This window comes from Zophobas morio, unplaced genomic scaffold (genome assembly GCF_036711695.1).
Source record: "Zophobas morio isolate AGI-343-1 ecotype UQ-CSIRO unplaced genomic scaffold, CSIRO_AGI_Zmor_V1 ptg000091l, whole genome shotgun sequence".
NCBI lineage: Eukaryota > Metazoa > Arthropoda > Insecta > Coleoptera > Tenebrionidae > Zophobas > Zophobas morio.
The window spans coordinates 84451-156539 of record NW_026972196.1 but is presented as its reverse complement, the minus strand read 5'-3'; the positions used below and the strand labels follow the sequence as shown (position 1 = coordinate 156539).

The following is a 72089-nucleotide window of genomic DNA, read 5'->3' as shown; positions in this document are numbered from 1 at the left end:
TTGATGGTTTCGTTGCACTTTCCGAGCCCGTAGGGTATCTGAGTGGCTTAAAAGTACAAGAAAACACTTCAAAAGTGACGTTTCTGAAGAATTTTAACAGTTTTCTTGTATCTACGAACGCCAGAATGCATAAAATTGACCTAAACGTCTCCTTTTCCTATTCTGAGTCGATTCTGCATGCTTTAAGTGTGTTTGGTGGCTCAGAACCATCAAAAAACTTTGAAATATAGTTCAAATTCAATAAAAATCGACAAAAATACAGTTTCTAGCTAAAATTTGATGGTTTCGTTGCACTTTCCGAGCCCGTAGGATATCTGAGTGGCTTAAAAGTACAAGAAAACACTTCAAAAGTGACGTTTCTGAAGAATTTTAACAGTTTTCTTGTATCTACGAACGCCAGAATGCATAAAATTGACCTAAACGTCTCCTTTTCCTATTCTGAGTCGATTCTGCATGCTTTAAGTGTGTTTGGTGGCTCAGAACCATCAAAAAACTTTGAAATAAAGTTCAAATTCAATAAAAATCGACAAAAATACAGTTTCTAGCTAAAATTTGATGGTTTCGTTGCACTTTCCGAGCCCGTAGGGTATCTGAGTGGCTTAAAAGTACAAGAAAACACTTCAAAAGTGACGTTTCTGAAGACTTTTAACAGTTTTCTTGTATCTACGAACGCCAGAATGCATAAAATTGACCTAAACGTCTCCTTTTTCTATTCTGAGTCGATTCTGCATGCTTTAAGTGTGTTTGGTGGCTCAGAACCATCAAAAAACGTTGAAATATAGTTCAAATTCAATAAAAATCGACAAAAATACAGTTTCTAGCTAAAATTTGATGGTTTCGTTGCACTTTCCAAGCCCGTAGGGTATCTGATTGGCTTAAAAGTACAAGAAAACACTTCAAAAGTGACGTTTCTGAAGAATTTTAACAGTTTTCTTGTATCTACGAACGCCAGAATGCATAAAATTGACCTAAACGTCTCCTTTTCCTATTCTGAGTCGATTCTGCATGCTTTAAGTGTGTTTGGTGGCTCAGAACCATCAAAAAACGTTGAAATATAGTTCAAATTCAATAAAAATCGACAAAAATACAGTTTCTAGCTAAAATTTGATGGTTTCGTTGCACTTTCCGAGCCCGTAGGGTATCTGAGTGGCTTAAAAGTACAAGAAAACACTTCAAAAGTGACGTTTCTGAAGAATTTTAACAGTTTTCTTGTATCTACGAACGCCAGAATGCATAAAATTGACCTAAACGTCTCCTTTTCCTATTCTGAGTCGATTCTGCATGCTTTAAGTGTGTTTGGTGGCTCAGAACCATCAAAAAACGTTGAAATATAGTTCAAATTCAATAAAAATCGACAAAAATACAGTTTCTAGCTAAAATTTGATGGTTTCGTTGCACTTTCCGAGCCCGTAGGGTATCTGAGTGGCTTAAAAGTACAAGAAAACACTTCAAAAGTGACGTTTCTGAAGAATTTTAACAGTTTTCTTGTATCTACGAACGCCAGAATGCATAAAATTGACCTAAACGTCTCCTTTTCCTATTCTGAGTCGGTTCTGCATGCTTTAAGTGTGTTTGGTGGCTCAGAACCATCAAAAAACGTTGAAATATAGTTCAAATTCAATAAAAATCGACAAAAATACAGTTTCTAGCTAAAATTTGATGGTTTCGTTGCACTTTCCGAGCCCGTAGGGTATCTGAGTGGCTTAAAAGTACAAGAAAACACTTCAAAAGTGACGTTTCTGAAGAATTTTAACAGTTTTCTTGTATCTACGAACGCCAGAATGCATAAAATTGACCTAAACGTCGCCTTTTCCTATTCTGAGTCGATTCTGCATGCTTTAAGTGTGTTTGGTGGGGGTATCTGATTGGCTTAAAAGTACAAGAAAACACTTCAAAAGTGAAGTTTCTGAAGAATTTTAACAGTTTTCTTGTATCTACGAACGCCAGAATGCATAAAATTGACCTAAACGTCTCCTTTTCCTATTCTGAGTCGATTCTGCATGCTTTAAGTGTGTTTGGTGGCTCAGAACCATCAAAAAACGTTGAAATATAGTTCAAATTCAATAAAAATCGACAAAAATACAGTTTCTAGCTAAAATTTGATGGTTTCGTTGCACTTTCCGAGCCCGTAGGGTAACTGATTGGCTTAAAAGTACAAGAAAACACTTCAAAAGTGACGTTTCTGAAGAATTTTAACAGTTTTCTTGTATCTACGAACGCCAGAATGCATAAAATTGACCTAAACGTCTCCTTTTCCTATTCTGAGTCGATTCTGCATGCTTTAAGTGTGTTTGGTGGCTCAGAACCATCAAAAAACGTTGAAATATAGTTCAAATTCAATAAAAATCGACAAAAATACAGTTTCTAGCTAAAATTTGATGGTTTCGTTGCACTTTCCGAGCCCGTAGGGTATCTGATTGGCTTAAAAGTACAAGAAAACACTTCAAAAGTGACGTTTCTGAAGAATTTTAACAGTTTTCTTGTATCTACGAACGCCAGAATGCATAAAATTGACCTCAACGTCTCCTTTTCCTATTCTGAGTAGATTCTGCATGCTTTAAGTGTGTTTGGTGGCTCAGAACCATCAAAAAACGTTGAAATATAGTTCAAATTCAATAAAAATCGACAAAAATACAGTTTCTAGCTAAAATTTGATGGTTTCGTTGCACTTTCCGAGCCCGTAGGGTATCTGATTGGCTTAAAAGTACAAGAAAACACTTCAAAAGTGACGTTTCTGAAGAATTTTAACAGTTTTCTTGTATCTACGAACGCCAGAATGCATAAAATTGACCTAAACGTCTCCTTTTCCTATTCTGAGTCGATTCTGCATGCTTTAAGTGTGTTTGGTGGCTCAGAACCATCAAAAAACGTTGAAATATAGTTCAAATTCAATAAAAATCGACAAAAATACAGTTTCTAGCTAAAATTTGATGGTTTCGTTGCACTTTCCGAGCCCGTAGGGTATCTGATTGGCTTAAAAGTACTAGAAAACACTTCAAAAGTGACGTTTCTGAAGAATTTTAACAGTTTTCTTGTATCTACGAACGCCAGAATACATAAAATTGACCTACACGTCTCCTTTTCCTATTCTGAGTCGATTCTGCATGCTTTAAGTGTGTTTGGTGGCTCAGAACCATCAAAAAACGTTGAAATATAGTTCAAATTCAATAAAAATCGACAAAAATACAGTTTCTAGCTAAAATTTGATGGTTTCGTTGCACTTTCCGAGCCCGTAGGGTATCTGAGTGGCTTAAAAGTACAAGAAAACACTTCAAAAGTGACGTTTCTGAAGAATTTTAACAGTTTTCTTGTATCTACGAACGCCAGAATGCATAAAATTGACCTAAACGTCTCCTTTTCCTATTCTGAGTCGGTTCTGCATGCTTTAAGTGTGTTTGGTGGCTCAGAACCATCAAAAAACGTTGAAATATAGTTCAAATTCAATAAAAATCGACAAAAATACAGTTTCTAGCTAAAATTTGATGGTTTCGTTGCACTTTGCGAGCCCGTAGGGTATCTGATTGGCTTAAAAGTACAAGAAAACACTTCAAAAGTAACGTTTCTGAAGAATTTTAACAGTTTTCTTGTATATACGAACGCCAGAATGCATAAAATTGACCTAAACGTTTCCTTTTCCTATTCTGAGTCTATTCTGCATGCTTTAAGTGTGTTTGGTGGCTCAGAACCATCAAAAAACGTTGAAATATAGTTCAAATTCAATAAAAATCGACAAAAATACAGTTTCTAGCTAAAATTTGATGGTTTCGTTGCACTTTCCGAGCCCGTAGGGTATCTGAGTGGCTTAAAAGTACAAGAAAACACTTCAAAAGTGACGTTTCTGAAGAATTTTAACAGTTTTCTTGTATCTACGAACGCCAGAATGCATAAAATTGACCTAAACGTCTCCTTTTCCTATTCTGAGTCGATTCTGCATGCTTTAAGTGTGTTTGGTGGCTCAGAACCATCAAAAAACGTTGAAATATAGTTCAAATTCAATAAAAATCGACAAAAATACAGTTTCTAGCTAAAATTTGATGGTTTCGTTGCACTTTCCGAGCCCGTAGGGTATCTGAGTGGCTTAAAAGTACAAGAAAACACTTCAAAAGTGACGTTTCTGAAGAATTTAAACAGTTTTCTTGTATCTACGAACGCCAGAATGCATAAAATTGACCTAAACATCTCCTTTTCCTATTCTGAGTCGGTTCTGCATGCTTTAAGTGTGTTTGGTGGCTCAGAACCATCAAAAAACGTTGAAATATAGTTCAAATTCAATAAAAATCGACAAAAATACAGTTTCTAGCTAAAATTTGATGGTTTCGTTGCACTTTCCGAGCCCGTAGGGTATCTGAGTGGCTTAAAAGTACAAGAAAACACTTCAAAAGTGACGTTTCTGAAGAATTTTAACAGTTTTCTTGTATCTACGAACGCCAGAATGCATAAAATTGACCTAAACGTCTCCTTTTCCTATTCTGAGTCGATTCTGCATGCTTTAAGTGTGTTTGGTGGGGGTATCTGATTGGCTTAAAAGTACAAGAAAACACTTCAAAAGTGACGTTTCTGAAGAATTTTAACAGTTTTCTTGTATCTACGAACGCCAGAATGCATAAAATTGACCTAAACGTCTCCTTTTCCTATTCTGAGTCGATTCTGCATGCTTTAAGTGTGTTTGGTGGCTCAGAACCATCAAAAAACGTTGAAATATAGTTCAAATTCAATAAAAATCGACAAAAATACAGTTTCTAGCTAAAATTTGATGGTTTCGTTGCACTTTCCGAGCCCGTAGGGTATCTGATTGGCTTAAAAGTACAAGAAAACACTTCAAAAGTGAAGTTTCTGAAGAATTTTAACAGTTTTCTTGTATCTACGAACGCCAGAATGCATAAAATTGACCTAAACGTCTCCTTTTCCTATTCTGAGTCGATTCTGCATGCTTTAAGTGTGTTTGGTGGCTCAGAACCATCAAAAAACGTTGAAATATAGTTCAAATTCAATTAAAATCGACAAAAATACAGTTTCTAGCTAAAATTTGATGGTTTCGTTGCACTTTCCGAGCCCGTAGGGTTTCTGATTGGCTTAAAAGTACAAGAAAACACTTCAAAAGTGACGTTTCTGAAGAATTTTAACAGTTTTCTTGTATCTACGAACGCCAGAATGCATAAAATTGACCTAAACGTCTCCTTTTCCTATTCTGAGTCGATTCTGCATGCTTTAAGTGTGTTTGGTGGCTCAGAACCATCAAAAAACGTTGAAATATAGTTCAAATTCAATAAAAATCGACAAAAATACAGTTTCTAGCTAAAATTTGATGGTTTCGTTTCACTTTCCGAGCCCGTAGGGTATCTGATTGGCTTAAAAGTACAAGAAAACACTTCAAAAGTGACGTTTCTGAAGAATTTTAACAGTTTTCTTGTATCTACGAACGCCAGAATGCATAAAATTGACCTAAACGTCTCCTTTTCCTATTCTGAGTCGATTCTGCATGCTTTAAGTGTGTTTGGTGGCTCAGAACCATCAAAAAACGTTGAAATATAGTTCAAATTCAATAAAAATCGACAAAAATACAGTTTCTAGCTAAAATTTGATGGTTTCGTTGCACTTTCCGAGCCCGTAGGGTATCTGATTGGCTTAAAAGTACAAGAAAACACTTCAAAAGTGACGTTTCTGAAGAATTTTAACAGTTTTCTTGTATCTACGAACGCCAGAATGCATAAAATTGACCTAAAGGTCTCCTTTTCCTATTCTGAGTCGATTCTGCATGCTTTAAGTGTGTTTGGTGGCTCAGAACCATCAAAAAACGTTGAAATATAGTTCAAATTCAATAAAAATCGACAAAAATACAGTTTCTAGCTAAAATTTGATGGTTTCGTTGCACTTTCCGAGCCCGTAGGGTATCTGATTGGCTTAAAAGTACAAGAAAACACTTCAAAAGTGACGTTTCTGAAGAATTTTAACAGTTTTCTTGTATCTACGAACGCCAGAATGCATAAAATTGACCTAAACGTCTCCTTTTCCTATTCTGAGTCGATTCTGCATGCTTTAAGTGTGTTTGGTGGCTCAGAACCATCAAAAAACGTTGAAATATAGTTCAAATTCAATAAAAATCGACAAAAATACAGTTTCTAGCTAAAATTTGATGGTTTCGTTGCACTTTCCGAGCCCGTAGGGTATCTGATTGGCTTAAAAGTACAAGAAAACACTTCAAAAGTGACGTTTCTGAAGAATTTTAACAGTTTTCTTGTATCTACGAACGCCAGAATGCATAAAATTGACCTAAACGTCTCCTTTTCCTATTCTGAGTCGATTCTGCATGCTTTAAGTGTGTTTGGTGGCTCAGAACCATCAAAAAACGTTGAAATATACTTCAAATTCAATAAAAATCGACAAAAATACAGTTTCTAGCTAAAATTTGATGGTTTCGTTGCACTTTCCGAGCCCGTAGGGTATCTGATTGGCTTAAAAGTACAAGAAAACACTTCAAAAGTGACGTTTCTGAAGAATTTTAACAGTTTTCTTGTATCTACGAACGCCAGAATGCATAAAATTGACCTAAACGTCTCCTTTTCCTATTCTGAGTCGATTCTGCATGCTTTAAGTGTGTTTGGTGGCTCAGAACCATCAAAAAACGTTGAAATATAGTTCAAATTCAATAAAAATCGACAAAAATACAGTTTCTAGCTAAAATTTGATGGTTTCGTTGCACTTTCCGAGCCCGTAGGGTATCTGATTGGCTTAAAAGTACAAGAAAACACTTCAAAAGTGACGTTTCTGAAGAATTTTAACAGTTTTCTTGTATCTACGAACGCCAGAATGCATAAAATTGACCTAAACGTCTCCTTTTCCTATTCTGAGTCGATTCTGCATGCTTTAAGTGTGTTTGGTGGCTCAGAACCATCAAAAAACGTTGAAATATAGTTCAAATTCAATAAAAATCGACAAAAATACAGTTTCTAGCTAAAATTTGATGGTTTCGTTGCACTTTCCGAGCCCGTTGGGTATCTGATTGGCTTAAAAGTACAAGAAAACACTTCAAAAGTGACGTTTCTGATGAATTTTAATAGTTTTCTTGTATCTACAAAAGCCAGAATGAATAAAATTGACCTAAACGTCTCCTTTTCCTATTCTGAGTAGATTCTGCATGCTTTAAGTGTGTTAGGTGGCTCAGAACCATCAAAAAACGTTGAAATATAGTTCAAATTCAATAAAAATCGACAAAAATACAGTTTCTAGCTAAAATTTGATGGTTTCGTTGCACTTTCCGAGCCCGTAGGGTATCTGATTGGCTTAAAAGTACAAGAAAACACTTCAAAAGTGACGTTTCTGAAGAATTTTAACAGTTTTCTTGTATCTACGAACGCCAGAATGCATAAAATTGACCTAAACGTCTCCTTTTCCTATTCTGAGTCGATTCTGCATGCTTTAAGTGTGTTTGGTGGCTCAGAACCATCAAAAAACGTTGAAATATAGTTCAAATTCAATAAAAATCGACAAAAATACAGTTTCTAGCTAAAATTTAATGGTTTCGTTGCACTTTCCGAGCCCGTAGGGTATCTGATTGGCTTAAAAGTACAAGAAAACACTTCAAAAGTGACGTTTCTGAAGAATTTTAACAGTTTTCTTGTATCTACGAACGCCAGAATGCATAAAATTGACCTAAACGTCTCCTTTTCCTATTCTGAGTCGATTCTGCATGCTTTAAGTGTGTTTGGTGGCTCAGAACCATCAAAAAACGTTGAAATATAGTTCAAATTCAATAAAAATCGACAAAAATACAGTTTCTAGCTAAAATTTGATGGTTTCGTTGCACTTTCCGAGCCCGTTGGGTATCTGATTGGCTTAAAAGTACAAGAAAACACTTCAAAAGTGACGTTTCTGAAGAATTTTAACAGTTTTCTTGTATCTACGAACGCCAGAATGCATAAAATTGACCTAAACGTCTCCTTTTCCTATTCTGAGTCGATTCTGCATGCTTTAAGTGTGTTTGGTGGCTCAGAACCATCAAAAAACGTTGAAATATAGTTCAAATTCAATAAAAATCGACAAAAATACAGTTTCTAGCTAAAATTTGATGGTTTCGTTGCAATTTCCGAGCCCGTAGGGTATCTGATTGGCTTAAAAGTACAAGAAAACACTTCAAAAGTGACGTTTCTGAAGAATTTTAACAGTTTTCTTGTATCTACGAACGCCAGAATGCATAAAATTGACCTAAACGTCTCCTTTTCCTATTCTGAGTAGATTCTGCATGCTTTAAGTGTGTTTGGTGGCTCAGAACCATCAAAAAACGTTGAAATATAGTTCAAATTCAATAAAAATCGACAAAAATACAGTTTCTAGCTAAAATTTGATGGTTTCGTTGCACTTTCCGAGCCCGTAGGGTATCTGATTGGCTTAAAAGTACAAGAAAACACTTCAAAAGTGACGTTTCTGAAGAATTTTAACAGTTTTCTTGTATCTACGAACGCCAGAATGCATAAAATTGACCTAAACGTCTCCTTTTCCTATTCTGAGTCGATTCTGCATGCTTTAAGTGTGTTTGGTGGCTCAGAACCATCAAAAAACGTTGAAATATAGTTCAAATTCAATAAAAATCGACAAAAATACAGTTTCTAGCTAAAATTTGATGGTTTCGTTGCACCTTCCGAGCCCGTAGGGTATCTGATTGGCTTAAAAGTACAAGAAAACACTTCAAAAGTGACGTTTCTGAAGAATTTTAACAGTTTTCTTGTATCTACGAACGCCAGAATGCATAAAATTGACCTAAACGTCTCCTTTTCCTATTCTGAGTCGATTCTGCATGCTTTAAGTGTGTTTGGTGGCTCAGAACCATCAAAAAACGTTGAAATATAGTTCAAATTCAATAAAAATCGACAAAAATACAGTTTCTAGCTAAAATTTGATGGTTTCGTTGCACTTTCCGAGCCCGTAGGGTATCTGATTGGCTTAAAAGTACAAGAAAACACTTCAAAAGTGACGTTTCTGAAGAATTTTAACAGTTTTCTTGTATCTACGAACGCCAGAATGCATAAAATTGACCTAAACGTCTCCTTTTCCTATTCTGAGTCGATTCTGCATGCTTTAAGTGTGTTTCGTGGCTCAGAACCATCAAAAAACGTTGAAATATAGTTCAAATTCAATAAAAATCGACAAAAATACAGTTTCTAGCTAAAATTTGATGGTTTCGTTGCACTTTCCGAGCCCGTAGGGTATCTGATTGGCTTAAAAGTACAAGAAGACACTTCAAAAGTGACGTTTCTGAAGAATTTTAACAGTTTTCTTGTATCTACGAACGCCAGAATGCATAAAATTGACCTAAACGTCTCCTTTTCCTATTCTGAGTAGATTCTGCATGCTTTAAGTGTGTTTGGTGGCTCAGAACCATCAAAAAACGTTGAAATATAGTTCAAATTCAATAAAAATCGACAAAAATACAGTTTCTAGCTAAAATTTGATGGTTTCGTTGCACTTTCCGAGCTCGTAGGGTATCTGATTGGCTTAAAAGTACAAGAAAACACTTCAAAAGTGACGTTTCTGAAGAATTTTAACAGTTTTCTTGTATCTACGAACGCCAGAATGCATAAAATTGACCTAAACGTCTCCTTTTCCTATTCTGAGTCGATTCTGCATGCTTTAAGTGTGTTTGGTGGCTCAGAACCATCAAAAAACGTTGAAATGTAGTTCAAATTCAATAAAAATCGACAAAAATACAGTTTCTAGCTAAAATTTGATGGTTTCGTTGCACTTTCCGAGCCCGTAGGGTATCTGATTGGCTTAAAAGTACAAGAAAACACTTCAAAAGTGACGTTTCTGAAGAATTTTAACAGTTTTCTTGTATCTACGAACGCCAGAATGCATAAAATTGACCTAAACGTCTCCTTTTCCTATTCTGAGTCGATTCTGCATGCTTTAAGTGTGTTTGGTGGCTCAGAACCATCAAAAAACTTTGAAATATAGTTCAAATTCAATAAAAATCGACAAAAATATAGTTTCTAGCTAAAATTTGATGGTTTCGTTGCACTTTCCGAGCCCGTAGGGTATCTGATTGGCTTAAAAGTACAAGAAAACACTTCAAAAGTGACGTTTCTGAAGAATTTTAACAGTTTTCTTGTATCTACGAACGCCAGAATGCATAAAATTGACCTAAACGTCTCCTTTTCCTATTCTGAGTCGATTCTGCATGCTTTAAGTGTGTTTCGTGGCTCAGAACCATCAAAAAACGTTGAAATATAGTTCAAATTCAATAAAAATCGACAAAAATACAGTTTCTAGCTAAAATTTGATGGTTTCGTTGCACTTTCCGAGCCCGTAGGGTATCTGATTGGCTTAAAAGTACAAGAAAACACTTCAAAAGTGACGTTTCTGAAGAATTTTAACAGTTTTCTTGTATCTACGAACGCCAGAATGCATAAAATTGACCTAAACGTCTCCTTTTCCTATTCTGAGTCGATTCTGCATGCTTTAAGTGTGTTTGGTGGCTCAGAACCATCAAAAAACGTTGAAATATAGTTCAAATTCAATAAAAATCGACAAAAATACAGTTTCTAGCTAAAATTTGATGGTTTCGTTGCACTTTCCGAGCCCGTAGGGTATCTGATTGGCTTAAAAGTACAAGAAAACACTTCAAAAGTGACGTTTCTGAAGAATTTTAACAGTTTTCTTGTATCTACGAACGCCAGAATGCATAAAATTGACCTAAACGTCTCCTTTTCCTATTCTGAGTCGATTCTGCATGCTTTAAGTGTGTTTCGTGGCTCAGAACCATCAAAAAACGTTGAAATATAGTTCAAATTCAATAAAAATCGACAAAAATACAGTTTCTAGCTAAAATTTGATGGTTTCGTTGCACTTTCCGAGCCCGTAGGGTATCTGATTGGCTTAAAAGTACAAGAAAACACTTCAAAAGTGACGTTTCTGAAGAATTTAAACAGTTTTCTTGTATCTACGAACGCCAGAATGCATAAAATTGACCTAAACGTCTCCTTTTCCTATTCTGAGTCGATTCTGCATGCTTTAAGTGTGTTTGGTGGCTCAGAACCATCAAAAAACGTTGAAATATAGTTCAAATTCAATAAAAATCGACAAAAATACAGTTTCTAGCTAAAATTTGATGGTTTCGTTGCACTTTCCGAGCCCGTAGGGTATCTGATTGGCTTAAAAGTACAAGAAAACACTTCAAAAGTGACGTTTCTGAAGAATTTTAACAGTTTTCTTGTATCTACGAACGCCAGAATGCATAAAATTGACCTAAACGTCTCCTTTTCCTATTCTGAGTCGATTCTGCATGCTTTAAGTGTGTTTGGTGGCTCAGAACCATCAAAAAACGTTGAAATATAGTTCAAATTCAATAAAAATCGACAAAAATACAGTTTCTAGCTAAAATTTGATGGTTTCGTTGCACTTTCCGAGCCCGTAGGGTATCTGATTGGCTTAAAAGTACAAGAAAACACTTCAAAAGTGACGTTTCTGAAGAATTTTAACAGTTTTCTTGTATCTACGAACGCCAGAATGCATAAAATTGACCTAAACGTCTCCTTTTCCTATTCTGAGTCGATTCTGCATGCTTTAAGTGTGTTTGGTGGCTCAGAACCATCAAAAAACGTTGAAATATAGTTCAAATTAAATAAAAATCGACAAAAATACAGTTTCTAGCTAAAATTTGATGGTTTCGTTGCACTTTCCGAGCCCGTAGGGTATCTGATTGGCTTAAAAGTACAAGAAAACACTTCAAAAGTGACGTTTCTGAAGAATTTTAACAGTTTTCTTGTATCTACGAACGCCAGAATGCATAAAATTGACCTAAACGTCTCCTTTTCCTATTCTGAGTCGATTCTGCATGCTTTAAGTGTGTTTCGTGGCTCAGAACCATCAAAAAACGTTGAAATATAGTTCAAATTCAATAAAAATCGACAAAAATACAGTTTCTAGCTAAAATTTGATGGTTTCGTTGCACTTTCCGAGCCCGTAGGGTATCTGATTGGCTTAAAAGTACAAGAAAACACTTCAAAAGTGACGTTTCTGAAGAATTTTAACAGTTTTCTTGTATCTACGAACGCCAGAATGCATAAAATTGACCTAAACGTCTCCTTTTCCTATTCTGAGTCGATTCTGCATGCTTTAAGTGTGTTTCGTGGCTCAGAACCATCAAAAAACGTTGAAATATAGTTCAAATTCAATAAAAATCGACAAAAATACAGTTTCTAGCTAAAATTTGATGGTTTCGTTGCACTTTCCGAGCCCGTAGGGTATCTGATTGGCTTAAAAGTACAAGAAAACACTTCAAAAGTGACGTTTCTGAAGAATTTTAACAGTTTTCTTGTATCTACGAACGCCAGAATGCATAAAATTGACCTAAACGTCTCCTTTTCCTATTCTGAGTCGATTCTGCATGCTTTAAGTGTGTTTGGTGGCTCAGAACCATCAAAAAACTTTGAAATATAGTTCAAATTCAATAAAAATCGACAAAAATACAGTTTCTAGCTAAAATTTTATGGTTTCGTTGCACTTTCCGAGCCCGTAGGGTATCTGATTGGCTTAAAAGTACAAGAAAACACTTCAAAAGTGACGTTTCTGAAGAATTTTAACAGTTTTCTTGTATCTACGAACGCCAGAATGCATAAAATTGACCTAAACGTCTCCTTTTCCTATTCTGAGTCGATTCTGCATGCTTTAAGTGTGTTTGGTGGCTCAGAACCATTAAAAAACGTTGAAATATAGTTCAAATTCAATAAAAATCGACAAAAATACAGTTTCTAGCAAAAATTTGATGGTTTCGTTGCACTTTCCGAGCCCGTAGGGTATCTGATTGGCTTAAAAGTACAAGAAAACACTTCAAAAGTGACGTTTCTGAAGAATTTTAACAGTTTTCTTGTATCTACGAACGCCATAATGCATAAAATTGACCTAAACGTCTCCTTTTCCTATTCTGAGTCGATTCTGCATGCTTTAAGTGTGTTTGGTGGCTCAGAACCATCAAAAAACGTTGAAATATAGTTCAAATTCAATAAAAATCGACAAAAATACAGTTTCTAGCTAAAATTTGATGGTTTCGTTGCACTTTCCGAGCCCGTTGGGTATCTGATTGGCTTAAAAGTACAAGAAAACTCTTCAAAAGTGACGTTTCTGAAGAATTTTAACAGTTTTCTTGTATCTACGAACGCCAGAATGCATAAAATTGACCTAAACGTCTCCTTTTCCTATTCTGAGTCGATTCTGCATGCTTTAAGTGTGTTTGGTGGCTCAGAACCATCAAAAAACTTTGAAATATAGTTCAAATTCAATAAAAATCGACAAAAATACAGTTTCTAGCTAAAATTTGATGGTTTCGTTGCACTTTCCGAGCCCGTAGGGTATCTGATTGGCTTAAAAGTACAAGAAAACACTTCAAAAGTGACGTTTCTGAAGAATTTTAACAGTTTTCTTGTATCTACGAACGCCAGAATGCATAAAATTGACCTAAACGTCTCCTTTTCCTATTCTGAGTCGATTCTGCATGCTTTAAGTGTGTTTGGTGGCTCAGAACCATCAAAAAACTTTGAAATATAGTTCAAATTCAATAAAAATCGACAAAAATACAGTTTCTAGCTAAAATTTGATGGTTTCGTTGCACTTTCCGAGCCCGTAGGGTATCTGATTGGCTTAAAAATACAAGAAAACACTTCAAAAGTGACGTTTCTGAAGAATTTTAACAGTTTTCTTGTATCTACGAACGCCAGAATGCATAAAATTGACCTAAACGTCTCCTTTTCCTATTCTGAGTCGATTCTGCATGCTTTAAGTGTGTTTGGTGGCTCAGAACCATCAAAAAACGTTGAAATATAGTTCAAATTCAATAAAAATCGACAAAAATACAGTTTCTAGCTAAAATTTGATGGTTTCGTTGCACTTTCCGAGCCCGTAGGGTATCTGATTGGCTTAAAAGTACAAGAAAACACTTCAAAAGTGACGTTTCTGAAGAATTTTAACAGTTTTCTTGTATCTACGAACGCCAGAATGCATAAAATTGACCTAAACGTCTCCTTTTCCTATTCTGAGTCGATTCTGCATGCTTTAAGTGTGTTTGGTGGCTCAGAACCATCAAAAAACGTTGAAATATAGTTCAAATTCAATAAAAATCGACAAAAATACAGTTTCTAGCTAAAATTTGATGGTTTCGTTGCACTTTCCGAGCCCGTAGGGTATCTGATTGGCTTAAAAGTACAAGAAAACACTTCAAAAGTGACGTTTCTGAAGAATTTTAACAGTTTTCTTGTATCTACGAACGCCAGAATGCATAAAATTGACCTAAACGTCTCCTTTTCCTATTCTGAGTCGATTCTGCATGCTTTAAGTGTGTTTGGTGGCTCAGAACCATCAAAAAACGTTGAAATATAGTTCAAATTCAATAAAAATCGACAAAAATACAGTTTCTAGCTAAAATTTGATGGTTTCGTTGCACTTTCCGAGCCCGTAGGGTATCTGATTGGCTTAAAAGCACAAGAAAACACTTCAAAAGTGACGTTTCTGAAGAATTTTAACAGTTTTCTTGTATCTACGAACGCCAGAATGCATAAAATTGACCTAAACGTCTCCTTTTCCTATTCTGAGTCGATTCTGCATGCTTTAAGTGTGTTTGGTGGCTCAGAACCATCAAAAAACGTTGAAATATAGTTCAAATTCAATAAAAATCGACAAAAATACAGTTTCTAGCTAAAATTTGATGGTTTCGTTGCACTTTCAGAGCCCGTAGGGTATCTGATTGGCTTAAAAGTACAAGAAAACACTTCAAAAGTGACGTTTCTGAAGAATTTTAACAGTTTTCTTGTATCTACGAACGCCAGAATGCATAAAATTGACCTAAACGTCTCCTTTTCCTATTCTGAGTCGATTCTGCATGCTTTAAGTGTGTTTGGTGGCTCAGAACCATCAAAAAACGTTGAAATATAGTTCAAATTCAATAAAAATCGACAAAAATACAGTTTCTAGCTAAAATTTGATGGTTTCGTTGCACTTTCCGAGCCCGTAGGGTATCTGATTGGCTTAAAAGTACAAGAAAACACTTCAAAAGTGACGTTTCTGAAGAATTTTAACATTTTTCTTGTATCTACGAACGCCAGAATGCATAAAATTGACCTAAACGTCTCCTTTTCCTATTCTGAGTCGATTCTGCATGCTTTAAGTGTGTTTGGTGGCTTAGAACCATCAAAAAACGTTGAAATATAGTTCAAATTCAATAAAAATCGACAAAAATACAGTTTCTAGCTAAAATTTGATGGTTTCGTTGCACTTTCAGAGCCCGTAGGGTATCTGATTGGCTTAAAAGTACAAGAAAACACTTCAAAAGTGACGTTTCTGAAGAATTTTAACAGTTTTCTTGTATCTACGAACGCCAGAATGCATAAAATTGACCTAAACGTCTCCTTTTCCTATTCTGAGTCGATTCTGCATGCTTTAAGTGTGTTTGGTGGCTCAGAACCATCAAAAAACGTTGAAATATAGTTCAAATTCAATAAAAATCGACAAAAATACAGTTTCTAGCTAAAATTTGATGGTTTCGTTGCACTTTCCGAGCCCGTAGGGTATCTGATTGGCTTAAAAGTACAAGAAAACACTTCAAAAGTGACGTTTCTGAAGAATTTTAACAGTTTTCTTGTATCTACGAACGCCAGAATGCATAAAATTGACCTAAACGTCTCCTTTTCCTATTCTGAGTCGATTCTGCATGCTTTAAGTGTGTTTGGTGGCTCAAAACCATCAAAAAACGTTGAAATATAGTTCAAATTCAATAAAAATCGACAAAAATACAGTTTCTAGCTAAAATTTGATGGTTTCGTTGCACTTTCCGAGCACGTTGGGTATCTGATTGGCTTAAAAGTACAAGAAAACACTTCAAAAGTGACGTTTCTGAAGAATTTTAACAGTTTTCTTGTATCTACGAACGTCAGAATGCATAAAATTGACCTAAACGTCTCCTTTTCCTATTCTGAGTCGATTCTGCATGCTTTAAGTGTGTTTGGTGGCTCAGAACCATCAAAAAACGTTGAAATATAGTTCAAATTCAATAAAAATCGACAAAAATACAGTTTCTAGCTAAAATTTGATGGTTTCGTTGCACTTTCCGAGCCCGTAGGTTATCTGATTGGCTTAAAAGTACAAGAAAACACTTCAAAAGTGACGTTTCTGAAGAATTTTAACAGTTTTCTTGTATCTACGAACGCCAGAATGCATAAAATTGACCTAAACGTCTCCTTTTCCTATTCTGAGTCGATTCTGCATGCTTTAAGTGTGTTTGGTGGCTCAGAACCATCAAAAAACGTTGAAATATAGTTCAAATTCAATAAAAATCGACAAAAATACAGTTTCTAGCTAAAATTTGATGGTTTCGTTGCACTTTCCGAGCCCGTAGGGTATCTGATTGGCTTAAAAGTACAAGAAAACACTTCAAAAGTGACGTTTCTGAAGAATTTTAACAGTTTTCTTGTATCTATGAACGCCAGAATGCATAAAATTGACCTAAACGTCTCCTTTTCCTATTCTGAGTCGATTCTGCATGCTTTAAGTGTGTTTGGTGGCTCAGAACCATCAAAAAACGTTGAAATATAGTTCAAATTCAATAAAAATCGACAAAAATACAGTTTCTAGCTAAAATTTGATGGTTTCGTTGCACTTTCCGAGCCCGTAGGGTATCTGATTGGCTTAAAAGTACAAGAAAACACTTCAAAAGTGACGTTTCTGAAGAATTTTAACAGTTTTCTTGTATCTACGAACGCCAGAATGCATAAAATTGACCTAAACGTCTCCTTTTCCTATTCTGAGTCGATTCTGCATGCTTTAAGTGTGTTTGGTGGCTCAGAACCATCAAAAAACGTTGAAATATAGTTCAAATTCAATAAAAATCGACAAAAATACAGTTTCTAGCTAAAATTTGAGGGTTTCGTTGCACTTTCCGAGCCCGTCGGGTATCTGATTGGCTTAAAAGTACAAGAAAACACTTCAAAAGTGACGTTTCTGAAGAATTTTAACAGTTTTCTTGTATCTACGAACGCCAGAATGCATAAAATTGACCTAAACGTCTCCTTTTCCTATTCTGAGTCGATTCTGCATGCTTTAAGTGTGTTTGGTGGCTCAGAACCATCAAAAAACGTTGAAATATAGTTCAAATTCAATAAAAATCGACAAAAATACAGTTTCTAGCTAAAATTTGATGGTTTCGTTGCACTTTCCGAGCCCGTAGGGTATCTGATTGGCTTAAAAGTACAAGAAAACACTTCAAAAGTGACGTTTCTGAAGAATTTTAACAGTTTTCTTGTATCTACGAACGCCAGAATGCATAAAATTGACCTAAACGTCTCCTTTTCCTATTCTGAGTCGATTCTGCATGCTTCAAGTGTGTTTGGTTGCTCAGAACCATCAAAAAACGTTGAAATATAGTTCAAATTCAATAAAAATCGACAAAAATACAGTTTCTAGCTAAAATTTGATGGTTTCGTTGCACTTTCCGAGCCCGTAGGGTATCTGATTGGCTTAAAAGTACAAGAAAACACTTCAAAAGTGACGTTTCTGAAGAATTTTAACAGTTTTCTTGTATCTACGAACGCCAGAATGCATAAAATTGACCTAAACGTCTCCTTTTCCTATTCTGAGTCGATTCTGCATGCTTTAAGTGTGTTTGGTGGCTCAGAACCATCAAAAAACGTTGAAATATAGTTCAAATTCAATAAAAATCGACAAAAATACAGTTTCTAGCTAAAATTTGATGGTTTCGTTGCACTTTCCGAGCCCGTAGGGTATCTGATTGGCTTAAAAGTACAAGAAAACACTTCAAAAGTGACGTTTCTGAAGAATTTTAACAGTTTTCTTGTATCTACGAACGCCAGAATGCATAAAATTGACCTAAACGTCTCCTTTTCCTATTCTGAGTCGATTCTGCATGCTTTAAGTGTGTTTGGTGGCTCAGAACCATCAAAAAACGTTGAAATATAGTTCAAATTCAATAAAAATCGACAAAAATACAGTTTCTAGCTAAAATTTGATGGTTTCGTTGCACTTTCCGAGCCCGTCGGGTATCTGATTGGCTTAAAAGTACAAGAAAACACTTCAAAAGTGACGTTTCTGAAGAATTTTAACAGTTTTCTTGTATCTACGAACGCCAGAATGCATAAAATTGACCTAAACGTCTCCTTTTCCTATTCTGAGTCGATTCTGCATGCTTTAAGTGTGTTTGGTGGCTCAGAACCATCAAAAAACGTTGAAATATAGTTCAAATTCAATAAAAATCGACAAAAATAAAGTTTCTAGCTAAAATTTGATGGTTTCGTTGCACTTTCCGAGCCCGTAGGGTATCTGATTGGCTTAAAAGTACAAGAAAACACTTCAAAAGTGACGTTTCTGAAGAATTTTAACAGTTTTCTTGTATCTACGAACGCCAGAATGCATAAAATTGACCTAAACGTCTCCTTTTCCTATTCTGAGTCAATTCTGCATGCTTCAAGTGTGTTTGGTGGCTCAGAACCATCAAAAAACGTTGAAATATAGTTCAAATTCAATAAAAATCGACAAAAATACAGTTTCTAGCTAAAATTTGATGGTTTCGTTGCACTTTCCGAGCCCGTAGGGGTCTGATTGGCTTAAAAGTACAAGAAAACACTTCAAAAGTGACGTTTCTGAAGAATTTTAACAGTTTTCTTGTATCTACGAACGCCAGAATGCATAAAATTGACCTACACGTCTCCTTTTCCTATTCTGAGTCGATTCTGCATGCTTTAAGTGTGTTTGGTGGCTCAGAACCATCAAAAAACGTTGAAATATAGTTCAAATTCAATAAAAATCGACAAAAATACAGTTTCTAGCTAAAATTTGATGGTTTCGTTGCACTTTCCGAGCCCGTAGGGTATCTGATTGGCTTAAAAGTACAAGAAAACACTTCAAAAGTGACGTTTCTGAAGAATTTTAACAGTTTTCTTGTATCTACGAACGCCAGAATGCATAAAATTGACCTAAACGTCTCCTTTTCCTATTCTGAGTCGATTCTGCATGCTTTAAGTGTGTTTGGTGGCTCAGAACCATCAAAAAACGTTGAAATATAGTTCAAATTCAATAAAAATCGACAAAAATACAGTTTCTAGCTAAAATTTGATGGTTTCGTTGCACTTTCCGAGCCCGTAGGGTATCTGATTGGCTTAAAAGTACAAGAAAACACTTCAAAAGTGACGTTTCTGAAGAATTTTAACAGTTTTCTTGTATCTACGAACGCCAGAATGTATAAAATTGACCTAAACGTCTCCTTTTCCTATTCTGAGTCGATTCTGCATGCTTTAAGTGTGTTTGGTGGCTCAGAACCATCAAAAAACGTTGAAATATAGTTCAAATTCAATAAAAATCGACAAAAATACAGTTTCTAGCTAAAATTTGATGGTTTCGTTGCACTTTCCGAGCCCGTAGGGTATCTGATTGGCTTAAAAGTACAAGAAAACACTTCAAAAGTGACGTTTCTGAAGAATTTTAACAGTTTTCTTGTATCTACGAACGCCAGAATGCATAAAATTGACCTAAACGTCTCCTTTTCCTATTCTGAGTCGATTCTGCATGCTTTAAGTGTGTTTGGTGGCTCAGAACCATCAAAAAACGTTGAAATATAGTTCAAATTCAATAAAAATCGACAAAAATACAGTTTCTAGCTAAAATTTGATGGTTTCGTTGCACTTTCCGAGCCCGTGGGGTATCTGATTGGCTTAAAAGTACAAGAAAACACTTCAAAAGTGACGTTTCTGAAGAATTTTAACAGTTTTCTTGTATCTACGAACGCCAGAATGCATAAAATTGACCTAAACGTCTCCTTTTCCTATTCTGAGTCGATTCTGCATGCTTTAAGTGTGTTTGGTGGCTCAGAACCATCAAAAAACGTTGAAATATAGTTCAAATTCAATAAAAATCGACAAAAATACAGTTTCTAGCTAAAATATGATGGTTTCGTTGCACTTTCCGAGCCCGTAGGGTATCTGATTGGCTTAAAAGTACAAGAAAACACTTCAAAAGTGACGTTTCTGAAGAATTTTAACAGTTTTCTTGTTTCTACGAACGCCAGAATGCATAAAATTGACCTAAACGTCTCCTTTTCCTATTCTGAGTCGATTCTGCATGCTTTAAGTGTGTTTGGTGGCTCAGAACCATCAAAAAACGTTGAAATATAGTTCAAATTCAATAAAAATCGACAAAAATACAGTTTCTAGCTAAAATTTGATGGTTTCGTTGCACTTTCCGAGCCCGTAGGGTATCTGATTGGCTTAAAAGTACAAGAAAACACTTCAAAAGTGACGTTTCTGAAGAATTTTAACAGTTTTCTTGTATCTACGAACGCCAGAATGCATAAAATTGACCTAAACGTCTCCTTTTCCTATTCTGAGTCGATTCTGCATGCTTTAAGTGTGTTTGGTGGTTCAGAACCATCAAAAAACGTTGAAATATAGTTCAAATTCAATAAAAATCGACAAAAATACAGTTTCTAGCTAAAATTTGATGGTTTCGTTGCACTTTCCGAGCCCGTAGGGTATCTGATTGGCTTAAAAGTACAAGAAAACACTTCAAAAGTGACGTTTCTGAAAAATTTTAACAGTTTTCTTGTATCTACGAACGCCAGAATGCATAAAATTGACCTAAACGTCTCCTTTTCCTATTCTGAGTCGATTCTGCATGCTTTAAGTGTGTTTGGTGGCTCAGAACCATCAAAAAACGTTGAAATATAGTTCAAATTCAATAAAAATCGACAAAAATACAGTTTCTAGCTAAAATTTGATGGTTTCGTTGCACTTTCCGAGCCCGTAGGGTATCTGATTGGGTTAAAAGTACAAGAAAACACTTCAAAAGTGACGTTTCTGAAGAATTTTAACAGTTTTCTTGTATCTACGAACGCCAGAATGCATAAAATTGACCTAAACGTCTCCTTTTCCTATTCTGAGTCGATTCTGCATGCTTTAAGTGTGTTTGGTGGCTCAGAACCATCAAAAAACGTTGAAATATAGTTCAAATTCAATAAAAATCGACAAAAATACAGTTTCTAGCTAAAATTTGATGGTTTCGTTGCACTTTCCGAGCCCGTAGGGTATCTGATTGGCTTAAAAGTACAAGAAAACACTTCAAAAGTGACGTTTCTGAAGAATTTTAACAGTTTTCTGGTATCTACGAACGCCAGAATGCATAAAATTGACCTAAACGTCTCCTTTCCCTATTCTGAGTCGATTCTGCATGCTTTAAGTGTGTTTGGTGGCTCAGAACCATCAAAAAACGTTGAAATGTAGTTCAAATTCAATAAAAATCGACAAAAATACAGTTTCTAGCAAAAATTTGATGGTTTCGTTGCACTTTCCGAGCCCGTAGGGTATCTGATTGGCTTAAAAGTACAAGAAAACACTTCAAAAGTGACGTTTCTGAAGAATTTTAACAGTTTTCTTGTGTCTACGAACGCCAGAATGCATTAAATTGACCTAAACGTCTCCTTTTCCTATTCTGAGTCGATTCTGCATGCTTTAAGTGTGTTTGGTGGCTCAGAACCATCAAAAAACGTTGAAATATAGTTCAAATTCAATAAAAATCGACAAAAATACAGTTTCTAGCTAAAATTTGATGGTTTCGTTGCACTTTCCGAGCACGTAGGGTATCTGATTGGCTTAAAAGTACAAGAAAACACTTCAAAAGTGACGTTTCTGAAGAATTTTAACAGTTTTCTTGTATCTACGAACGCCAGAATGCATAAAATTGACCTAAACGTCTCCTTTTCCTATTCTGAGTCGATTCTGCATGCTTTAAGTGTGTTTGGTGGCTCAGAACCATCAAAAAACGTTGAAATATAGTTCAAATTCAATAAAAATCGACAAAAATACAGTTTCTAGCTAAAATTTGATGGTTTCGTTGCACTTTTCGAGCCCGTAGGTTATCTGATTGGCTTAAAAGTACAAGAAAACACTTCAAAAGTGACGTTTCTGAAGAATTTTAACAGTTTTCTTGTATCTACGAACGCCAGAATGCATAAAATTGACCTAAACGTCTCCTTTTCCTATTCTGAGTCGATTCTGCATGCTTTAAGTGTGTTTGGTGGCTCAGAACCATCAAAAAACGTTGAAATATAGTTCAAATTCAATAAAAATCGACAAAAATACAGTTTCTAGCTAAAATTTGATGGTTTCGTTGCACTTTCCGAGCCCATAGGGTATCTGATTGGCTTAAAAGTACAAGAAAACACTTCAAAAGTGACGTTTCTGAAGAATTTTAACAGTTTTCTTGTATCTACGAACGCCAGAATGCATAAAATTGACCTAAACGTCTCCTTTTCCTATTCTGAGTCGATTCTGCATGCTTTAAGTGTGTTTGGTGGCTCAGAACCATCAAAAAACGTTGAAATATAGTTCAAATTCAATAAAAATCGACAAAAATACAGTTTCTAGCTAAAATTTGATGGTTTCGTTGCACTTTCCGAGCCCGTAGGGTATCTGATTGGCTTAAAAGTACAAGAAAACACTTCAAAAGTGACGTTTCTGAAGAATTTTAACAGTTTTCTTGTATCTACGAACGCCAGAATGCATAAAATTGACCTAAACGTCTCCTTTTCCTATTCTGAGTCGATTCTGCATGCTTTAAGTGTGTTTGGTGGCTCAGAACTATCAAAAAACGTTGAAATATAGTTCAAATTCAATAAAAATCGACAAAAATACAGTTTCTAGCTAAAATTTGATGGTTTCGTTGCACTTTCCGAGCCCGTAGGGTATCTGATTGGCTTAAAAGTACAAGAAAACACTTCAAAAGTGACGTTTCTGAAGAATTTTAACAGTTTTCTTGTATCTACGAACGCCAGAATGCATAAAATTGACCTAAACGTCTCCTTTTCCTATTCTGAGTCGATTCTGCATGCTTTAAGTGTGTTTGGTGGCTCAGAACCATCAAAAAACGTTGAAATATAGTTCAAATTCAATAAAAATCGACAAAAATACAGTTTCTAGCTAAAATTTGATGGTTTCGTTGCACTTTCCGAGCCCGTAGGGTATCTGATTGGCTTAAAAGTACAAGAAAACACTTCAAAAGTGACGTTTCTGAAGAATTTTAACAGTTTTCTTGTATCTACGAACGCCAGAATGCATAAAATTGACCTAAACGTCTCCTTTTCCTATTCTGAGTCGATTCTGCATGCTTTAAGTGTGTTTGGTGGCTCAGAACTATCAAAAAACGTTGAAATATAGTTCAAATTCAATAAAAATCGACAAAAATACAGTTTCTAGCTAAAATTTGATGGTTTCGTTGCACTTTCCGAGCCCGTAGGGTATCTGATTGGCTTAAAAGTACAAGAAAACACTTCAAAAGTGACGTTTCTGAAGAATTTTAACAGTTTTCTTGTATCTACGAACGCCAGAATGCATAAAATTGACCTAAACGTCTCCTTTTCCTATTCTGAGTCGATTCTGCATGCTTTAAGTGTGTTTGGTGGCTCAGAACCATCAAAAAACGTTGAAATATAGTTCAAATTCAATAAAAATCGACAAAAATACAGTTTCTAGCTAAAATTTGATGGTTTCGTTGCACTTTCCGAGCCCGTAGGGTATCTGATTGGCTTAAAAGTACAAGAAAACACTTCAAAAGTGACGTTTCTGAAGAATTTTAACAGTTTTCTTGTATCTACGAACGCCAGAATGCATTAAATTGACCTAAACGTCTCCTTTTCCTATTCTGAGTCGATTCTGCATGCTTTAAGTGTGTTTGGTGGCTCAGAACCATCAAAAAACGTTGAAATATAGTTCAAATTCAATAAAAATCGACAAAAATACAGTTTCTAGCTAAAATTTGATGGTTTCGTTGCACTTTCCGAGCCCGTAGGGTATCTGATTGGCTTAAAAGTACAAGAAAACACTTCAAAAGTGACGTTTCTGAAGAATTTTAACAGTTTTCTTGTATCTACGAACGCCAGAATGCATAAAATTGACCTAAACGTCTCCTTTTCCTATTCTGAGTCGATTCTGCATGCTTTAAGTGTGTTTGGTGGCTCAGAACCATCAAAAAACGTTGAAATATAGTTCAAATTCAATAAAAATCGACAAAAATACAGTTTCTAGCTAAAATTTGATGGTTTCGTTGCACTTTCCGAGCCCGTAGGGTATCTGATTGGCTTAAAAGTTCAAGAAAACACTTCAAAAGTGACGTTTCTGAAGAATTTTAACAGTTTTCTTGTATCTACGAACGCCAGAATGCATAAAATTGACCTAAACGTCTCCTTTTCCTATTCTGAGTCGATTCTGCATGCTTTAAGTGTGTTTGGTGGCTCAGAACCATCAAAAAACGTTGAAATATAGTTCAAATTCAATAAAAATCTACAAAAATACAGTTTCTAGCTAAAATTTGATGGTTTCGTTGCACTTTCCGAGCCCGTAGGGTATCTGATTGGCTTAAAAGTACAAGAAAACACTTCAAAAGTGACGTTTCTGAAGAATTTTAACAGTTTTCTTGTATCTACGAACGCCAGAATGCATAAAATTGACCTAAACGTCTCCTTTTCCTATTCTGAGTCGATTCTGCATGCTTTAAGTGTGTTTGGTGGCTCAGAACCATCAAAAAACGTTGAAATATAGTTCAAATTCAATAAAAATCGACAAAAATACAGTTTCTAGCTAAAATTTGATGGTTTCGTTGCACTTTCCGAGCCCGTAGGGTATCTGATTGGCTTAAAAGTACAAGAAAACACTTCAAGAGTGACGTTTCTGAAGAATTTTAACAGTTTTCTTGTATCTACGAACGCCAGAATGCATAAAATTGACCTAAACGTCTCCTTTTCCTATTCTGAGTCGATTCTGCATGCTTTAAGTGTGTTTGGTGGCTCAGAACCATCAAAAAACGTTGAAATATAGTTCAAATTCAATAAAAATCGACAAAAATACAGTTTCTAGCTAAAATTTGATGGTTTCGTTGCACTTTCCGAGCCCGTAGGGTATCTGATTGGCTTAAAAGTACAAGAAAACACTTCAAAAGTGACGTTTCTGAAGAATTTTAACAGTTTTCTTGTATCTACGAACGCCAGAATGCATAAAATTGACCTAAACGTCTCCTTTTCCTATTCTGAGTCGATTCTGCATGCTTTAAGTGTGTTTGGTGGCTCAGAACCATCAAAAAACGTTGAAATATAGTTCAAATTCAATAAAAATCGACAAAAATACAGTTTCTAGCTAAAATTTGATGGTTTCGTTGCACTTTCCGAGCCCGTAGGGTATCTGATTGGCTTAAAAGTACAAGAAAACACTTCAAAAGTGACGTTTCTGAAGAATTTTAACAGTTTTCTTGTATCTACGAACGCCAGAATGCATAAAATTGACCTAAACGTCTCCTTTTCCTATTCTGAGTCGATTCTGCATGCTTTAAGTGTGTTTGGTGGCTCAGAACCATCAAAAAACGTTGAAATATAGTTCAAATTCAATAAAAATCGACAAAAATACAGTTTCTAGCTAAAATTTGATGGTTTCGTTGCACTTTCCGAGCCCGTGGGGTATCTGATTGGCTTAAAAGTACAAGAAAACACTTCAAAAGTGACGTTTCTGAAGAATTTTAACAGTTTTCTTGTATCTACGAACGCCAGAATGCATAAAATTGACCTAAACGTCTCCTTTTCCTATTCTGAGTCGATTCTGCATGCTTTAAGTGTGTTTGGTGGCTCAGAACCATCAAAAAACGTTGAAATATAGTTCAAATTCAATAAAAATCGACAAAAATACAGTTTCTAGCTAAAATTTGATGGTTTCGTTGCACTTTCCGAGCCCGTAGGGTATCTGATTGGCTTAAAAGTACAAGAAAACACTTCAAAAGTGACGTTTCTGAAGAATTTTAACAGTTTTCTTGTATCTACGAACGCCAGAATGCATAAAATTGACCTAAACGTCTCCTTTTCCTATTCTGAGTCGATTCTGCATGCTTTAAGTGTGTTTGGTGGCTCAGAACCATCAAAAAACGTTGAAATATAGTTCAAATTCAATAAAAATCGACAAAAATACAGTTTCTAGCTAAAATTTGATGGTTTCGTTGCACTTTCCGAGCCCGTAGGGTATCTGATTGGCTTAAAAGTACAAGAAAACACTTCAAAAGTGACGTTTCTGAAGAATTTTAACAGTTTTCTTGTATCTACGAACGCCAGAATGCATAAAATTGACCTAAACGTCTCCTTTTCCTATTCTGAGTCGATTCTGCATGCTTTAAGTGTGTTTGGTGGCTCAGAACCATCAAAAAACGTTGAAATATAGTTCAAATTCAATAAAAATCGACAAAAATACAGTTTCTAGCTAAAATTTGATGGTTTCGTTGCACTTTCCGAGCCCGTAGGGTATCTGATTGGCTTAAAAGTACAAGAAAACACTTCAAAAGTGACGTTTCTGAAGAATTTTAACAGTTTTCTTGTATCTACGAACGCCAGAATGCATAAAATTGACCTAAACGACTCCTTTTCCTATTCTGAGTCGATTCTGCATGCTTTAAGTGTGTTTGGTGGCTCAGAACCATCAAAAAACGTTGAAATATAGTTCAAATTCAATAAAAATCGACAAAAATACAGTTTCTAGCTAAAATTTGATGGTTTCGTTGCACTTTCCGAGCCCGTAGGGTATCTGATTGGCTTAAAAGTACAAGAAAACACTTCAAAAGTGACGTTTCTGAAGAATTTTAACAGTTTTCTTGTATCTACGAACGCCAGAATGCATAAAATTGACCTAAACGTCTCCTTTTCCTATTCTGAGTCGATTCTGCATGCTTTAAGTGTGTTTGGTGGCTCAGAACCATCAAAAAACGTTGAAATATAGTTCAAATTCAATAAAAATCGACAAAAATACAGTTTCTAGCTAAAATTTGATGGTTTCGTTGCACTTTCCGAGCCCGTAGGGTATCTGATTGGCTTAAAAGTACAAGAAAACACTTCAAAAGTGACGTTTCTGAAGAATTTTAACAGTTTTCTTGTATCTACGAACGCCAGAATGCATAAAATTGACCTAAACGTCTCCTTTTCCTATTCTGAGTCGATTCTGCATGCTTTAAGTGTGTTTGGTGGCTCAGAACCATCAAAAAACGTTGAAATATAGTTCAAATTCAATAAAAATCGACAAAAATACAGTTTCTAGCTAAAATTTGATGGTTTCGTTGCACTTTCCGAGCCCGTAGGGTATCTGATTGGCTTAAAAGTACAAGAAAACACTTCAAAAGTGACGTTTCTGAAGAATTTTAACAGTTTTCTTGTATCTACGAACGCCAGAATGCATAAAATTGACCTAAACGTCTCCTTTTCCTATTCTGAGTCGATTCTGCATGCTTTAAGTGTGTTTGGTGGCTCAGAACCATCAAAAAACGTTGAAATATAGTTCAAATTCAATAAAAATCGACAAAAATACAGTTTCTAGCTAAAATTTGATGGTTTCGTTGCACTTTCCGAGCCCGTAGGGTATCTGATTGGCTTAAAAGTACAAGAAAACACTTCAAAAGTGACGTTTCTGAAGAATTTTAACAGTTTTCTTGTATCTACGAACGCCAGAATGCATAAAATTGACCTAAACGACTCCTTTTCCTATTCTGAGTCGATTCTGCATGCTTTAAGTGTGTTTGGTGGCTCAGAACCATCAAAAAACGTTGAAATATAGTTCAAATTCAATAAAAATCGACAAAAATACAGTTTCTAGCTTAAATTTGATGGTTTCGTTGCACTTTCCGAGCCCGTAGGGTATCTGATTGGCTTAAAAGTACAAGAAAACACTTCAAAAGTGACGTTTCTGAAGAATTTTAACAGTTTTCTTGTATCTACGAACGCCAGAATGCATAAAATTGACCTAAACGTCTCCTTTTCCTATTCTGAGTCGATTCTGCATGTTTTAAGTGTGTTTGGTGGCTCAGAACCATCAAAAAACGTTGAAATATAGTTCAAATTCAATAAAAATCGACAAAAATACAGTTTCCAGCTAAAATTTGATGGTTTCGTTGCACTTTCCGAGCCCGTAGGGTATCTGATTGGCTTAAAAGTACAAGAAAACACTTCAAAAGTGACGTTTCTGAAGAATTTTAACAGTTTTCTTGTATCTACGAACGCCAGAATGCATAAAATTGACCTAAACGTCTCCTTTTCCTATTCTGAGTCGATTCTGCATGCTTTAAGTGTGTTTGGTGGCTCAGAACCATCAAAAAACGTTGAAATATAGTTCAAATTCAATAAAAATCGACAAAAATACAGTTTCTAGCTAAAATTTGATGGTTTCGTTGCACTTTCCGAGCCCGTAGGGTATCTGATTGGCTTAAAAGTACAAGAAAACACTTCAAAAGTGACGTTTCTGAAGAATTTTAACAGTTTTCTTGTATCTACGAACGCCAGAATGCATAAAATTGACCTAAACGTCTCCTTTTCCTATTCTGAGTCGATTCTGCATGCTTTAAGTGTGTTTGGTGGCTCAGAACCATCAAAAAACGTTGAAATATAGTTCAAATTCAATAAAAATCGACAAAAATACAGTTTCTAGCTAAAATTTGATGGTTTCGTTGCACTTTCCGAGCCCGTAGGGTATCTGATTGGCTTAAAAGTACAAGAAAACACTTCAAAAGTGACGTTTCTGAAGAATTTTAACAGTTTTCTTGTATCTACGAACGCCAGAATGCATAAAATTGACCTAAACGTCTCCTTTTCCTATCCTGAGTCGATTCTGCATGCTTTAAGTGTGTTTGGTGGCTCAGAACCATCAAAAAACGTTGAAATATAGTTCAAATTCAATAAAAATCGACAAAAATACAGTTTCTAGCTAAAATTTGATGGTTTCGTTGCACTTTCCGAGCCCGTAGGGTATCTGATTGGCTTAAAAGTACAAGAAAACACTTCAAAAGTGACGTTTCTGAAGAATTTTAACAGTTTTCTTGTATCTACGAACGCCAGAATGCATAAAATTGACCTAAACGTCTCCTTTTCCTATTCTGAGTCGATTCTGCATGCTTTAAGTGTGTTTGGTGGCTCAGAACCATCAAAAAACGTTGAAATATAGTTCAAATTCAATAAAAATCGACAAAAATACAGTTTCTAGCTAAAATTTGATGGTTTCGTTGCACTTTCCGAGCCCGTAGGGTATCTGATTGGCTTAAAAGTACAAGAAAACACTTCAAAAGTGACGTTTCTGAAGAATTTTAACAGTTTTCTTGTATCTACGAACGCCAGAATGCATAAAATTGACCTAAACGTCTCCTTTTCCTATTCTGAGTCGATTCTGCATGCTTTAAGTGTGTTTGGTGGCTCAGAACCATCAAAAAACGTTGAAATATAGTTCAAATTCAATAAAAATCGACAAAAATACAGTTTCTAGCTAAAATTTGATGGTTTCGTTGCACTTTCCGAGCCCGTAGGGTATCTGATTGGCTTCAAAGTACAAGAAAACACTTCAAAAGTGACGTTTCTGAAGAATTTTAACAGTTTTCTTGTATCTACGAACGCCAGAATGCATAAAATTGACCTAAACGTCTCCTTTTCCTATTCTGAGTCGATTCTGCATGTTTTAAGTGTGTTTGGTGGCTCAGAACCATCAAAAAACGTTGAAATATAGTTCAAATTCAATAAAAATCGACAAAAATACAGTTTCTAGCTAAAATTTGATGGTTTCGTTGCACTTTCCGAGCCCGTAGGGTATCTGATTGGCTTAAAAGTACAAGAAAACACTTCAAAAGTGACGTTTCTGAAGAATTTTAACAGTTTTCTTGTATCTACGAACGCCAGAATGCATAAAATTGACCTAAACGTCTCCTTTTCCTATTCTGAGTCGATTCTGCATGCTTTAAGTGTGTTTGGTGGCTCAGAACCATCAAAAAACGTTGAAATATAGTTCAAATTCAATAAAAATCGACAAAAATACAGTTTCTAGCTAAAATTTGATGGTTTCGTTGCACTTTCCGAGCCCGTAGGGTATCTGATTGGCTTAAAAGTACAAGAAAACACTTCAAAAGTGACGTTTCTGAAGAATTTTAACAGTTTTCTTGTATCTACGAACGCCAGAATGCATAAAATTGACCTAAACGTCTCCTTTTCCTATTCTGAGTCGATTCTGCATGCTTTAAGTGTGTTTGGTGGCTCAGAACCATCAAAAAACGTTGAAATATAGTTCAAATTCAATAAAAATCGACAAAAATACAGTTTCTAGCTAAAATTTGATGGTTTCGTTGCACTTTCCGAGCCCGTAGGGTATCTGATTGGCTTAAAAGTACAAGAAAACACTTCAAAAGTGACGTTTCTGAAGAATTTTAACAGTTTTCTTGTATCTACGAACGCCAGAATGCATAAAATTGACCTAAACGTCTCCTTTTCCTATTCTGAGTCGATTCTGCATGCTTTAAATGTGTTTGGTGGCTCAGAACCATCAAAAAACGTTGAAATATAGTTCAAATTCAATAAAAATCGACAAAAATACAGTTTCTAGCTAAAATTTGATGGTTTCGTTGCACTTTCCGAGCCCGTTGGGTATCTGATTGGCTTAAAAGTACAAGAAAACACTTCAAAAGTGACGTTTCTGAAGAATTTTAACAGTTTTCTTGTATCTACGAACGCCAGAATGCATAAAATTGACCTAAACGTCTCCTTTTCCTATTCTGAGTCGATTCTGCATGCTTTAAGTGTGTTTGGTGGCTCAGAACCATCAAAAAACGTTGAAATATAGTTCAAATTAGTAGTTATATAGTGGGGCTGCTGGCTCAGGTCAAATGAGGTCAACCCGAGCTAGGAGCCCCACAACTTTTGATCGAGCGGTCATTGATCTTTTTGGTCGACAATTGACTGTTTGTGTATGAACGTGACTGACCTCGGCGTTGACCTTGCTTTGTCATCGCCTTGTGCTCGATCTATCTGACTCTATGTCCGTAGTCAGGTTGGCCGAGCGGTTTAAGGCGTCAGATTTAAGCTCTGATTCTCGAAAGAGAGCGTGGGTTCGAATCCCACACCTGACAGTTTTTTTTTTATATGCAGTTCTACAGTTTTGTTTTGCGTTTAAATGAAACACAATTTAATATTACGTCATTTATTGAGGAAATATTTCATACAACCAATTGTATAGACACTTAGCATTATTTAAAGAACAGTAACATTTTTTATTGTTAGATATATGATTATCACATGATGGGATTTCTTTAGGCAATTTCACACAGTCTTCAATTGTTTCGAGGTTCACAACTTTGGGGCAGTCTTTTCCTAGCGTTTCCATGAGATAATTTTCTTTACATTTTCCTTTTACATATAAGACCTCCACTCCATGTTCCTTGATGTATTTGAGCAAAATTTCTTTTGCAAATATCTGATCCTTGGAGCCGTCATTAAATCTCAACATGTGATGGTAACGTTCTAGATATCTGGCTTGTTTCTTGGTTTTTTCATCGAGTTCGTTGAATTGTTTGGTGGATTTGAATGTTTCATGTATTGTGTTAATTCCATCGTATATCGTAAGTTCTTTAACAATGAATTCTTGCAGAGTAAAACCTTGTACGTCAACTACAACCAACTTCATCTTGCCAATTATTTCGACTGACTGAGAAGGAAGCGACTATGCAATTGTTTTTCTATCAATCCAACTATTGTGGGTGCTATTAAATCCTAACCACTTGACATACAGTTGGTTGCCTTTCTTTTTTAAAACTTTTTCAACGAGATACACACCTGGGTGCTTAACTTTTAGTAGTTCCATTTCATAGAAGCCACCTAAAATGTTTTCACCCTTTTCATCTTTCAAAAAATATGTGATGGGATTAGTGAGATTAATTTTCCTTATTACGAAAATTTCATTTGACCAATTGGGTGTGTATCCCTTATCAAAGATTCCACGATATTTACTTATTCTTACGTTGTCACCAACTGTAAATTTTTGTTTATTGCTAACTATTTTAATGCGAGTATAAGCAGCTTTTAGAATAGCTTTCTCATTACTTTTGTTAACTTGTGAGGGTTTCATTTTTATAGTACGATGATAAGAATTATTATATTGATGTACCACATTTGGCAATAAATCTAACCATTTATAATTTCCTTGCAAACTAAATTCTTTCCACATTAAATTTTTCAATGTGCGGTTTACTCTTTCAACGATTGAGGCCTTTTTTAAACTGTAAACACTGTAATGATTAATTTTGTATTTTTTCATAAGATTTTGAAACTTTACATTATAGAATTCTTTTCCTTGATCTGTTTGTAAATTTTTGGGTAACCATACGATCTTGGATAAAATTGTTTCCATTGCAGTCGTTATTTGTTGAGAATCTTTCGATTTTACTGGAACAGCCCACACATATTTTGAGAAACAGTCAATAACAATAAGTATATATTTGTATCCTCTATTTGTCTTAGCATACGGTATCATTTCCACTAAATCTGCTTGTAATGTTTCGTTAATACCCTTAATTATCACCTTACGTCGTGTAAAATTAATTCTTACAGGTTTGTGCAGTTCTGCAACAATATCTCTTTTAATGGGAGTTGGTTCATACACCTTCTTGCGCTTCATTTTTATTGCTCTTGTGTTTATAATATGCTTTCTCGGACGTAACTAATGATTCTTCAAAATTCACAGGGCATTTTATTATCATTTCAGCGAACAAATCTGGTACATTTTCTGTTTTATTGAAGGCATATTTGAACGAGATACGGTCACCGTTACGTAATGAAAGTCCTTCCATTTCTTCTCTATTAAATATTTTGTTATTTACACAAATATTTATTTCATTGCTAGTAATATTTAATTTTGCAATTGAACCAATTTCTAAAGGAAACGTGTAGTGAGTTTCTTTAGACTTTAATATGTACGTGTTTTCGATGGTTTTAGCTGATTCGAAGTGAAATATTAGATTATAGAACATATAGTTCGAAATAGTAATCATAGCATCGTCAACTGAATCTGAAAGTTTAGTATGTTTCAGCAAATGACGTCCGAATTTATCCAGAGTCATATTAAGCAATAATTTTAGCTTCGCGTAGTTCTTCTATTATAGAAACGATTTCGTTTTGGTGACCTGAGTGGCCTGCTGTCTGGGAAGCGACTAACAACTTCAGTCTTTCAACTAATTCATTTGGATCTTCCCAATACACATAATCAACTTTATTTGCGTTTACTTCTTTAAACAATACTTGACCACCTTTCTTCGGCTTTTTATACTTCGTGAGAGTTGAGAACAATGGTCCTATAATATTTTTGTATTTCATAGAACTTGTACCCAATATTCGATCATTTTCATCGAAATTTCTTCGATATGCATTAGTTTTTTCTAGAATTTTTTTGTATATTTCTTTGTCTTCCACAGTAAAATGAATAGGCTTCTTTTTAAAAATGAGTTCATAAATTCCAGGCGTCCCTATAAATATCTCATTATCTATTTTTATATCTGGACCTACAAATTGTACCTCCTTCGAACCAATGTAAAATTTCTCTGAGAACGTGTCATGTCTTACGCCTGTTCTGTGATCAAATTTACTTTCTGTATCGTGATGCATTTCGTCAATATATTTTCTCGGTAATTCATCAAAATCATTTAAATATTCGTTGTAAACATCTGTATCAACGATGTTTTTAATATAATTTTTACTTAATTGAACAGATTTTTCAAGAACTTCATCGAAGTTGTAATTATCATTGTCTTTTTCGGGAATGTATTCGAACACATTGTTCTGTGCATCTGTTTTATTTATTGATTCCTCGAAATCTCCCTGTGACAGAATATCATATTTTGAACTAATCGGACTCATTCCTTGTTCTTTTTCGTTTTTGATTGTATCGATTCTTTTCACAAGGTTAGTAACTTTTGTAGCAATTCTTTTTTGTCTTGGTGTGAAAATTTCTTCTTGCATTGGTGTATTATTGATAGTTTTTTTGGCACGAACAGGAGATAGAATTGTATTTTCCAACTTTCGCTTTGTTGGTGTACTGTGCTCAATGTTCGATGCATTTTTTGTTTTCACATCTTGATTACTTTTTATTGCAGATTCACTTCTTCTCTCAATTAATGTTTCCAAATGTTTGGTAAGGGGTTCATACTTTTTTTCTTCATTTCTTTGAGTTGCTTTAATTAGTTCTAATTTTCTTTGTAAATCTTTTCTTTTCTTAATCAATTTCTTTTTTAAATCAAGCACATCTGATATTTTCGAATCCATGTCTCCTAAGACTTTCGAAAATACAAATAAACTGAATTAATCTATTTGAATTAAAGGCTTATATACGTATGCAACATTTCACAAACATTCTATAAAAAAAGACTAGTTTTTTTTTTTTTTTTCATATTTCAATAGTATAGATGCACATGTTTTGTTTTGTAATGATCTCTTATATGATCTTTATAATAGCAATATATACAGGGTAAGTTAGGGGTATCTGTTTCACCTCCACATTTTGGACATTTATATTTTACAGGAACTGGAATGTTGACTGTTTAAGATACTTTTATATACTGAAATTATGAAAATGGGTCAATGAAATTATCAAATCCTTTTCTAAACCTACCACTACGAATTTCGTTCTCTTTATCGACTACTAAAAATTCATAACTATTTTGCCAGCAAAATGAACACATTTCTTTAAATTTATCAAATGTGATATCAGTACCGATATGATCATCATAAATATGACGCAAGTTTAAATTATCTTGCTTAAATAAAATAATAAAATTTGCGTTGTCTCTTATTAGATGTTTAGGAATACATGTGTATGTTTGACATAAATAAAAACAATCTATATTTCTGTGTCGTCCCATGCTAAAATATTCTTTCATTAAATTTTGCTTGTCACATGCCACGTCGTCAAAAATGAAGACAGAATTAGTTTTAGCTTTGTGCGCTGGTGGTATGTTGTTATTGTCGAAATTGCTAAAACTATAAAAATTTATACCTTTAATAGGTTTTAGAAGATTTTCCAAATATTGATATTTTGGTTGGAAAAGAGATTTAGAATACACGTAGACATTTTCAAATCTTAAACCATTTGGATGTTCGATTAAACCTATCATAACATTAGTTTTTCCGCAATTAGACGGTCCGACAATTATACATCTTACTGTCGATGGTAAAAGATCTCCGTGTCTTTTATTCTCACTGTTAATTTTGATATCGTTATTGCTTATCGGCAATTTAAGGTTTTGAGGGATCAAACGCATTTCGACATCTAATTAAGAAACCGACATGTGGAGGGGTATAAATACTAAATTTTTCTACGATTCCATTAGTATTTAAGCTGATACGAAAGTTTGAGTATAAATGAAGATTACGAAGCGAACAAGGAACAGTCGTCGTAGTGAGACCTACAGAAAAACATATTGTGGACGTGGGATCGTAAATTCGGTTATTAATAAATTACCGTTTGAACTTCATATTCCGGGTTATAACTTTTGTGGACCAGGAACTAAATTAGAAAAACGATTAGCAAGAGGAGATAAAGGTCGAAATCAATTAGACGAAGCTTGCAAATTTCACGATATAGCTTACAGTGAACATAAAGATTTGGAAAATCGACATAAAGCCGATAAAGTTCTATTAGATAAAGCAAAACTTAGACTACGTTCTTCGGACGCATCTTTCGGGGAAAAAGCTGCTGCTTTAGGTGTTGCGGCTGCTATGAAAGCTAAAATAAAACTTGGTATGGGTTGTCGAATCAAAAGAAAAACTGTTAGACGTGGAAAGGCCTTGAATTTTAACGTTTTAAGAAAATCCGCCAGGCTTGCTTTAAAAAATAAGAAATTTAAGAATATGAACGATGCTGTTAAAGTGGCCATGAGAGCAGTAAAATCATCAAAAGGAAGAAAGAGAGTGAGACCTCTTCGTCACAGACGTATAATACCCATACCGAAAAGTGGTGGATTTTTACCTCTGCTACCAATATTTGCCGCTTTAGGCGCTCTGGGATCTTTAGGTGGTGGTGCAGCAGCCGTTGCAAAAGCTGTTAACGATGCTAAATCAGCCAAAGAACAGTTGAAAGAAAACCAAAGACACAATCAGAAAATGGAGTCGATAGCTGTAGGAAAGTCAGGGAGTGGATTATATTTGAAACCATATAAAAGAGGATATGGTCTTTTTTTAGCCCCATCAAAATTTCAAAAGAACTCCCGATAAATCTTCCAAAACATGCTCTCACCAACATCGACATTTGCAAATATGTAAAGCGTTTGAAAATTCCTGGCTTCAGAGGAGTTTTTATGAAAGATTCGCTTCCAAATAAAGTGCACCTTAATGAGTGTGGTATATTAAATCTAGACAATAAGGAAGGTTCTGGAACACATTGGACAGCTTATAAAAAAACTCGAAATGAAGCTATATACTTCGATAGTTATGGAGATTTGAGGCCACCTCTTGAACTGATCAAATATTTACAGAGCAACGGTTCCTGTAATATAGTATATAATCATCAAGCTTTACAGACTTTTAAAACTATTAATTGTGGACATTTATGTCTACGATTTCTATATAACTGTTACAAATAAGATTGTTCGAAGTTAGAGCGTTTTAGTTCAATTGATAGTGTCGTTGAAGCAAGTACTACGATGTCGAACGTATTTTCATTGGATGGAAACAGTTCTGTACTTTCGAGCAGATACTATCCACCAATTATCTTGGAAGATTATAACTATGCTTTAGGATTAGAAAGTTTGGTTACTTGGAATTCTTTTCCAAATATCGATAACAATAATAACAAATTTTATTTTTTTACAGCAGACAAAAAAGAGCATTATATAGAAATTCCCGAGGGTTCTTATGAGATAGAAGACATTGAGTCGTATTTAAATAAAGAAATCAAAAACTATATGGAACATTATTTTCAATACCAAACTGACGAATACGGAAATAGAATAAAGAAATTTAAAATGTCAACACCAAACTTAATAATCAGAGGAAATAATAATACATTAAAATCGGAAGTTAAATGTACCCTTGATATAAATTTTTCAAGAAAGGATTCCTTAGGAAGTTTACTAGGATTTAAGAACAACATTCTGAAAGCGCATAAAACTCATATATCAGATTTTCCAGCAAAAATTTTAAAAGTGAATGCTCTTTGCGTTTATTGTAATATAGTAACTGGTTCATATAAGAACGGAAATCCCGTTCACGTAATACATCAATTTTTTCCAACAGTACCTCCCGGTTATAAAATAGTGGAGCGACCATTAAATGTAATATATCTACCAATTAATACGAAACAAATAGATGAGATAATCGTTAAAATAACAGATCAAGAAGGAAATATTGTTAGTTTTAGAGGTGAAGAGGTGGGTGTACGTTTGCATCTTAAGAAGCTCACGTGATGGGTATTATTTTTAATGAAAATCTAAAAAACCGAAATTCGGTATATATAAATAGGACGATGAAAAGAAAATCAGTCAGTCCTTCTACAAGGATCAAACGTTTAACATTAGGGAATCGTAGATTTCTTGAATCTCTAGGATTAACGGTTTTGAAATAATATTTTGATCCAGTATAAAAAACAGCAATGAATTTTGAAATATTAAACGTAAACGAAAAAGCTGCATATGATCATTCAATTTATTATGGAGAAAGACATACACACTTGCCTTATTCTAACAGTTCATATAACTATGATGATGAAATAAGAATTCCTATTGAACATCAAGATTTATACACTTTTCCTCATTTGAGTACATTGCATATAGAGGGTAAGATTATTGTGAAAAATGAAATCGACGAAATTGTACAGAAACCAGAAATCAAATTTGTAAATAATGGCGTTCTTTTGTTGTTTAATCAAATAAGATATGAAATTGCTGGAGTCGTTGTGGATAGTATTAGAAACCCAGGGTTAGCGTCCACCATGAAAGGATATGTAACGTATAACAGTAATGAAAGCGTAGCTCTGGAGAATGCTGGATGGTTTCCTAAAAAAGATTCGAATATAATTAAAGAAAATGGAACTTTTGAAGTTTCGATTCCATTAAAAATAATTTTTGGCTTTTGCGAAGATTTCAAAAAGGCTATTTTGAATGTAAGACAAGAGCTTGTTTTAGTTCGTTCTAATACCGATGTAAATGCTTTAATTTCTTCAAATGATAAATACAAAATTAAAGTAGAACTTAGTAAAATATGCTGGAAAATGCATCACTTGTCCGTGTCCGATGCCGAAAGGATCGCCTTGATCGATATTGTAAGGAGCAACAGGGAATTGGATATTATGTTTAGAAGTAAAGAATTACATGAATTTGCGCCACCAGTTCAATCGATAACTAATACTTGGACTATTAAAACTTCCTTAGAAAAACCTCAGTACATACTTTTTGCATTGCAACAGGGAAGAAAAAATCAATTGAAGAAAAACTACAGTCAATTTGATCATTGTAATCTGAGAGATGTAAAATTGTATCTTAACGATACCATGTATCCCTACGACAACTTGAATGTTGATTTCACAAATAATCGTTATGCAATTCTCTATGATATGTTTAAAGAGTTCCAGACATCGTTCTTATCCAAAACTAGCGAGCCATTATTCGATAAGGATGAATTTAAAGAAAAGACACCCATAGTAGTAATCGACTGTTCTAAACAAACGGAAGCTTTGAAGAGAGGCCCCGTTACAATTACTTTGTGGTTTGAAACGACCTCAGGTATTCCAGCAGACACCACAGCCTACTGTCTTATTCTTCACGACCGAATGGTAAAATACATTCCTGCACAAGATGTCGTCAGAGTGTTGTGAATAATTTAATATGTTACTGTATTTAAAATTAATGTATTATGTTTGAGGGGTAAATAAAACTACATATACAACCATTTTTGTGTATTTTATTTATGACAACCAAAAATTACATCTAAAGTTTTCTTATAATCATCTAATTTAATTGAGGGCCATCTTGCTGCATCTGGTCCTTCGGTCCATCCTAATGGTAATTCAGGATTAGCTTCACCTTTGACAATGTTCTTTTTGAGCCAGGTGAAAATTCTTTTGTGCTCCTGATTTTCAGAGGGCTTAAATGTGAAGGAATCGTAATTGATTATCGTTAGAGCCTCAAAGAATGTAGTGAGTGCTTTGTGATTTGCCAAATATGCAGCTCGACACATAAATTCGTCAACACATTGCTCGATCCGTCGGTAATTTTTCTGGATATTTTCAACAGGATAGAAGATATCCCCCAGATTCTGCCAGCGATGATCACTTAATAATTTATAAATAAAAGATTTATAAACTAGTGAATTATCAAGGTAGTTGGTGGTCATTAAAAACTCCAAAGAAGCATAATTTAAATTTTCAATGTTGTCTCTTTCACATATATTTAGAAATGCATCAATATAACTGTCAAGAGATTGTTTCTTTTGTAGGAGTACACATATGTCAAGAGTAAAAAAACCAACTTCATTTTCAGCAATCCATTTAAATACTTCATCCGGTACAATAAATTCTGCTTTTTCAATAATGTAAAGGAACAAATTTAATTTTGTCCTATCATTCGCAGCGGCGCGAACATAAATTTTATACACATTTTCGGATGCACAAAATGCTTGCAAATCAACAAATTGTCTCAAGTCAGACATTGTAGTAATGTGAAATCACCAACATCGAATAAATCATCAGCTAACTTAAACTGCTTTTATATTATAATTCCCCACTCTTCACATTTCTGGTGGCGAAATATGATATCCCCAAGGTCGCGTATCCGTTGCAAATCTTGCAACAATTCTCTTATCATCATTATGGCTGAGAACTATTTTCTCCTGTTTTATTGTGTAAACAATATGATGTTTTGATTTGATGAGATTTTGGGACTTTTCGTAATTTCGGCTATTAAATAAGCATTCTTTATAATTTTCGAATGTTATTGTTTTAAGTGAAGCTTTCGTACTACCTTTGGATTTCTTAACTACCTTTTTATTAAAATCATCCTTTGCAACTCTATATGCATACATTTTCGATCTGAGACCCACAAATTCTAACATAATCTTACCGTTATTTTCATCTTTCATCAAACCTGGCACTTTTTTATTTTTTTGTTCTATACCATAAACATTATACAAATCATAGTCTGAAGTATCAAACCGATGAGAATCTTTCTTAATATATTCGTATATATCACCTACATGAAATTCGTAAATTAGACTGTCAGTGTCGGTGTAAAGCAACTTTGCATTATTGTTAAATGTTTCCTTAATATAACCATAGTGGAATTCATAGAGAAAAGTTTTAGAAATATCTAAAATACAAAAACCGACATAAATTGGTTTATTTAAAAACACCTCTAATTTACTCATTTCGATGATAGCTGAATCATCATCAAATACAACGGAACTGTGAAAATTTGGTTTAGAAATAAGAGAACGAACTCCCCATCGTCCCTCCCATTTACTGACCAATCGAATATCCCTATGTTTTCGAACATTTTCCATGCATTTACCATAAATAGCGTTAATCATTAATTTAAAAAAATCTTTTTCAAAATCGTTCTTCGCTTGCTGTCTAAGCCTTGTATTTAAGTCTATATATTCCTTTAACCACGCAGACTGTTCGAATTTAAGAACACGATGTACACATTTTATTTTCATACCAAATTTTATATACATTTTTAAATTCCTATAATGTATAACATAATTTTTCTTAGGATATAAAGTCAATAACAACTTTTTAAGTTTAGACCTTGAAATGGGAGGTATCATGTGCTCTGGAGCTAAAGGTAAATCGCTATGTATTTCATGCAAATCTACTGGATAATCCAAATCGCATTCAATAATATAACCAGTTGTGGAATTATCAGAAGTATCTAAGATATCTGAAATATTGAAATTTTCTACAAATTCAAATTTCCCATACGGTAAACATTGAGACATTGCCGCTCCGTAAAGGTTATTAACATCAAAATACATTAAATAGGTACTATCTTGTGAAGGATCATATTCGTCTTTATTCATGTACTTATTATTGGCTTTACCGTATCTATTAGAACACTGGGAAACTCCACCTCTAATACCTCTCTCGACAAAAAGGACTTTATCTATATCCGTTAAGAGTTCTAGTTTAATTTTTGTCGTTTTTAACATGGCATCAAATGTTAAGCCTGGTGCAGTATAATAATGTAAGGGATCAAGTTGATAAGTATTTAAACACGTAGTTCGAAATGCTTCGAATACGTCGGCTAGAAGAAGCACATCTGTTTTTAAATATAAATCGGAATATTCTCCTAATGTACGAATATTGAAAGTATTCCAAACTTTGATAGCGTGAGAATAATCTTCATCTTTAATATCTTGTTCGTATAAGCGGCTATAAAAATCCTTTTTTTCGGGAAGTTTTGTTTCAAGGAGTTTCTCCCAGGAATTTATATAATCATAAGGGAACACTCCTTTTCTGTTTAACAAATAAAATTCTTCCATATTATTACAATTTGTCTGAGTAATAATTTTTTGTGAATTATCTAAATTGGAAGAAAGCTTGTCTAAACTGTAGGGCATAAATCTGAAAGAATCAATAAATCGTAAACTAACTTTTGTATCATCGACAAATTTAGTAAATGAAATATATCTTTCTTTATTGATGGGAAGCAATTTAATGTCACCTTTTATTGAATTTGAAAGTTCTTTAATAAAAAAATGTGCGTCATATCCACTCATATTATGAAACACCACAGGTATAACACAAATATCTTTATAATTTAAATTACAATTCTGATGTGCAGCGCCCCTATACATTCCAGTTAAGTGATTATGATCGCGCACTTTAACGTTATTTTCTGAAAATGTTTTTTTACATATATGACATATTTGTGAGGATTCAAACTGCTCACGTTCTTGTGTAGTTAATTTTTCCATAGATATAATGTTTTGAAATTTGTTGTTACAAAAATGAGACAATTGATTTAACTCTTGAACAAACCATTGGATGCAATCTTTACCTCGATACAAACGAAATCTGGAAAGAGAATTATCATATGAACAGTGAAAATAGTATGCAACACTGTATGCAACATGTTTTTGATAAGGATTGGTTTTACAAGTAGTGGACATGTGGTCTTTTGAATAATCAAGAAGAATACTCTCGAGATCTGCGTATATAGTAAAAGGTACTTTCTCTTGATATCTATAATTTTGAAAATACAAATAATTTTCGTTTTCTGATGGCAATCTTATGGAATATTTATTAATACTCTGACATGTAGTTTTATGTTTTTGGAGTAACTCCTCTGTAGTGAAATGATTTAAACATCTTTCGCATATATAAAATTTACATTTATGGAGGGAAAGTTGCTTAGCTAAAAGAGCTGACAAATTTTTGATCCACACAAAATGATAGAGCAATTGACGATCTTCAAAGTGATCATTGTCGTTTTTTGTATTTTGTATTTGTGTTTCAGCAGGTAGCATAAGCAAATTAATTACTTTATTAGAATTTAAAAACCTTGTGCTTAAACGACAAGGTAAAACTTTTTTCTCCTCGATGCAGTACAAATTAATTGCAAGATTGTTGAGTTCTTCAAATTTTTGAATGTCTTTAATTGTGATTGGAAAGTCTAAATTATCATATTTCAACACATTTTTGAAGTGTGGATACGACGATTTTCGATGTGAATTTTTATCGGTAGGGAATAAAGCTGAAACTATTGCCCATAGAAAACAATATTCATCATCATTTTGAACATTAATTATTGCATGTTTTTTTTTAATGCAAGCTGGTGTGGACACGAAAGTTGAGTAACCAAATTTGATTGGATCATATTTATTTATGTTAATTTTCAATCCTAAAATCTCATACAACGCCCAACCGGAGTCCTTTTCCGCAAATTCTTCTAATTTCTTCATTATCTTATCAACAACGTTCTCTTCGTACCATTGCTTTAAATCTGTATATGCATCAATGTGCTGATTTTTTGTGGAGAATGTTTTAACGTCTGTTTCACCAGAGTGCGGTTTAATAAAATTTGCCGAAAAAATTACATTTACTTTTAGCATCGTGTTTTTTAGCTCTTTTCTAATTCTAAACATAAAACATTTAAAAGATTGTCGAAAAAACTGAAGAGGATCTTTAATGTGATGATTAATTATAAATCCTGTACGAATTCTTTGTTCAAAACAAGATTCTATGTCTTGCCAGGTTACGTTTGCCGTAGGTTTAAATTTGTCTCTTTTAAAATAACCTTCTCCAATTTTTAGAGACAATTGTTTTTTTTTATTTAAAAGCTTGAAGCGGTAAAATTTTAAATAAGCTAGACTTGTTTCTAAGGAATTAGCATTTTCTAAAATATTTTCTCGATGTATTTTACATCTAAGTGCTTTTCTAATTATTCTAATGCTGGTATTTATATATACTAAAAAATTTTTAATTTCTTCGATTGTTTTGATTTTACTAATATATTCATGAATTAGCTTAAGCGAGCCTTTACATATAGCCGTCACTGTTTCCTGCGGATGCATTTCTTTTTTTTTTTTTGCTGTCGAACTTGTTTATCACAGTAGAAAGAAGAGCACTATTATTTTTCTTTATTTTTCTGTGGAATACCTTCTTATTTATATGTGAACGAAATTTCCGATTGTAACTCACAACTCAACAAATTTAATAAAAATCAGCGAAAAATGAGACGCGTATTTTTGCAAGCTCAGAAAAACAACTAAATTATCAACTTCAGCGTAATTAAGAAAATGTAATCTGTAGTAAAAGTGGAGGAAAATAGCAAGAGTGGGGATTGATAATGTGTATAAATGGGAGATCACCCGCAAGAGTTATAACAGTCCTCAACAAATTGAAGATCACAGTCAGTCCTCAACACTTAAGAAAAATATATATAAACAACAAAATGGGTAAGCTTGTCTTTATTACTATTAAATAAAAATCCTAATTGTTTTTTCTTTTTTTTTTTATTTAGAGCAATTTGTCATATGCCCGTTTGACAGAAGCCATAGGCTTCTTGAGAGCCGATTGAAGCGCCATATTTTTAATTGTCATCGTGAGGCCTGGGAGCGGGAGAGATGTCTTCGTGAGGCTGCTTCCAGAGCATCCCATACGCCACCATCACCACCACCACGAGCGCCACCACCACCGCCAATAATAGAATGCCCAGACAACTGGGATAATGAAATTAGTCAAACGTACGTCCCCTCCATGAGTAGGGAGCTGCTTCTGGACAGAACGGCAATCAATAATTATAAGTCAGTTTTTAGAAGAAAATAATAAAATAATTATAGTAATTTGTTTCGGTCCGTTTATCGCTACCACCCTACCATGACTTACCACCTCTACAAGCTTGCTATTCGAGTGTGTGTATACAAGAACATAACTAGTCTAAAATGTTTCTGCCTATCAACGTGATGGTACTATTAAGTGCGCTTGTTGAAAACAACTTATATATCTATACCACGCCAAACATAACTCTTCTGTATATTCAGACGTATGAAAAGGAATGTTGGGAAAAAATGACTCCGATCAATATAATCGAAACCAGTTATCATCTCTTCTATGCGAAAAATATCACAACGCAAAATTATTTGGCTTACAAGATAAAAACAGAACAAGGAAATCGACAATTTTCTCAATGGTTAATAATCGAAAATATTAACAGTAGTAACAATTCAAAGGAAATCTTTGATTTTTGTTTAAGAAACGATCATGTGTGGTCTGCTTCACTTTTTCTCATATTCTCGATAATGACCGTAATAGTAGCATGCTGGGATTTGGCGAGCCGTTAGTGCTAATTGTGGTGGTGGTGGTGGTGGTGCTGTTGAATACATATATAGGTTACTTCGCAACAACAAAGTACTCATTCTATCCAAACAATGTTAGGCTTAAACTGCACACTTATTTTATCGACCATTTTAATACAGAAAGATTTGTATTTATTCACTGATAGCAATGTTACAGATGTACATTTACAAACTCTGGTTAGAAATAAAGAATGTACTTGTAGAAAAATGATAGAAATTAAAGATGGACATGATCAGTTAGTTATGTTTTATTCAAAAAATGTATCCGTTTCCAGCCAACTGCAGTATCAACTAGAATTTGTCTTCAAAAACAGAAGCCGATGCAAGTCACCAAATATCACCACTATTAACGATTATAGTGGATACAAAAGTTGTAGCGGTGAAAATGCTACACAATATTGTTTGGCATAACCCTGGATCTGGATATTTACTTCTGCAGGAGCAATTATTTTTGTAATTATATTTTGTGTGTTACTTTATTTAGTGTTAATATGTTTCACTCATTGTAGCAAACCCAATAATCCAACAAATGTTTGAAAATGTATGAATGTACGGATTCAATAAAACAATTATTTACATTTATTAGTTTTATTTCACATATATTCTATAATTTTTTTTTTTTCTAACAGCATCAGCACTACGATTTAACACAACAATAAATTATTTAATATTTTTCAAATTATTAGCAGCAACACAGGAATCATCGTGATCTACCACTACAGTATATGCTGACATAGCTAAATTGTTTGGTTCAAATCGTACTTCCTTTTTCGCAATTCTTTTCTTATATTTGGTGATGCGATCTTTTTTTTCAACATTGTCGAAATTCACATCTGTTAATTTCCATTCAACAAGTACTGGATTTACTCCACTTGAAAAATACATTGCCACTTTGCATATCGTTAAATCGAAAGATTTGAGAATTCTTAGTATTCTGGCTTCCAAGGAAATTTGAGGACGAGGTTCAATAAAAATAAGGTTAAATAGAAAACCTTCAAAATTCAAATAACAGCAAGGCCATTTGGATTGATAAACGTAAATAGAGATTCGGTTAGCTTGGCAGTTATCCTTAGCCCATTCTTCTATATTTTCATTTTTTTCTATATAAATATCAATGTCCGTATATGAAGAGGTTCGGTTCAATAGAAATGCGGCACATCCACCAGCCATGAATTTTCTGCACAATGGAAATTTTTGTCGTAACAAACTTTCAATTGCTTGAATGATACAACGTTTCTCTTCATTCAATGAATCTATATCAAGATCGCGAGAAACCAAAAGACTCTCTTTCAGTGGAAACATATCTGATGTGTGAACTGAACTGATAAATTTATAGAACACCAATACGTCTTATATACATGTGCTTCATCACAGTGAGGCTTGGATTGCTGAATTGCAGTTCTCACGGAAATAGTTTTTTCATGACCTTGAACTCTTAAGTTCCGTGAAGAGCACGTGTTTATGGAATTGCCGAATTGCATTTCTCACAGAAATAGGTTTTTTCATAACCTTGAACTCTTAATTTCCGAGAAAAGCACGTCTTCAAAAATTGCTGAATTGCATTTCTCTGATTTGGATCAATCTTTAAAATGTCCATATATGGACATGAAAAACTGCTGATTCGGCATTTAACCCCTCTACATTGTTTATTTTTTTGTATATTCTGCATTATTTTTCCTATATATTTAGAGTAGTTACTTATAATTGTCATTAGTTATTTTTATTCTCTCTCTGTGTGTGTGTGTGTACAGTGTCCCTGCAATAAAAATGAAATTTTCCCTGGGTTTAAAAAAACCAAAAATTAATATTCTGGAAAATATCGTCATTCAGGTAGGTTTTTTTTTTATTTTTATCTATTATATATTTGCATTATTATTGCGATTGCTTTTTCTCTTTTTAATAATAACTAAGTAATGTTTATATATTTTGTAGCCACCCAATAATAATAATTGCCGTCCATCATCACCACCACCCCCTATGAGACTTATCTCTGAGCTCTCGGAGGAGGAGATGAGTCGATTAAGATCTCCAGAGCCCAGTTCTCCACAGCCCTCATGTTCCTACCAGCAGCCGTCTCCTCTCGATATCGACTTGACGCCATCTATGTTCGATGGCGATGAGGAAAATGGTGGAAAGAACATGAAGTTATTGAGGGCGTTGTGTGAGAACATGCAGGCAACCCCTGAGGAGCAACAGCAACAACAACAACAAGAGACGAATGCAACTCTTCCTGTTCCTGATGCTGATGTACGCTCCCCATCAGTGCACCATCAGCAGCAACAGCAGGAAGAGGAGGAAGGGCAACCGATCCGCCGGACACCACCCCCGACACCTCGAACTGTGGACAGCGAGGATGAGTTCCAGTCGCCATCCACGGCACCGGAACTTCTGGCGTCTTTCCGTTCGAAGTGTCGGGAGGCCGAACGAACCCATAAAAAGAAAAGGTTCGACCTCCTGAAAAAAAAGACGAGGTGTGAAAAAAACGTCAAACAATATGAGAAAAAAGTGTGTGATTATCAAAGACTTCTTGCGGAAGCCAAAAAAGAACTCTATGATCTCAACAAAAACTTGAAAAATTGTGAAAGCAGTGCTGAAGAAGTAAAAAACTTATTAAATAGGATTAATTTTGTACAGTGAATAGTGTATATAGTGTATAGTGTATAGTGTATAGGGTATAGTATATATAGTAGTGTTTAGTGTTGTAGTGGTAGCAAATTGTTGTAGTGGTAGCAAATTGTTGTAGTGATAGAAGTAGTGGAAGCAGCAAATATATACATATATCTCTTTTTTTAATAGTGCTTTTTGATGGTTTTTGATGTTTTTTTGTTGGTTTTTGAAACTTGAAATTTTTTCTTTAATGTCTTAGTGTACTTAGTTGTGATGGTAGTAGTCATGTGACAATAAATATAAAGACAATAACCTATTTCGCTTTTTTTTTTTTTTTTTTTTTTAAGTGTTGCATGTTGGGCTTATTCGAATCCTTTTTCGATGGTCTTTTTTTCGACCTGAAAAAATTTTTACGTAGCGACCTTGAAAAAACTAAAAATGGCTCCTGTATCAAGGTTGACGTGGACAGAATCGATTTTTTTGAGCAAACTTATCCGTTCGTTCCATAAGAAGGTTTTGATGTATACAACCGATACCGTATCTCTTACCGTTTGGGCACTAGAAACTTTTGCCCTTTTCTCCCTCAATTTCAACTTTTTTCGAAATTTTTTTTGCTCAACGTGTGTCTTAATTTTTTTAGCTTTTTTCCGTTCCCTTGTACCGACATGCTACCTCTTACCCCTTAGGAGCTATAAGGTTTTTTCGTTATTACTACTAAACGGTAGATGAAAATACTTTTTTTGCTACGTAGACCTATAGACCGTTCATTCGGAAATATTTTGGTACAAAAATCTATTTTTTAAGTTTTACCGTTTGGGCGCCACAAACTTTTGCCCTTTTCACAGTCATATCAAAAGTTAGCGAAAAACCGTTGACGGCTGTCGATATTATTTGTTTTTGTCAATCTTTTCTGCCCTATACACGAACCTCCTATCTCTTACCATTTTCGAGTAACAAAAATTTTTTCTATTTAAACGGTAGATACACCTATGAGTCATGATCATTTTTACACACGATTAGATAGTACTTCATGAATATGCATTTGTTTTTGTGAAAAAACAAACTTTTCTAAATTTGGATTTTTTTTTTGAGATTTTTTTTGTTTTAATTTTTCTTTGGATTCTTTGAATTTTTTAAATTTTTTTTTTCACCAAAACTTCTAATTTACTTTCCTACTGCTCAAGGAAAACTTTTTTTCGAATTTTGACAACCTTTTTTGACAAAAATTGTTGCGCCCCAAACTCAAATTTTCACATATTTAATTATATGGACCTATCGATTATTCATCCGAAAATAATTTGACACAAAAAACAAATTTTTAACTAATTCCGTTTGGTCACCACAAACTTTTGCCCTTTTCTCCGAAATGCTAAACTCAAACTAAAAACCGTCAAGATAGGTGCATGTGTTTCGTATTTTAGAAACTTTTTTGTTCTTTGCACGAACCTCCTATCTCTTACCGTTTTCGAGTTAAACATTTTTTTTATATTTAAACAATTATTACACCCCTTACCCTCATTTATTTTTACACAAATTGTGTCATTAGTTTATAGAGATGCGTTTTTCTTTTTTTGTGAACAAACTTTCTGCTGTATGGCACCCTGAAGCGATAATTCCTTATTTTTAAATATTTCCGAATACGTCCCTGTCTAATGAGAAAATAACGTGTGGTTCCGAAGGAATCTGCTGATGCGAAAGAATATTGTTATAATGACGGACGACGACGCGTTTCGGTTTACAAATTTTAAGGTGAAAATATTCGTAATTATATCGGAAAATAAGTGGTTTTCTTGCTTTGTTGTGGACACTAAATGGTGGTTTTTGTGATATGTGTGTGTATGCATGTTTTCGAGAAAGAACGGATAATTTTACTGTCTGTTTTCGACGATGTAAGTGACATTTTTTAATTTTAAACAACACACTCTCGCCTTCCGACATTTGATATTTTATTCTAATAATTACGGACGTGTTTCGCATCATTATTTTTACGTTAGATTGATCCGTAATTATTTGTAATGTACAAGATTCCGAGTGCAAATAAGCTTAAATCAACAGAAACTTGCTTCGGACAGCTGAAATTTTATTTTAAATTATTACGGGCGTGGTTCGGTTTATTATTTGTCGTTTGGGTAAAAGTTTATGTAGTCTGGGCCTATTTTCGACCCAAAACAAATAATTTTTTTGTCTGTTATGAATAACCTAAGTGACCATTTTAAACGGAATTTTGTCGGAAGAAACACGGCTTTTATTCGTGACGGTTAATCGCAATTAAATAATTTTATATGGGACTGGTGAAAATAACACACCAAACGAAATAAACAATATTTATTACAATATAATAATATAATTTGAATTATTCCAATTTTCGAAGAAGTTATTTAACTGATTTTCTTTGTTGAATAATTTTCAATTGTGAATCTAACTTTTCGATTGTTTCTCTAAATTTTCGCTTCTTCTCCATCATTTTTTCGATTAACGGTTTTATTTGTATTTCGAAACGTTCCACATTCATTTGAAATCTTCTAACATCATATAACCAAGTATTAATTCGGTTTTCTTTATCATTTATTAAGAAAATAACAGGTATATTATCGAAGCACACACGTCTTTTATTCATGACGATTCACCATAAAATAATATTTTGTACGAGGATGGTGAAATAAAACACAGTAAGTGATTAATTATAATTTATTAAAATCATTAATTCTACAGCTTAAGATTATTAAGTCCTTTTCTTATTTCATACAACTTAATTGCTTCTTTTATGGAACGAATACGTTCCAAATGTAAATCTAATCTCCGATGCAAAGTTTTAACGATATTTAGATTATATTTCTTATTTTTCATTATCTTCATCCTTCAATGAATTCTATATTGACTGTTTGACCGATCGGTCCTTTGTTGACGAAATGCAACTTCCAGCCGTTGGCAATTTTTCTGTTCAGATCGTCGATTACTGAATCGTCGAATTTTTCAGTAAAGCGCTCGGGTAGTATTGTCCTGCAATCTTCCAGTTGCACAAATATTTTGTCCCCGTATTTTGTAGGATTTTTACTAAAACTTTTAATTAAAAACTTTTTGTTTTCTTCTAAAGTTTTTGCACTCACAAAAGCTTGTAATTGTGATTCTTTATTCAAACCAGAAATAAAAGACGACATTTTAAATTTACAATCTGTTCAACAATTGAAGGCACAATACTAAATAAATCACTGACAAGTAAATCGACGTTTATATAACCGCAAAAGAGATGGTGGGGTATTACTCGAGCCTGCTCGAGATAGGAAGGGGATCGCTGCGTCAGCTTGACCGAGCAAAAGCAAGGTCAACGCACATGTCAGCCACCTGCAGCCACAAAGAGTCAATGAACGCCCAGGTCAGTTGTCGACCAAAAAGATCAATGACCGCTCGATCAAAAGTTGTGGGGCTCCTAGCTCGGGTTGACCTCATTTGACCTGAGCCAGCAGCCCCACTATATAACTACTCAAATTCAATAAAAATCGACAAAAATACAGTTTCTAGCTAAAATTTGATGGTTTCGTTGCACTTTCCGAGCCCGTAGGGTATCTGATTGGCTTAAAAGTACAAGAAAACACTTCAAAAGTGACGTTTCTGAAGAATTTTAACAGTTTTCTTGTATCTACGAACGCCAGAATGCATAAAATTGACCTAAACGTCTCCTTTTCCTATTCTGAGTCGATTCTGCATGCTTTAAGTGTGTTTGGTGGCTCAGAACCATCAAAAAACGTTGAAATATAGTTCAAATTCAATAAAAATCGACAAAAATACAGTTTCTAGCTAAAATTTGATGGTTTCGTTGCACTTTCCGAGCCCGTAGGGTATCTGATTGGCTTAAAAGTACAAGAAAACACTTCAAAAGTGACGTTTCTGAAGAATTTTAACAGTTTTCTTGTATCTACGAACGCCAGAATGCATAAAATTGACCTAAACGTCTCCTTTTCCTATTCTGAGTCGATTCTGCATGCTTTAAGTGTGTTTGGTGGCTCAGAACCATCAAAAAACGTTGAAATATAGTTCAAATTCAATAAAAATCGACAAAAATACAGTTTCTAGCTAAAATTTTATGGTTTCGTTGCACTTTCCGAGCCCGTAGGGTATCTGATTGGCTTAAAAGTACAAGAAAACACTTCAAAAGTGACGTTTCTGAAGAATTTTAACAGTTTTCTTGGATCTACGAACGCCAGAATGCATAAAATTGACCTAAAGGTCTCCTTTTCCTATTCTGAGTCGATTCTGCATGCTTTAAGTGTGTTTGGTGGCTAAGAACCATCAAAAAACGTTGAAATATAGTTCAAATTCAATAAAAATCGACAAAAATACAGTTTCTAGCTAAAATTTGATGGTTTCGTTGCACTTTCCGAGCCCGTAGGGTATCTGATTGGCTTAAAAGTACAAGAAAACACTTCAAAAGTGACGTTTCTGAAGAATTTTAACAGTTTTCTTGTATCTACGAACGCCAGAATGCATAAAATTGACCTAAACGTCTCCTTTTCCTATTCTGAGTCGATTCTGCATGCTTTAAGTGTGTTTGGTGGCTCAGAACCATCAAAAAACGTTGAAATATAGTTCAAATTCAATAAAAATCGACAAAAATACAGTTTCTAGCTAAAATTTGATGGTTTCGTTGCACTTTCCGAGCCCGTAGGGTATCTGATTGGCTTAAAAGTACAAGAAAACGCTTCAAAAGTGACGTTTCTGAAGAATTTTAACAGTTTTCTTGTATCTACGAACGCCAGAATGCATAAAATTGACCTAAACGTCTCCTTTTCCTATTCTGAGTCGATTCTGCATGCTTTAAGTGTGTTTGGTGGCTCAGAACCATCAAAAAACGTTGAAATATAGTTCAAATTCAATAAAAATCGACAAAAATACAGTTTCTAGCTAAAATTTGATGGTTTCGTTGCACTTTCCGAGCCCGTAGGGTATCTGATTGGCTTAAAAGTACAAGAAAACACTTCAAAAGTGACGTTTCTGAAGAATTTTAACAGTTTTCTTGTATCTACGAACGCCAGAATGCATAAAATTGACCTAAACGTCTCCTTTTCCTATTCTGAGTCGATTCTGCATGCTTTAAGTGTGTTTGGTGGCTCAGAACCATCAAAAAACGTTGAAATATAGTTCAAATTCAATAAAAATCGACAAAAATACAGTTTCTAGCTAAAATTTGATGGTTTCGTTGCACTTTCCGAGCCCGTAGGGTATCTGATTGGCTTAAAAGTACAAGAAAACACTTCAAAAGTGACGTTTCTGAAGAATTTTAACAGTTTTCTTGTATCTACGAACGCCAGAATGCATAAAATTGACCTAAACGTCTCCTTTTCCTATTCTGAGTCGATTCTGCATGCTTTAAGTGTGTTTGGTGGCTCAGAACCATCAAAAAACGTTGAAATATAGTTCAAATTCAATAAAAATCGACAAAAATACAGTTTCTAGCTAAAATTTGATGGTTTCGTTGCACTTTCCGAGCCCGTAGGGTATCTGATTGGCTTAAAAGTACAAGAAAACACTTCAAAAGTGACGTTTCTGAAGAATTTTAACAGTTTTCTTGTATCTACGAACGCCAGAATGCATAAAATTGACCTAAACGTCTCCTTTTCCTATTCTGAGTCGATTCTGCATGCTTTAAGTGTGTTTGGTGGCTCAGAACCATCAAAAAACGTTGAAATATAGTTCAAATTCAATAAAAATCGACAAAAATACAGTTTCTAGCTAAAATTTGATGGTTTCGTTGCACTTTCCGAGCCCGTAGGGTATCTGATTGGCTTAAAAGTACAAGAAAACACTTCAAAAGTGACGTTTCTGAAGAATTTTAACAGTTTTCTTGTATCTACGAACGCCAGAATGCATAAAATTGACCTAAACGTCTCCTTTTCCTATTCTGAGTCGATTCTGCATGCTTTAAGTGTGTTTGGTGGCTCAGAACCATCAAAAAACGTTGAAATATAGTTTGTGGTAGCTCAGCGGTTTATTGATAATAAGCAAACAATACAAAGCAAAATATGGGTATGGGTTATCGAAGTGGTGGCAATTCTCGTCGGGGATGGTGGCGGCTCCTGGGACTCAGAGCGTCGTAGGGGATGACGGCGGCGATGTATGTAGCACAGGGCACCTGGACAGTGCGACCCTGGAGATGACGACGTCGGCGATACGGCACAGGGGACCTAGAGAGTGCGACCCTGGAGATGACGACGTCGGCGATACGGCACAGGGGACCTAGAGAGTGCGACCCTGGAGATGACGACGTCGGCGATACGGCACAGGGGACCTGGACAGTGCGACCCTGGAGATGACGACGTCGGCGATGCGGCACAGGGGACCTAGAGAGTGCGACCCTGGAGATGACGACGTCGGCGATGCGGCACAGGGGACCTAGACAGTGCGACCCTGGAGATGACGTCGTAGAAGCGGCGCAGGGGGACCGTAAAACAGTGCAGCCCTGGTGAAGATCTCGAAGCGGCGCAGGGGACCGTAAAACAGTGCAGCCCTGGTGAAGATCTCGAAGCAGCGCAGGGGACCGTAACACAGTGCAGCCCTGGTAATAATATCGAAGCGGCGCAGGGGACCGTAACACAGTGCAGCCCTGGTGATCACCAGAAGGGGACCGAGACAGTGCAGCCCTTAAGGTGGAGATGGTGGAGTTCCATCTGTGCGGTGCTCACCAGAAGGGGACCGAGACAGTGCAGCCCTTAAGGTGGAGATGGTGGAGTTCCATCTGTGCGGTGCTCACCAGAAGGGGACCGAGACAGTGCAGCCCTTAAGGTGGAGATGGTGGAGTTCCATCTGCCTGGAAAGCGTCCGAGTTGCCCTTTTATAGGCAGGGTTGAGATGCGTGGGAGTACCTGCACAATGAAGTAACTTCAGGTGGGGTGCGTTCCAGTGGGGGTGAGCTTGGTGGGGTTGATATCGGCGCTGCCGAGGACAGCGCCCTCGAGAGGGTACTAGCGGAGCGCTTTGAAAGCTCCGCTACAATCTCCCCCTCAGGACCATTAAGGCGTCCCGACTATGGTCCTGAACTTGCTTTCTGAGGCGGCCTCGTTTTCGTAGCGGGGCCACTGGCGCTGGCGTAGGTGTAGTGCTCCCGTGAAACGGAGTATGGTAGAAACCTAGGGATGCTTGGGGATGCTGTGCGTCGTATACCTTATGACTCGTGGGTCCTTGTGGGCGCCTAATGAAATAAGGGCCCTCGTATTTAGGAGCAATTTGGGCGCTGACTCCTTTTCGAGCGTTGATTCGTGGATGGGTTACTACCAGTACTTGATCTCGGGGTTGGTACTCGTGTGCGGGTCTTCGCGACTGGACGGTGTACTTTCTTTCGGTGCTCGTGAACAAGCGGCTACCGTATTTTACAGGGAGTTCGTTGGTGGCCTCCCCCTGGAGTGGAGCTACTCCTCGTACGTAGCTGCTATCTGTCGTTAGCACAAAGGGTTTCCTCATCTTCCTCCGCCCTTTACGCCGGGACTTCTTTTCTTTGCGGAAGGTCCGTCCTTTCTCTGCTGGAAGTTGCAAAGAGGAGAACGTGATGCGCAGAATTTCGGGGAATTTCTCATTCCCAATGGCGGAGTGTGCGTCAGCCCCCATGTATTCCATCGCGGAAAAATGTCGGGCTGGTGATGGTGCGGAGAAGGTCCGGATGTCATCGATTTGCATCGGTACGGTGAGTGGCGGTACCTGCATATCTCGGAGGATTTCTTGTGAGCGATCTATGGTGGGTTGCGCTCTAGAATTTATCCTCGCTGCACAGAGGTTTGTCCGTCCTGTTTGTGGGTTACAGTTTGGACAGTTCCGGCGGAAGACGCCGGGACGTTGGCATCCATAACATCTAACGGTTTCTTGGTCATTGGCCGGTCGTCGCTGATCCTGTGTTTTTCTCCTGCAATTTTGTGTTTCGTGGCCGAAGTTCTTACAGAAATCGCACCTGGGTCGTGGTCTTCGGTCATTTCTTGGGAATTCTTGCCGTCCGGATGTTTGGCCGTTCGCTGGGGGCTCTGGTGCGTGGTTTCTATGTCTTCTTGTTTCTCGCTCGTTCTCCTCAACGATTCGGGACTTATCGAGAAGTTCGGCGAAGGACCTGCAGTCGGACCTGGCGATTTTATCCCGAATATGGTATCGCAGCAAACCGTAGATTATGTCTAACTGCCATTCCTCATCCAAGTCTCGTGTCATTTGTGCCAGTCGTTCTCGTTGGATGGTTATGAACTTATCGGTTGGCGTCTTTTCGTCCTGGGGATTATTAAAAATGTCCAAAAAAAGGCGATGGTTAGGTCGTCTGGGGGCAAAAGCTTCTCGTAGGAGTTCCGTCGCTTCTCTCCATGTGTGAATTTGATTTTTCACGCCATTCCACCACTGGTTGGCTTCTCCAGTCAATAGTAGGGGTAGGCCGGCTATGGCGTCTTCGTCCGTAATATTTTCCATATCCTTGTATAAAGTCGTAGCCGTAATAAATTCCGTTACCGCACCGTGAGCGCGCTTTCCATCAAAACGGGCCTGGCAGTGGGTAAAGTGGCGGTTCCTGACCACTTGCGGTTGTGGGACAACTTGAACCCTATCCAAGAGCTGCTGGAACTGCTCCGGTGTCATCTGTATAGCCGCCATTGTGGAGTTACGGGGACTTCTTCGGACTGGGAGTGATGCCGTTCTTTTCTGTCGTGGAATCTTGCCTTCTTCGAGTCTAAGTTGGGCGATAGATTTGTAGAATTTTGCCTCCTTCGAGCCACTAAGTTGGGCGCCAGTTTGTGGTATCCTTCCTTGTTCGAGGCCCCACGTTAGGGCGACAGATTGTGGTAGCTCAGCGGTTTATTGATAATAAGCAAACAATACAAAGCAAAATATGGGTATGGGTTATCGAAGTGGTGGCAATTCTCGTCGGGGATGGTGGCGGCTCCTGGGACTCAGAGCGTCGTAGGGGATGACGGCGGCGATGTATGTAGCACAGGGCACCTGGACAGTGCGACCCTGGAGATGACGACGTCGGCGATACGGCACAGGGGACCTAGAGAGTGCGACCCTGGAGATGACGACGTCGGCGATACGGCACAGGGGACCTAGAGAGTGCGACCCTGGAGATGACGACGTCGGCGATACGGCACAGGGGACCTGGACAGTGCGACCCTGGAGATGACGACGTCGGCGATGCGGCACAGGGGACCTAGAGAGTGCGACCCTGGAGATGACGACGTCGGCGATGCGGCACAGGGGACCTAGACAGTGCGACCCTGGAGATGACGTCGTAGAAGCGGCGCAGGGGGACCGTAAAACAGTGCAGAATCGACTCAGAATAGGAAAAGGAGACGTTTAGGTCAATTTTATGCATTATGGCGTTCGTAGATACAAGAAAACTGTTAAAATTCTTCAGAAACGTCACTTTTGAAGTGTTTTCTTGTACTTTTAAGCCAATCAGATACCCTACGGGCTCGGAAAGTGCAACGAAACCATCAAATTTTAGCTAGAAACTGTATTTTTGTCGATTTTTATTGAATTTGAACTATATTTCAACGTTTTTTGATGGTTCTGAGCCACCAAACACACTTAAAGCATGCAGAATCGACTCAGAATAGGAAAAGGAGACGTTTAGGTCAATTTTATGCATTCTGGCGTTAGTAGATACAAGAAAACTGTTAAAATTCTTCAGAAACGTCACTTTTGAAGTGTTTTCTTGTACTTTTAAGCCAATCAGATACCCTACGGGCTCGGAAAGTGCAACGAAACCATCAAATTTTAGCTAGAAACTGTATTTTTGTCGATTTTTATTGAATTTGAACTATATTTCAACGTTTTTTGATGGTTCTGAGCCACCAAACACACTTAAAGCATGCAGAATCGACTCAGAATAGGAAAAGGAGATGTTTAGGTCAATTTTATGCATTCTGGCGTTCGTAGATACAAGAAAACTGTTAAAATTCTTCAGAAACGTCACTTTTGAAGTGTTTTCTTGTACTTTTAAGCCAATCAGATACCCAACGGGCTCGGAAAGTGCAACGAAACCATCAAATTTTAGCTAGAAACTGTATTTTTGTCGATTTTTATTGAATTTGAACTATATTTCAACGTTTTTTGATGGTTCTGAGCCACCAAACACACTTAAAGCATGCAGAATCGACTCAGAATAGGAAAAGGAGACGTTTAGGTCAATTTTATGCATTCTGGCGTTCGTAGATACAAGAAAACTGTTAAAATTCTTCAGAAACGTCACTTTTGAAGTGTTTTCTTGTACTTTTAAGCCAATCAGATACCCTACGGGCTCGGAAAGTGCAACGAAACCATCAAATTTTAGCTAGAAACTGTATTTTTGTCGATTTTTATTGAATTTGAACTATATTTCAACGTTTTTTGATGGTTCTGAGCCACCAAACACACTTAAAGCATGCAGAATCGACTCAGAATAGGAAGAGGAGACGTTTAGGTCAATTTTATGCATTCTGGCGTTCGTAGATACAAGAAAACTGTTAAAATTCTTCAGAAACGTCACTTTTGAAGTGTTTTCTTGTACTTTTAAGCCAATCAGATACCCTACGGGCTCGGAAAGTGCAACGAAACCATCAAATTTTAGCTAGAAACTGTATTTTTGTCGATTTTTATTGAATTTGAACTATATTTCAACGTTTTTTGATGGTTCTGAGCCACCAAACACACTTAAAGCATGCAGAATCGACTCAGAATAGGAAAAGGAGACGTTTAGGTCAATTTTATGCATTCTGGCGTTCGTAGATACAAGAAAACTGTTAAAATTCTTCAGAAACGTCACTTTTGAAGTGTTTTCTTGTACTTTTAAGCCAATCAGATACCCTACGGGCTCGGAAAGTGCAACGAAACCATCAAATTTTAGCTAGAAACTGTATTTTTGTCGATTTTTATTGAATTTGAACTATATTTCAAAGTTTTTTGATGGTTCTGAGCCACCAAACACACTTAAAGCATGCAGAATCGACTCAGAATAGGAAAAGGAGACGTTTAGGTCAATTTTATGCATTCTGGCGTTCGTAGATACAAGAAAACTGTTAAAATTCTTCAGAAACGTCACTTTTCAAGTGTTTTCTTGTACTTTTAAGCCAATCAGATACCCTACGGGCTCTTAAAGTGCAACGAAACCATCAAATTTTAGCTAGAAACTGTATTTTTGCCGATTTTTATTGAATTTGAACTATATTTCAACGTTTTTTGATGGTTCTGAGCCACCAAACACACTTAAAGCATGCAGAATCGACTCAGAATAGGAAAAGGAGACGTTTAGGTCAATTTTATGCATTCTGGCGTTCGTAGATACAAGAAAACTGTTAAAATTCTTCAGAAACGTCACTTTTGAAGTGTTTTCTTGTACTTTTAAGCCAATCAGTTACCCTACGGACTCGGAAAGTGCAACGAAACCATCAAATTTTAGCTAGAAACTGTATTTTTGTCGATTTTTATTGAATTTGAACTATATTTCAACGTTTTTTGATGGTTCTGAGCCACCAAACACACTTAAAGCATGCAGAATCGACTCAGAATAGGAAAAGGAGACGTTTAGGTCAATTTTATGCATTCTGGCGTTCGTAGATACAAGAAAACTGTTAAAATTCTTCAGAAACGTCACTTTTGAAGTGTTTTCTTGTACTTTTAAGCCAATCAGATACCCTACGGGCTCGGAAAGTGCAACGAAACCATCAAATTTTAGCTAGAAACTGTATTTTTGTCGATTTTTATTGAATTTGAACTATATTTCAACGTTTTTTGATGGTTCTGAGCCACCAAACACACTTAAAGCATGCAGAATCGACTCAGAATAGGAAAAGGAGACGTTTAGGTCAATTTTATGCATTCTGGCGTTCGTAGATACAAGAAAACTGTTAAAATTCTTCAGAAACGTCACTTTTGAAGTGTTTTCTTGTACTTTTAAGCCAATCAGATACCCTACGGGCTCGGAAAGTGCAACGAAACCATCAAATTTTAGCTAGAAACTGTATTTTTGTCGATTTTTATTGAATTTGAACTATATTTCAACGTTTTTTGATGGTTCTGAGCCACCAAACACACTTAAAGCATGCAGAATCGACTCAGAATAGGAAAAGGAGACGTTTAGGTCAATTTTATGCATTCTGGCGTTCGTAGATACAAGAAAACTGTTAAAATTCTTCAGAAACGTCACTTTTGAAGTGTTTTCTTGTACTTTTAAGCCAATCAGATACCCTACGGGCTCGGAAAGTGCAACGAAACCATCAAATTTTAGCTAGAAACTGTATTTTTGTCGATTTTTATTGAATTTGAACTATATTTCAACGTTTTTTTATGGTTCTGAGCCACCAAACACACTTAAAGCATGCAGAATCGACTCAGAATAGGAAAAGGAGACGTTTAGGTCAATTTTATGCATTCTGGCGTTCGTAGATACAAGAAAACTGTTAAAATTCTTCAGAAACGTCACTTTTGAAGTGTTTTCTTGTACTTTTAAGCCAATCAGATACCCTACGTGCTCGGAAAGTGCAACGAAACCATCAAATTTTAGCTAGAAACTGTATTTTTGTCGATTTTTATTGAATTTGAACTATATTTCAACGTTTTTTGATGGTTCTGAGCCACCAAACACACTTAAAGCATGCAGAATCGACTCAGAATAGGAAAAGGAGACGTTTAGGTCAATTTTATGCATTCTGGCGTTCGTAGATACAAGAAAACTGTTAAAATTCTTCAGAAACGTCACTTTTGAAGTGTTTTCTTGTACTTTTAAGCCAATCAGATACCCAACGGGCTCGGAAAGTGCAACGAAACCATCAAATTTTAGCTAGAAACTGTATTTTTGTCGATTTTTATTGAATTTGAACTATATTTCAACGTTTTTTGATGGTTCTGAGCCACCAAACACACTTAAAGCATGCAGAATCGACTCAGAATAGGAAAAGGAGACGTTTAGGTCAATTTTATGCATTCTGGCGTTCGTAGATACAAGAAAACTGTTAAAATTCTTCAGAAACGTCACTTTTGAAGTGTTTTCTTGTACTTTTAAGCCAATCAGATACCCTACGGGCTCGGAAAGTGCAACGAAACCATCAAATTTTAGCTAGAAACTGTATTTTTGTCGATTTTTATTGAATTTGAACTATATTTCAACGTTTTTTGATGGTTCTGAGCCACCAAACACACTTAAAGCATGCAGAATCGACTCAGAATAGGAAAAGGAGACGTTTAGGTCAATTTTATGCATTCTGGCGTTCGTAGATACAAGAAAACTGTTAAAATTCTTCAGAAACGTCACTTTTGAAGTGTTTTCTTGTACTTTTAAGCCAATCAGATACCCTACGGGCTCGGAAATTGCAACGAAACCATCAAATTTTAGCTAGAAACTGTATTTTTGTCGATTTTTATTGAATTTGAACTATATTTCAACGTTTTTTGATGGTTCTGAGCCACCAAACACACTTAAAGCATGCAGAATCGACTCAGAATAGGAAAAGGAGACGTTTAGGTCAATTTTATGCATTCTGGCGTTCGTAGATACAAGAAAACTGTTAAAATTCTTCAGAAACGTCACTTTTGAAGTGTTTTCTTGTACTTTTAAGCCAATCAGATACCCTACGGGCTCGGAAAGTGCAACGAAACCATCAAATTTTAGCTAGAAACTGTATTTTTGTCGATTTTTATTGAATTTGAACTATATTTCAACGTTTTTTGATGGTTCTGAGCCACCAAACACACTTAAAGCATGCAGAATCGACTCAGAATAGGAAAAGGAGACGTTTAGGTCAATTTTATGCATTCTGGCGTTCGTAGATACAAGAAAACTGTTAAAATTCTTCAGAAACGTCACTTTTGAAGTGTTTTCTTGTACTTTTAAGCCAATCAGATACCCTACGGGCTCGGAAAGTGCAACGAAACCATCAAATTTTAGCTAGAAACTGTATTTTTGTCGATTTTTATTGAATTTGAACTATATTTCAACGTTTTTTGATGGTTCTGAGCCACCAAACACACTTAAAGCATGCAGAATCGACTCAGAATAGGAAAAGGAGACGTTTAGGTCAATTTTATGCATTCTGGCGTTCGTAGATACAAGAAAACTGTTAAAATTCTTCAGAAACTTCACTTTTGAAGTGTTTTCTTGTACTCTTAAGCCAATCAGATACCCTACGGGCTCGGAAAGTGCAACGAAACCATCAAATTTTAGCTAGAAACTGTATTTTTGTCGATTTTTATTGAATTTGAACTATATTTCAACGTTTTTTGATGGTTCTGAGCCACCAAACACACTTAAAGCATGCAGAATCGACTCAGAATAGGAAAAGGAGACGTTTAGGTCAATTTTATGCATTCTGGCGTTCGTAGATACAAGAAAACTGTTAAAATTCTTCAGAAACGTCACTTTTGAAGTGGTTTCTTGTACTTTTAAGCCAATCAGATACCCAACGGGCTCGGAAAGTGCAACGAAACCATCAAATTTTAGCTAGAAACTGTATTTTTGTCGATTTTTATTGAATTTGAACTATATTTCAACGTTTTTTGATGGTTCTGAGCCACCAAACACACTTAAAGCATGCAGAATCGACTCAGAATAGGAAAAGGAGACGTTTAGGTCAATTTTATGCATTCTGGCGTTCGTAGATACAAGAAAACTGTTAAAATTCTTCAGAAACGTCACTTTTGAAGTGTTTTCTTGTAATTTTAAGCCAATCAGATACCCTACGGGCTCGGAAAGTGCAACGAAACCATCAAATTTTAGCTAGAAACTGTATTTTTGTCGATTTTTATTGAATTTGAACTATATTTCAACGTTTTTTGATGGTTCTGAGCCACCAAACACACTTAAAGCATGCAGAATCGACTCAGAATAGGAAAAGGAGACGTTTAGGTCAATTTTATGCATTCTGGCGTTCGTAGATACAAGAAACTGTTAAAATTCTTCAGAAACGTCACTTTTGAAGTGTTTTCTTGTACTTTTAAGCCAATCAGATACCCTACGGGCTCGGAAAGTGCAACGAAACCATCAAATTTTAGCTAGAAACTGTATTTTTGTCGATTTTTATTGAATTTGAACTATATTTCAACGTTTTTTGATGGTGCTGAGCCACCAAACACACTTAAAGCATGCAGAATCGACTCAGAATAGGAAAAGGAGACGTTTAGGTCAATTTTATGCATTCTGGCGTTCGTAGATACAAGAAAACTGTTAAAATTCTTCAGAAACGTCACTTTTGAAGTGTTTTCTTGTACTTTTAAGCCAATCAGATACCCGACGGGCTCGGAAAGTGCAACGAAACCATCAAATTTTAGATAGAAACTGTATTTTTTCGATTTTTATTGAATTTGAACTATATTTCAACGTTTTTTGATGGTTCTGAGCCACCAAACACACTTAAAGCATGCAGAATCGACTCAGAATAGGAAAAGGAGACGTTTAGCTCAATTTTATGCATTCTGGCGTTCGTAGATACAAGAAAACTGTTAAAATTCTTCAGAAACGTCACTTTTGAAGTGTTTTCTTGTACTTTTAAGCCAATCAGATACCCTACGGGCTCGGAAAGTGCAACGAAACCATCAAATTTTAGCTAGAAACGGTATTTTTGTCGATTTTTATTGAATTTGAACTATATTTCAACGTTTTTTGATGGTTCTGAGCCACCAAACACACTTAAAGCATGCAGAATCGACTCAGAATAGGAAAAGGAGACGTTTAGGTCAATTTTATGCATTCTGGCGTTCGTAGATACAAGAAAACTGTTAAAATTCTTCAGAAACGTCACTTTTGAAGTGTTTTCTTGTACTTTTAAGCCAATCAGATACCCTACGGGCTCGGAAAGTGCAACGAAACCATCAAATTTTAGCTAGAAACTGTATTTTTGTCGATTTTTATTGAATTTGAACTATATTTCAACGTTTTTTGATGGTTCTGAGCCACCAAACACACTTAAAGCATGCAGAATCGACTCAGAATAGGAAAAAGAGACGTTTAGGTCAATTTTATGCATTCTGGCGTTCGTAGATACAAGAAAACTGTTAAAATTCTTCCGAAACGTCACTTTTGAAGTGTTTTCTTGTACTTTTAAGCCAATCAGATACCCTACGGGCTCGGAAAGTGCAACGAAACCATCAAATTTTAGCTAGAAACTGTATTTTTGTCGATTTTTATTGAATTTGAACTATATTTCAACGTTTTTTGATGGTTCTGAGCCACCACACACACTTAAAGCATGCAGAATAGACTCAGAATAGGAAAAGGAGACGTTTAGGTCAATTTTATGCATTCTGGCGTTCGTAGATACAAGAAAACTGTTAAAATTCTTCAGAAACGTCACTTTTGAAGTGTTTTCTTGTACTTTTAAGCCAATCAGATACCCTACGGGCTCGGAAAGTGCAACGAAACCATCAAATTTTAGCTAGAAACTGTATTTTTGTCGATTTTTATTGAGTTTGAACTATATTTCAACGTTTTTTGATGGTTCTGAGCCACCAAACACACTTAAAGCATGCAGAATCGACTCAGAATAGGAAAAGGAGACGTTTAGGTCAATTTTATGCATTCTGGCGTTCGTAGATACAAGAAAACTGTTAAAATTCTTCAGAAACGTCACTTTTGAAGTGTTTTCTTGTAATTTTAAGCCAATCAGATACCCTACGGGCTCGGAAAGTGCAACGAAACCATCAAATTTTAGCTAGAAACTGTATTTTTGTCGATTTTTATTGAATTTGAACTATATTTCAACGTTTTTTGATGGTTCTGAGCCACCAAACACACTTAAAGCATGCAGAATCGACTCAGAATAGGAAAAGGAGACGTTTAGGTCAATTTTATGCATTCTGGCGTTCGTAGATACAAGAAACTGTTAAAATTCTTCAGAAACGTCACTTTTGAAGTGTTTTCTTGTACTTTTAAGCCAATCAGATACCCTACGGGCTCGGAAAGTGCAACGAAACCATCAAATTTTAGCTAGAAACTGTATTTTTGTCGATTTTTATTGAATTTGAACTATATTTCAACGTTTTTTGATGGTGCTGAGCCACCAAACACACTTAAAGCATGCAGAATCGACTCAGAATAGGAAAAGGAGACGTTTAGGTCAATTTTATGCATTCTGGCGTTCGTAGATACAAGAAAACTGTTAAAATTCTTCAGAAACGTCACTTTTGAAGTGTTTTCTTGTACTTTTAAGCCAATCAGATACCCGACGGGCTCGGAAAGTGCAACGAAACCATCAAATTTTAGCTAGAAACTGTATTTTTGTCGATTTTTATTGAATTTGAACTATATTTCAACGTTTTTTGATGGTTCTGAGCCACCAAACACACTTAAAGCATGCAGAATCGACTCAGAATAGGAAAAGGAGACGTTTAGGTCAATTTTATGCATTCTGGCGTTCGTAGATACAAGAAAACTGTTAAAATTCTTCAGAAACGTCACTTTTGAAGTGTTTTCTTGTACTTTTAAGCCAATCAGATACCCTACGGGCTCGGAAAGTGCAACGAAACCATCAAATTTTAGCTAGAAACGGTATTTTTGTCGATTTTTATTGAATTTGAACTATATTTCAACGTTTTTTGATGGTTCTGAGCCACCAAACACACTTAAAGCATGCAGAATCGACTCAGAATAGGAAAAGGAGACGTTTAGGTCAATTTTATGCATTCTGGCGTTCGTAGATACAAGAAAACTGTTAAAATTCTTCAGAAACGTCACTTTTGAAGTGTTTTCTTGTACTTTTAAGCCAATCAGATACCCTACGGGCTCGGAAAGTGCAACGAAACCATCAAATTTTAGCTAGAAACTGTATTTTTGTCGATTTTTATTGAATTTGAACTATATTTCAACGTTTTTTGATGGTTCTGAGCCACCAAACACACTTAAACATGCAGAATCGACTCAGAATAGGAAAAGGAGACGTTTAGGTCAATTTTATGCATTCTGGCGTTCGTAGATACAAGAAAACTGTTAAAATTCTTCAGAAACGTCACTTTTGAAGTGTTTTCTTGTACTTTTAAGCCAATCAGATACCCTACGTAATGTGACTCGATCTTGAAATGTGTGGCAATTAGTAACTTTTATGAAATAGAAATATATCTGTGTCCTTGTTATGCTCCGTCTTTTCGACAGCAGGTATTTTTTGCTTCCAGTATGGCGATCCTGTTACTGTCATTTGGCCGTCAATTGCCTTGGTGGTAACACGTCTTCCACGACTGTTTGCTGGTTACCGGTGACACTTTCTCGTTGAATAGGGCTGTAGTTACTTTGGGACTGGAATAGTGTTCTTTCCGGTCCGTTAACTCAATAATTCTAGTACAGTCTGTCGTAACCTCAAATCGTAAACACATCAACCTTTCGTTGACAGATAGCGAAAATTACTAGCCTCGCGCTATCTTTGTTTAACACATAGGTTAGGTTCCTCTCTGTCGAATTCCGACCACAGGCAGTTTGCCGTACTTTCTAAAAGTAATAGTAGATCTAGTGACTTTAACCCTACGGGCTCGGAAAGTGCAACGAAACCATCAAATTTTAGCTAGAAACTGTATTTTTGTCGATTTTTATTGAATTTGAACTATATTTCAACGTTTTTTGATGGTTCTGAGCCACCAAACACACTTAAAGCATGCAGAATCGACTCAGAATAGGAAAAGGAGACGTTTAGGTCAATTTTATGCATTCTGGCGTTCGTAGATACAAGAAAACTGTTAAAATTCTTCAGAAACGTCACTTTTGAAGTGTTTTCTTGTACTTTTAAGCCAATCAGATACCCTACGGGCTCGGAAAGTGCAACGAAACCATCAAATTTTAGCTAGAAACTGTATTTTTGTCGATTTTTATTGAATTTGAACTATATTTCAACGTTTTTTGATGGTTCTGAGCCACAAAACACACTTAAAGCATGCAGAATCGACTCAGAATAGGAAAAGGAGACGTTTAGGTCAATTTTATGCATTCTGGCGTTCGTAGATACAAGAAAACTGTTAAAATTCTTCAGAAACGTCACTTTTGAAGTGTTTTCTTGTACTTTTAAGCCAATCAGATACCCTACGGGCTCGGAAAGTGCAACGAAACCATCAAATTTTAGCTAGAAACTGTATTTTTGTCGATTTTTATTGAATTTGAACTATATTTCAAGGTTTTTTGATGGTTCTGAGCCACCAAACACACTTAAAGCATGCAGAATCGACTCAGAATAGGAAAAGGAGACGTTTAGGTCAATTTTATGCATTCTGGCGTTCGTAGATACAAGAAAACTGTTAAAATTCTTCAGAAACGTCACTTTTGAAGTGTTTTCTTGTACTTTTAAGCCAATCAGATACCCTACGGGCTCGGAAAGTGCAACGAAACCATCAAATTTTAGCTAGAAACTGTATTTTTGTCGATTTTTATTGAATTTGAACTATATTTCAACGTTTTTTGATGGTTCTGAGCCACCAAACACACTTAAAGCATGCAGAATCGACTCAGAATAGGAAAAGGAGACGTTTAGGTCAATTTTATGCATTCTGGCGTTCGTAGATACAAGAAAACTGTTAAAATTCTTCAGAAACGTCACTTTTGAAGTGTTTTCTTGTACTTTTAAGCCAATCAGATACCCTACGGGCTCGGAAAGTGCAACGAAACCATCAAATTTTAGCTAGAAACTGTATTTTTGTCGATTTTTATTGAATTTGAACTATATTTCAACGTTTTTTGATGGTTCTGAGCCACCAAACACACTTAAAGCATGCAGAATCGACTCAGAATAGGAAAAGGAGACGTTTAGGTCAATTTTATGCATTCTGGCGTTCGTAGATACAAGAAAACTGTTAAAATTCTTCAGAAACGTCACTTTTGAAGTGTTTTCTTGTACTTTTAAGCCAATCAGATACCCTACGGGCTCGGAAAGTGCAACGAAACCATCAAATTTTAGCTAGAAACTGTATTTTTGTCGATTTTTATTGAATTTGAACTATATTTCAACGTTTTTTGATGGTTCTGAGCCACCAAACACACTTAAAGCATGCAGAATCGACTCAGAATAGGAAAAGGAGACGTTTAGGTCAATTTTATGCATTCTGGCGTTCGTAGATACAAGAAAACTGTTAAAATTCTTCAGAAACGTCACTTTTGAAGTGTTTTCTTGTACTTTTAAGCCAATGAGATACCCTACGGGCTCGGAAAGTGCAACGAAACCATCAAATTTTAGCTAGAAACTGTATTTTTGTCGATTTTTATTGAATTTGAACTATATTTCAACGTTTTTTGATGGTTCTGAGCCACCAAACACACTTAAAGCATGCAGAATCGACTCAGAATAGGAAAAGGAGACGTTTAGGTCAATTTTATGCATTCTGGCGTTCGTAGATACAAGAAAACTGTTAAAATTCTTCAGAAACGTCACTTTTGAAGTGTTTTCTTGTACTTTTAAGCCAATCAGATACCCTACGGGCTCGGAAAGTGCAACGAAACCATCAAATTTTAGCTAGAAACTGTATTTTTGTCGATTTTTATTGAATTTGAACTATATTTCAACGTTTTTTGATGGTTCTGAGCCACCAAACACACTTAAAGCATGCAGAATCGACTCAGAATAGGAAAAGGAGACGTTTAGGTCAATTTTATGCATTCTGGCGTTCGTAGATAAAAGAAAACTGTTAAAATTCTTCAGAAACGTCACTTTTGAAGTGTTTTCTTGTACTTTTAAGCCAATCAGATACCCTACGGGCTCGGAAAGTGCAACGAAACCATCAAATTTTAGCTAGAAACTGTATTTTTGTCGATTTTTATTGAATTTGAACTATATTTCAACGTTTTTTGATGGTTCTGAGCCACCAAACACACTTAAAGCATGCAGAATCGACTCAGAATAGGAAAAGGAGACGTTTAGGTCAATTTTATGCATTCTGGCGTTCGTAGATACAAGAAAACTGTTAAAATTCTTCAGAAACGTCACTTTTGAAGTGTTTTCTTGTACTTTTAAGCCAATCAGATACCCTACGGGCTCGGAAAGTGCAACGAAACCATCAAATTTTAGCTAGAAACTGTATTTTTGTCGATTTTTATTGAATTTGAACTATATTTCAACGTTTTTTGATGGTTCTGAGCCACCAAACACACTTAAAGCATGCAGAATCGACTCAGAATAGGAAAAGGAGACGTTTAGGTCAATTTTATGCATTCTGGCGTTCGTAGATACAAGAAAACTGTTAAAATTCTTCAGAAACGTCACTTTTGAAGTGTTTTCTTGTACTTTTAAGCCAATCAGATACCCTACGGGCTCGGAAAGTGCAACGAAACCATCAAATTTTAGCTAGAAACTGTATTTTTGTCGATTTTTATTGAATTTGAACTATATTTCAACGTTTTTTGATGGTTCTGAGCCACCAAACACACTTAAAGCATGCAGAATCGACTCAGAATAGGAAAAGGAGACGTTTAGGTCAATTTTATGCATTCTGGCGTTCGTAGATACAAGAAAACTGTTAAAATTCTTCAGAAACGTCACTTTTGAAGTGTTTTCTTGTACTTTTAAGCCAATCAGATACCCTACGGGCTCGGAAAGTGCAACGAAACCATCAAATTTTAGCTAGAAACTGTATTTTTGTCGATTTTTATTGAATTTGAACTATATTTCAACGTTTTTTGATGGTTCTGAGCCACCAAACACACTTAAAGCATGCAGAATCGACTCAGAATAGGAAAAGGAGACGTTTAGGTCAATTTTATGCATTCTGGCGTTCGTAGATACAAGAAAACTGTTAAAATTCTTCAGAAACGTCACTTTTGAAGTGTTTTCTTGTACTTTTAAGCCAATCAGATACCCTACGGGCTCGGAAAGTGCAACGAAACCATCAAATTTTAGCTAGAAACTGTATTTTTGTCGATTTTTATTGAATTTGAACTATATTTCAACGTTTTTTGATGGTTCTGAGCCACCAAACACACTTAAAGCATGCAGAATCGACTCAGAATAGGAAAAGGAGACGTTTAGGTCAATTTTATGCATTCTGGCGTTCGTAGATACAAGAAAACTGTTAAAATTCTTCAGAAACGTCACTTTTGAAGTGTTTTCTTGTACTTTTAAGCCAATCAGATACCCTACGGGCTCGGAAAGTGCAACGAAACCATCAAATTTTAGCTAGAAACTGTATTTTTGTCGATTTTTATTGAATTTGAACTATATTTCAACGTTTTTTGATGGTTCTGAGCCACCAAACACACTTAAAGCATGCAGAATCGACTCAGAATAGGAAAAGGAGACGTTTAGGTCAATTTTATGCATTCTGGCGTTCGTAGATAAAAGAAAACTGTTAAAATTCTTCAGAAACGTCACTTTTGAAGTGTTTTCTTGTACTTTTAAGCCAATCAGATACCCTACGGGCTCGGAAAGTGCAACGAAACCATCAAATTTTAGCTAGAAACTGTATTTTTGTCGATTTTTATTGAATTTGAACTATATTTCAACGTTTTTTGATGGTTCTGAGCCACCAAACACACTTCGTAGATACAAGAAAACTGTTAAAATTCTTCAGAAACGTCACTTTTGAAGTGTTTTCTTGTACTTTTAAGCCAATCAGATACCCTACGGGCTCGGAAAGTGCAACGAAACCATCAAATTTTAGCTAGAAACTGTATTTTTGTCGATTTTTATTGAATTTGAACTATATTTCAACGTTTTTTGATGGTTCTGAGCCACCAAACACACTTAAAGCATGCAGAATCGACTCAGAATAGGAAAAGGAGACGTTTAGGTCAATTTTATGCATTCTGGCGTTCGTAGATACAAGGAAACTGTTAAAATTCTTCAGAAACGTCACTTTTGAAGTGTTTTCTTGTACTTTTAAGCCAATCAGATACCCTACGGGCTCGGAAAGTGCAACGAAACCATCAAATTTTAGCTAGAAACTGTATTTTTGTCGATTTTTATTGAATTTGAACTATATTTCAACGTTTTTTGATGGTTCTGAGCCACCAAACACACTTAAAGCATGCAGAATCGACTCAGAATAGGAAAAGGAGACGTTTAGGTCAATTTTATGCATTCTGGCGTTCGTAGATACAAGAAAACTGTTAAAATTCTTCAGAAACGTCACTTTTGAAGTGTTTTCTTGTACTTTTAAGCCAATCAGATACCCTACGGGCTCGGAAAGTGCAACGAAACCATCAAATTTTAGCTAGAAACTGTATTTTTGTCGATTTTTATTGAATTTGAGCTATTTTTCAACGCTTTTTGATGGTTCTGAGCCACCAAACACACTTAAAGCATGCAGAATCGACTCAGAATAGGAAAAGGAGACGTTTAGGTCAATTTTATGCATTCTGGCGTTCGTAGATACAAGAAAACTGTTAAAATTTTTCAGAAACGTCACTTTTGAAGTGTTTTCTTGTACTTTTAAGCCAATCAGATACCCTACGGGCTCGGAAAGTGCAACGAAACCATCAAATTTTAGCTAGAAACTGTATTTTTGTCGATTTTTATTGAATTTGAACTATATTTCAACGTTTTTTGATGGTTCTGAGCCACCAAACACACTTAAAGCATGCAGAATCGACTCAGAATAGGAAAAGGAGACGTTTAGGTCAATTTTATGCATTCTGGCGTTCGTAGATACAAGAAAACTGTTAAAATTCTTCAGAAACGTCACTTTTGAAGTGTTTTCTTGTACTTTTAAGCCAATCAGATACCCTACGGGCTCGGAAAGTGCAACGAAACCATCAAATTTTAGCTAGAAACTGTATTTTTGTCGATTTTTATTGAATTTGAACTATATTTCAACGTTTTTTGATGGTTCTGAGCCACCAAACACACTTAAAGCATGCAGAATTGACTCAGAATAGGAAAAGGAGACGTTTAGGTCAATTTTATGCATTCTGGCGTTCGTAGATACAAGAAAACTGTTAAAATTCTTCAGAAACGTCACTTTTGAAGTGTTTTCTTGTATTTTTAAGCCAATCAGATACCCTACGGGCTCGGAAAGTGCAACGAAACCATCAAATTTTAGCTAGAAACTGTATTTTTGTCGATTTTTATTGAATTTGAACTATATTTCAACGTTTTTTGATGGTTCTGAGCCACCAAACACACTTAAAGCATGCAGAATCGACTCAGAATAGGAAAAGGAGACGTTTAGGTCAATTTTATGCATTCTGGCGTTCGTAGATCCAAGAAAACTGTTAAAATTCTTCAGAAACGTCACTTTTGAAGTGTTTTCTTGTACTTTTAAGCCAATCAGATACCCTACGGGCTCGGAAAGTGCAACGAAACCATCAAATTTTAGCTAGAAACTGTATTTTTGTCGATTTTTTTGAATTTGAGCTATTTTTCAACGCTTTTTGATGGTTCTGAGCCACCAAACACACTTAAAGCATGCAGAATCGACTCAGAATAGGAAAAGGAGACGTTTAGGTCAATTTTATGCATTCTGGCGTTCGTAGATACAAGAAAACTGTTAAAATTTTTCAGAAACGTCACTTTTGAAGTGTTTTCTTGTACTTTTAAGCCAATCAGATACCCTACGGGCTCGGAAAGTGCAACGAAACCATCAAATTTTAGCTAGAAACTGTATTTTTGTCGATTTTTATTGAATTTGAACTATATTTCAACGTTTTTTGATGGTTCTGAGCCACCAAACACACTTAAAGCATGCAGAATCGACTCAGAATAGGAAAAGGAGACGTTTAGGTCAATTTTATGCATTCTGGCGTTCGTAGATACAAGAAAACTGTTAAAATTCTTCAGAAACGTCACTTTTGAAGTGTTTTCTTGTACTTTTAAGCCAATCAGATACCCTACGGGCTCGGAAAGTGCAACGAAACCATCAAATTTTAGCTAGAAACTGTATTTTTGTCGATTTTTATTGAATTTGAACTATATTTCAACGTTTTTTGATGGTTCTGAGCCACCAAACACACTTAAAG

The 72089-nt window shown here is 35.6% G+C and overlaps 2 protein-coding genes and 1 non-coding gene across 3 annotated transcripts; 2 read left to right on the top strand and 1 right to left on the bottom strand.

The window, feature by feature from the left end:
* The first annotated feature begins 30849 nt into the window (after positions 1 to 30849).
* Positions 30850 to 30933, top strand: Trnal-uaa (transfer RNA leucine (anticodon UAA)). The gene has a single exon. It is a non-coding gene; the product is annotated as a tRNA-Leu (tRNA).
* An 8638-nt stretch (positions 30934 to 39571) lies between these two features.
* Positions 39572 to 41323, bottom strand: LOC135144273 (uncharacterized). The gene has a single exon (XM_064076253.1). The coding sequence runs from the start codon at positions 41321 to 41323 to the stop codon at positions 39572 to 39574; it is 1752 nt and encodes a 583-aa protein (XP_063932323.1).
* A 1808-nt stretch (positions 41324 to 43131) lies between these two features.
* Positions 43132 to 44128, top strand: LOC135144274 (uncharacterized). Its single transcript, XM_064076254.1, has 2 exons — positions 43132 to 43741; positions 43807 to 44128. Exons 1-2 carry the CDS (start codon positions 43633 to 43635, stop codon positions 44109 to 44111), a joined length of 414 nt encoding a protein of 137 aa, XP_063932324.1. The 5' UTR covers positions 43132 to 43632; the 3' UTR covers positions 44112 to 44128.
* The last annotated feature ends 27961 nt before the right edge of the window (positions 44129 to 72089 follow it).

Coding starts and splice junctions, on each gene's coding strand:
- LOC135144273 (XM_064076253.1), bottom strand. CDS start 41,323: ATGGAAGAATTTTATTTGTTAAACAGAAAAGGAGTGTTCCCTTATGAT.
- LOC135144274 (XM_064076254.1), top strand. CDS start 43,633: ATGTGTATAAATGGGAGATCACCCGCAAGAGTTATAACAGTCCTCAAC. Junction 43,742..43,806: donor ATATATAAACAACAAAATGG/GTAAGCTTGTCT, acceptor TTTTTTATTTAG/AGCAATTTGTCATATGCCCG.